This window comes from Asparagus officinalis, chromosome 4 (genome assembly GCF_001876935.1).
Source record: "Asparagus officinalis chromosome 4, Aspof.V1, whole genome shotgun sequence".
In the NCBI taxonomy this organism is placed as follows: Eukaryota; Viridiplantae; Streptophyta; class Magnoliopsida; order Asparagales; family Asparagaceae; genus Asparagus; species Asparagus officinalis.
Genome location: NC_033797.1, coordinates 68,846,849 through 68,918,937, shown reverse-complemented (window position 1 = coordinate 68,918,937; position 72,089 = coordinate 68,846,849). Strand labels below are relative to the sequence as shown.

The following is a 72,089-nucleotide window of genomic DNA, read 5'->3' as shown; positions in this document are numbered from 1 at the left end:
GTAATGGACAATGGTTGTCCAGCAGCTGTGTAGATAGGAGGAAGAGAGGATGAAGTAAAGACAGAGGATAAAAGTGAGGCATTACAAGTCATATGAAAGGAACAACCAGAGTCAAAAATCCAGAGATCATTCATACCAGAGACTGAAGGATTAGCTGAAGAACCAGCAAAATGCATACCAGAGAGTTGTGCGGCGGATGTAGAGGTGATATGTTGAAAAGCATCAAGTTGACGGCGAAGACTTTCAATAGCTTGAATAGTAGAGTCTGAAGTAGTAGAAGGTATAGCATTGGCCAACAATCCTGGTGTACGAGAGGGTTGAGACTGAGGGGGTCGCCGACCACGTCCAGTACCTGAGGAACGTAACTCAGGATGAAGCTTGAAGCATGTCTCAATGCGGTGTCCTTCCTTCTTACAATATTTGCAAGAGAGCTTAGATCGAGCCTGTGGAGAGGGAGCCTGTGGAGAAGTATAATTCATAACAGGAGCAGTGACAGGTACAGACAAAACAGTCTCGAGTGAAGAGGTAGGAGTGTCTGTTGACAAATTGAGTCGTGCTGTCTGCTGCCGGGTCTCATAAGCAGTGAGAGCTCCCATAACTGAGGCCAAAGTCGGAAATTGAGGCTGGTGAAGTAGTTGATCAGCCATAGTTGAATATTCAGGAAGGGACTGAAACAATTGATGCACCTCATGCCGTTCGTACCAGGCTAGCCAGTCTTCATATGTGGAATTACGTCCAGGAAGCATGGAGCGTAACTCTGTCCAAAAAGCTTGCATTTGTCCAAAATGGGACTGCAGAGATGAACTACCTTTGCGTTGTAGAGAAATGCGTTGCAGAAGATATGCCTCCCGTGCACCCGAGCACTCAGTGAAACGCTCAGTGAGACGAGTCCACATGGCCTGAGCAGAGGGAAGCGAGCCAATCTCGACAGTGAGACCAGAGCCAACACAGCGAGTGAGATAATCCATAACACGAAATTCCTGCAATTGCCACTCTGAACTCTCCTTGACATAGAGAGCACGAGCAGTCTGAAGATCGACATCACCACTGCCAGAGGCAATAGTACTGGATGAAGCAACAGTGCTGATGGACGGTGGAACTGGTCCCGTACTGGTGAGATGATCAAGCAAACCAGCGCCACGCAAGGCATTGGTGACAATGGTGGACCACCCTGCCCAGTCACTTTGATCATTGAGGGGCAAAGGTGGTTTGGGAATCTTCTCTGAAGGAGCCATAACAGCAATCTTGAGACGTTAAGATGTCGAGATGCTGTTACTAATGTCGTTCGTTTGAGGCCGAGAGACGGCTTGAAACGACGATGCCGTTAATTTGAGACCGAGAGACGGTCTTGAAACGACAATGCCGTTAAAATAGAACCCGAAGGTTAGAATGAAACCCGAAGGTTTAAAATAGAACCCGAAGGTTAGAATGAAACCCGAAGGTTTAAAATAGAACCCGAAGGTTAGAATGAAACCCGAAGGTTTAAAATAGAACCCGAAGGTTAAACGAGAACGCGAAACGCGTTAAGAAGCCGCAAAACGACAAGGCCAAAATATCTGGCAGATGAACGCCAAATAATTAAAAATAAAAATAAAAAAAATAAAACATTAAACGGCTGCAAAGCAATAAGGCCAAGATTTGGCAAAAGAACGCAAAAGCGTTAAAAATTTTATTGAAAGGGAAATAGCCCTAGCTCTGATACCATGTTAAAGTAAGAGAGAGAGAGAGAATCTTGGGTAAATTTCCCTTGAATTGAATATTGAGTGTGCACATATATTTATACAAGTAGATGAGTGTGAGGTTTGTTCTCCCAAGCAATGTGGGACTAAAACCCACTACAATACACTATTATCAACAGACACGAAAGGCGGTACTACTCGGCACGCCTCGTGTCGACTCGGCAAACAGAATAGGAAAGGAGTTTGTTTTGGTTATTTCCTTTTAGGATTAGCGTTTCTTTTTTATTAGGGTTAGGATAGGGTTAGTTGGCTATAAATATTAGTTCCTTTTGTAAATCTAAAATTAACTTTCAATTATTCAATTAAGAGAATTGTTCTCCTTGTTTTCGTTCTCAAACTTGAGAAACTTAGAGCTTGTGGATTCAAGCTCGTGAAATACCTGCTATTGTCAGGGCTCGTCGGCATCGAAACGATATCCGATCGGCCTCCCCGTTTTAACGTCTGCGTCAAGAAACGCTCTTCAATGAATGCACCATTCAAACGCCTACTACATTCATCAACTCACATTCATCCAACACCTCCTTTCTCTTTCAGAGACCAGCCAACTTTTCAACGTTAGGCGCGCAATATTTCATCAAAATCCCCACTGCAAGCTCGTGGTAAAGAAAATTTGAGGATTAAGACTCCGCAACGAATCCTAAACCTCCCTATGCCTTTGAGCGTCTGGGTGGTCATACGTACCCGTAAAACACCAATCACCTGCCACACTATCACCCTTAAACAGCATCCATCATATGTGATGGAAAGACGAGGATTTAACAGGCACTTGCATATCGTCGTTCCATTAAAAAAAAAAAAAAGTCTGAGACGCCTCTCCTACCATCACGAGGAACAGAAAAACTCATCCGAAAATTTATATATAGCTGATCCAACACGACACATCTCCACTACATTTGATTTTATAATGGATAGAAAGAAAAAAGAACGTGCTATATACTTGGTTAGATCTTTTAAGCCCCTAACAGCTCGTGGTGCACCCAAGCCCCGACAGTAGTCCCAACACAGAATACTCATTAATATATGAATGGTGAAAGTGGGTCTCCATGCCACTTTTCGTTCACACGTTTGTAGACGAAGAAGAAAAAAGAATCACCCGAAGGCTTCAGCAAATCCTCCGCCAAGTTACGCATCTTGTTACCTCCTACGTACTTCACCATTTTCTGCTGATATATGGTTTTAGGGGGACTCAATTTTTTTCTGGATTGTCTCGACAGAATGGGTCAGCAGCAAGAACTTGGGGTTGAGTTTTAAAGTTATGTTGGGATGGCTTTATAGATGGTGTTGTAATTTTGAACTGAGTAGTGAATAAAAACTTTGGCTAAGGCTAGTATGATAGAGAATTAGAGAGAGAGAGATGTAGAAGAAGATAGAGAATTTAGTGCTTTTGTTTTCTTTTTTTTTCATATATCAAATTCTCCCACACATGAGTTTATATAGACTTATACATGACCCTTCATATTCCGTACATTAACTCTACACATTTACTTTCATAGAATACAAAGAGTCATCTCTTAGAATTCCACCCCACTTATTATACTATGTCTCTTAGGATTCCATTCCACTTAGGATATCACACTATGGCTCTTGGGTTGTTTAGGTTGCTAAACACTGATTAGTTCAACACTTCTCCTCAGGGGTTAGCAGGTTTAACACCTATTAGTTCTCGAAGTGTGCAGAAACGATCCTTCGGCAAAGCTTTGGTGAGAATGTCTGCAGCTTGATCTTCAGTTTTGCAGTAGATGACCTCCATCTCCTTGTCCACGATTGCGTCCCTGATGAAGTGGTATTTTCTCTTAATATGTCTCGTCCTTTGGTGGAAGACGAGGTTCTTTGCCATTGCGATTGATGACTTGTTGTCACAGAGGAGAGGAGTAGGCTGCAGTTGTTTCTCTACCAGCTCTCAGGTGTCATTTTTCTCTATCATGGAGATCTCCTCCTGCATGGCTTTCTTCCAATCTTCTTCTTTGATGGCTTCTTCAAATGACTCAGGCTCCAATATGCAAAAATTACATGAAGCGTAAATCTCATTAAGATTTCTGTATCTTAATGAAGTTATACCTGAGGAGGAAGAAGAACTGGGACTAGAGTTGGATGGTGTGCTTGAGGTGCTAGCACTTGATCTTGATGTGGTTGAGTCGGAGCTTGTTGAACTCGAACCGTTTTGTGGATTTTGCACTTCTGGCTCTGGATCTGGATCTTGGGTGCTCTCTGAATCTAGGTAGATGTAGTTTGTGGGCACCTGCTCCTCCTTCTTGAGATTCCAGTTTCACTTGGCTGATTCGTCAAAGACCACATCCCGTGAGATGACGATCTTTTGAGTCTTCGGGTTGAAGAGTCTGTAGCCCTTCGTATGGCTTGCGTATCCCATAAAGATACACCTTCTTGTGTTCTCCTCCAGTTTGGATCTTAACTGGCCTGGGATGTGAGCAAAACAAACACAACCGAAAACCTTAAGGTGGTTTAAGGAAGGTTTTCTACTTGAGAATGCTTCAAAGGAGGTCTTGTCCTCCAATGCTCTTGTTGGACACCGGTTGAGAAGGTACACTACGGTGTTGACTGCTTCTCCCCAGAACTTGTAGGAAAGGTTCTTCTCATGTAGGAGACTCTTGGCCATCTCCACGATAGTTCGGTTCTTCCTTTCTGCCACTCCGTTCTGTTGAGGAGTGTATGGACATGTGGTTTGCTTCTCGATGCCAAGGTTGCTGCAGTAGTCCTCAAACTCTGCTGAAGTGTACTCTCCACCCCGATCACTTCGAATCTTCTTGATTTCCAGGTCTGTTTGTCTTTCCATCATTGCTTTGTACTTTTGGAAGACGGTGAAAGCTTCTGATTTGAGCCTCAAAAAGTAGACCCAGGACATCCTGCTAAAGTCATCAATAAAAGTGATAAAATATTTGTTACCGGCCAGGGACTCCATCTTCATTGGACCACATAGGTCCGTATGGATCAACTCCAAAGGCTTTGTTGCCCTCCATGCTTCTTCCTTTGGGAACTCGTCTCGGTGCTGCTTGCCTTTCATGCAACTAGAGCAGACACCTTCAACTCCTTCAATGGTTGGGAGGCCATACACCATTTCTCTACTTTGAAGAGTCTTGAGGCTTTGGAAGTTGAGATGTCCGAGCCTCTTGTGCCATAGCCAGGAGGAGTTCACCTCTTCGACCTTTATAGCTTGAGTGTTCCAGTAGTGCAGTGAGAGAGGAAAACTTCTGTTGGGTTACATCTTGACTTTGGCCACCAAGTTGTTAAAACTCCTATCATCATAGATCTTCACTGCTTGATCACCAAAAACTAGAAAATAACCGTTAAGGAGCATTTGACCTACACTTAACAGATTTTCCTCTAGACCCGATACAAGCATTACATCCTTGATGTATCTTTTTTTCTTTTTTTGTATTTACAGCCAAGATACCCTTTCCTTCAGATTTTACAATATTCCCATTTCCCATCTTAACACTACCAAGATAGGATGTGTCTAAGTCTATCAATAGTGACCGGTTCGCGCACATGTGGTTACTACAGCCACTGTCAATATACCAAAGACTACCATCACTATCTTTTCCTCCATGACAAGCAAAGAAAACATTACCTTCGCCGTCCTCTTCTTGGTTTGCAAATACTTGCCGGCAGTTTTGGTTTTGTTTTCCTTGAGTCCTGCACTGCTCTTTGGTATGCCCAAATCTGGAGCAATTGGTGCACTTGGGCTTCCCCTCGAACCAGCACTTCCCTTGATGAGACTTGCCGCAAGTTCTACATGTGGATTTGCTACCTTGTTGGGAGTTGCCACTTTGTTATTGTTGTTGAGGCTTTGGAGAAAAATTAGGCTTGCCTCCTTTCTTCTTCTTCTTTTGCTTCTGGCTCTGTTGTTGATTTGAGCTCATGTTGAAGCTTTGGAAGGCTCTCTCCATGGTAGAAGCTTCATTCCTCTTCTCAAGCTTTTGGTCAAATGCCTTGATGGATGCGATTGCCTCTTGTAATGAAAGCTTCTCCATATCTTTTGTTTCTTCTATCACACTTACAATGGGGTCATATCACTAGAGAGAGAAATAAGAATTTTTTGAACTACTCTTTGATTTGTTACATCTTCACCTTATGTTTTTAATTGATTTATAACATTGGTGAATCTAGTAAGAAAATCATCGAGTCTTTCTTCTACTCTCATAGAGATTTGCTCAAACTCTTTTCTAATAGTTTAATGCTTAACCTCCCGTACCTTTTCACTTCCACGATACTCTTCTTGGAGGATGTCCCACACCGCCTTTGCTGTCTCCTCGTTGGAGATCCTAGGGAAGGTGGAGTCGGAGACGACATTTTGGATCAACCCGAGGGCTTTGGCATCCCTCATGTAGTTAAGCTTTAATGTCTTCTGCTCCGCCGGGGTGAGAGAGTCTTCGTCTTCTGGCACCGCAAAACCTTTCTCCACCAGCTTCCAAAGGTCATGCGCTCTGAATATCGTCCTCATCTTGATCCGCCAAAAGTCGTAGTTCTCCCCGGAGAAGATCGGTGTTCGTATCTCGCCGGAGGTAGGTTTTGGGTCGGACTCAATGACTATTGGGTCAGCCACTTGAACCCGAGATGAAGTTGGAGAATCGACGGTTGTATCGGTCATTTTGAGGAGGCTATTTGGAAGAGTTTTGGTAGTGGGTGTTGGTGTTTTTGTAGAGGTAGGGTTTCTTAACACTCAGTTGTCGTAACGAAGCTCTGATACCATGTTATAATTTTGAACTGAGTAGTGAAGAAAAACTTTGGCTAAGACTAGTATGATAGAGAATTAGAGAGAGAGAGAGAGAGAGAGAGAGAGAGAGAGAGAGAGAGAGAGAGATGTAGAAGAAGATAGAGAATTTGGTGCTTTTGTTTTCTTTTTTTTCCATATATCAAATTCTCCCACACATGGGTTTATATAGACTTATACATGACCCTTCATATTCCGTACATTAACTCTACACATTTACTTTCATAGAATACAAAGAGTCATCTCTTAGAATTCCACCCCACTTATTATACTATGTCTCTTAGGATTCCATTCCACTTAGGATATCACACTAGGGCTCTTGGGTTGTTTAGGTTGCTAAACACTGATTAGTTCAACAGATGGATTATCTGTTTGTGATGTGAATTTGGGTTGATGTTTTGTGGGGATTGTTTAGGGTTTATATTATTGGTTTGTTGATTGGGCCGAGAGTTTGGTATTTGGGAGTCCACACTAAGGGGTTGTTTGGTTGTATGTTTTTACCATGTAAAAGGATGAAAAGTATAAAAAAGTGGGTCCCAATGTCAGCTTGCATCACTTTACATTGTTTGTTTAAATTTTCTTTTACATGAAAAGCTTACACCTTTTGATGAGGTGTCAACGAAAGCAAAATCACCAAAATTAGGAGTGATTTTGTTGGAAAGCTGACACAATGTCATAAATGTGTCCAAAAAATAATAAAAAAGTCAAAACATTGTAGAAAGTGGTGAGGTGGATAACCACTTTTTATTTTGTGTCATAAATACTCTAGTTTACATTATACTATCCAAACAATGTAATACTATTATTTTAGGATTCACAAAGATTCCTAACCAAATAATGTAAACACTCGAATGGAAAGTGGTGAGGTGGATAACCACTTTCTATTTTGTGTCATAAATACTTTAGTTTCCTAATGGCATCCAAGCAGCCCCTTAATGAATGCTGCTAGTTTGCGTACAAAAAATTGAAGGGGATAAAATGTTGATAAGTTGTAAACTAACGATATTGCATGTACTATAAATTGAAAAGAAATAACATGTTTTTTGTTGTAATTAAAGTGCTTTATGTTTAAAACTCCGGAACTCATTTCATGGTTGGCTATTAGGGATGCACATTGACATGTTGAACTATCTCATTTCTTTAACTGGACATACTTAAACAGTACAACATTTCATCTTTAATGAAAGTTTTGTATAACTGCAAAGTAATCAGGCACCAAAGATTTAGTTATAACTAATGTTAATTATTTATTAAGGTAGCATAAGAATTTAATCATTAACAATTAACATTATTTCTTGTAAAAACTCATCAGGCTTCCCAATTTTAAAAAATGTTTTTAACATAATCATATCTAGAAATCAACTGAAAACACAAAGGTTTATAAATTTACTCCTGTTATATGCAGTTTGCTCTTAGGCAGTACAAAGAAATTCATGTGTGCCTAATCCCTAAAAAAATTAGGCCAGTTAATGCAAAAATGAGTGTTCCGTTTAAGGCTAAGTATCCTCTCAATGCACTGTAATTTGTGGTATTAAAATTCATAAATATGGCAATATTTGAAGGGGCTTCTTCTGAAAATAAAATATCTAAAAAGGTATGTCCAACAACACTTTCATGTAACTTCAAAATTGGTAGACACTATCTTTCTGTGTAAATTTGCTTCTCATAAGTAATTGAAAGATCTTTTGTGTTTCATTATTTCTTTTGTAAAATGAAATGCAACATAGGTGTTATTATCTACTCTTAGAAGAATAAGTGGAGGAAAAAAAGAGATTGTTTGGCTTTATAACCTCAAATCATCCATATTTTAACTAAAATACCACCTAAATAATAATATTTTAAATGCCTCCAAAATCTTCAACATAACTAGAACCCAGCCCCCCCCCCCACCCCACCCACACCCCCCACCCCACCCCACCCAATAGAATACATAATCTTTGTTGGCTAATTGCCCACAAACCCAGGAGTCTATGAAATTATCGATCACATGCATTATATTATATTATATATAAAGTAAACATAATTGTCTTTCAGAATTTAAAAGATAGAATTACGCCTTTAGGTATCCAAAAGTTGCAAATGTTTATAGAAAACTCCTAATTATTACTAAACACCAAAATTTGCTTAATTTATAATTAAATGCTAAAATTTGCATAAACAACCCTAAATCTTTATAATTTCTTAGAATAAATCCCAAACTTTGTAATTTCATAAATTTACAAAGAATCCTAGAAGCTTATAAATTTATAGATTTAACCCCAATGAACTTCATAAAACTGAACCTCATAAAACTATATCCATGTGCAAAGAACGTGCACTATACCAATATTATATAAATAGATTCAAGCTTGGGTAAAGGCAAGTCTTGAAATATAAACAAACTAAAATATTTTTTATCAATTTAATAATTTCTAATAATAAGATTTATTTATCTCTATTTTTAATAGAAAACTAATATCGACATCAGATTATCGTAATAGCGAATCACGTGTCTTACATATATGTTTTTGATCTATATATACTCACACTTCTCTTATGAATGGAAACATGCAAATGATTAGTGCAAGTACATGCATAATTCTTGTTGTTAGCCATGTTGGTCAAGTTAGGGGCTGTTTGTTTCACCCAATTTATAGAAAAGGATTAGTATTTGGGGTCTGACAGTGGCAAAAATATAATTTTTGAATTCTTTGTGGATCCTATTCTAGAGTTTGGCTCAGAAAAAATTTAAAGATTACAAAATCCATAAAGTAGCAACAGTAAGAGTTTTTTATAGAAACCCAAATCGGAGCTTGTGCAGCGGATTTGGGCGAGATTTCTGACAGCGGGCTTCATCTTCGTTTCCGATTCCTAATCCTCACGACCACGGGCCCTAGATCTGGAATCGTTGTTCTGCTCCCGCCTCATCGCTCTCTTCTTCGCGCCTCTTCTCCCGCCCTTCGTCTTCTTCTACTTGCGTGGTCGGGGCTGTTACTCGAAACCCTAGATTCTCCCAAGGCATGATTTCTTGGTTGATTTTGTGTGTAATCGGCTTCTCCCTATCTGATCCCGCCTCATTTTGCGCCGTGATTTCTTTGATTTGTTTTCCACGAGCTTGTTGGTGGGTTTCTTGCCTTTGATTCTTGGTGATCCCTTCTCAAACTTGTTCCGGTTCGGGTGGGATTGTTGGCTACGGTGGGTTCTTTGGCTTCGGTGGGTTTGTTGCTTGAACGTCGGCATTTTTTCCCCTCTGCAGATAGGTATAAGATTTTGCACTCTTTTTTAGACTTATTTCTTCGTGCTTGATGTGATGAAAGGAATCTGTAGAATGATAATTTTCTTGATAATTCATTACATGTATAATTACCAAAAAATAGGGTTATGTTTACTAAATTTCAGTTAATTGTGTGAAATAGAATGCATGATATTTGTGTGAATGAGTTGTTTTTTATATATGTGTTTACCAAAGAATGTGAATGCATGAAAAAGAATAGGGTTAAGTTCATTACATGAAAATCCACCGGGTAGTAGAATATGTTGTTCTTGATAATTGTGTGAGATAGAATGCAACATTAGTTAAAATAATTTTCATTACAATTAGATTTCTTGCTTTTGAAGAAATAAATATTTGTATCAATTATCTAATTAATTTTGACAAGAAATAAGTAGACATCTTAAGCTATAACCGTATGATAATTTTAAAACGGATGTAGATGGATATGGAAGATGAGGAAGAATTAAAGAGGATGTGTGCTAATACAGCTGTCTGCGCCGTGGTCACTTTGGTAACATGTATTTTGAGAATGCGTGCTAAGCGCAAGAGAATATCAACTTGTACGAAACAAGAAAAGATCAGAAAAATATATTGTAGAGAGGCTCACTTCAGACGTGTACTGGAGGGCTATCAAGATAGTTGCCGATCTTATATTAGAATGAGACCGAGAGCCTTTTTTAAACTTGTTGAAGTAATGAAAGCAAACGGTTTATTAAAAGATACAAGACACGTTCAAGTTGAAGAACAGCTTGCTATGTTCCTAAGTATTGTTGGGCACAAAACTAAAAATAGAATAATAAGAACTGAGTTTATAAGATCAGGGGAAACAGTTAGCAGGTATTTCAATAAAATCCTGCAAGCAATGAATGGATTACGTGATCGGTACATGAAGCAAGCCCCAAAAGAAGTTCCCGAGGAGATTGCAAACAACTCAAATTATTTTCCTTACTTTAAGGTAAATTAAATACATATAGCTTAACAATTTTCCAAATAAATCACTTTTTATTCAACTATGTATAATTTATAATTTTTTATAGGACTGTATTGGTTTGATAGATGGCACACACGTCGACGCGGTATAATTTTTTATAGGACTGTATTGGTTTGATAGATGGCACACACGTCGACGCGGTGTTACCTAGTGACATAGTTTTACGGTTTAGAGGGCGAAAAGGGGTCACCCAAAACATCTTAGCAGCCTGCACCCCCAATAAACTATTTACTTATGTCTTGGCTGGCTGGGAGGGGGCAGCAAATGATTATAGGGTATTACAAGACGTCCTGTCCAGACCACAGCCTTACGGGCTTCGAGTTTATGATGGTATTCATTCTCACTTATGCACATTATGAATAATATATTAAATACTTAGCAATAATTGAGATTTTAAAATACTGTTCAATTAATGTAGGTAAATATTACCTATGTGACGCTGGATACACCACAATGCCAGGTTTCATATCCCCGTATCACGGTGTCCGATATCATTTAAAAGAGCACACCGGTAGGACACCAAAGAATAGGAAGGAGTTGTTCAATTTAAGGCATTCATCTTTAAGATCAAAAATTGAATGCACATTTGGGATACTGAAGAATCGGTTTAAAATTCTTGTGGCGAAGCCGAATTATCCATTTCCCACTCAAGTGGACATTGTACTAGCGTGTACTGTGTTGCACAACTTTATTGCCTTGGAGGATCCGGATGATGATATTTTAAATAAAAATGTTAAAATTAATAAAGATACTGGGGAAGAGACAAATGAAGACGATTCAAATGTGGTGGACTATACTCAAAGTGGGACACAAAGAGAGGATCGAGATGTTAGAAATGAATGGAAGGAGATGCGAGATCAAATTGCTTGGGCGATGTGGGTGGATTATTGTGCAAAGTACAATGGTGGTAACACAATGGAGAGCGGTTTAACTTAGTGTGGTATTTGTTCTATGGCTATGTAATAACTTGGTGAATTTTAAAATACTGTTCGCATCGATATTGTTTATTGTTTCTTTGCTTGTACCAAAACATTACTACTTTTATCGGTTGCTCTTTTGTTATGTTGTTTGAGAAATATCGTCGTTTCATATATTCCTTGATAAATGCATACATATCCCATATTGTTTTATATTTCTTTATTGTTAATATGGCTATGCTTACAAAATATATTAGGTTTGGCTAACAATCCGACAAATAAGCAAAGTGTGCCTTCTCATTCGAATGCAATGCCAAATCCTACATCAGGGATTAACATGAACTACATGCCTGTTCGACCACAGCCATTTACTTCACCTCCGCATACATTCTCACCATTCCCACCATACGATGGTAATTATGGTGGGATGACACAGCCGCCAATGTCATATATGAGCTTGTTAGGCAGTCCACAAGGTTTGCTATTTCCCATAGCCAGTTCTCAAAGTAGTGGACCTAATCAATTTTCACTGAACACTGGTGATTCAGGTGGAAAGGATATTCATGACGTTGATGGTGCTTCACCATTGAAAAGAGGGAAAAGATTAGCCCATAAAAAAAAGTTCCGTGTGCCAGGTTGAACTCAAGAGGCGTGGCTAATAAGTTTTGGCTTCCAGAGCACGATGATGTGCTTATTCCTTATCTTGCAGATTTAGCATTGGATGGCCTGAAGCCAGACAAGAACTTCAAGGCTGAAGCTTATAAAATGGTTTCCATGAAAATCAACATGCAATTCAGGACTGATTTCACTCAGCTTCATGTCATTAACCACTTGAAATGTTTGAGGAACAAATTCAATGACATGAAGGCTTGCCTTGATATAAGTGGTGCTGGGTGGGATGAAACAAGTAAAATAATTACATTGGATGATGAAACCTTAAAATCTTGGGCCCAGATATAACAAATTCAGCATCTATATTGTCGCCAAAATTTAATACATTTGATTCACTACTTATAAGTATTTGTTATTGCAGGACAAATCCAATTCTAAGTACAAAGCGTACATAAACAAACCCCTTCCTCACTTCAAAAATTTACAAGTTATCATGGGTGATGATCAAGCCAAGGGTGATTTTGTTAGGCCCGTGTACGCTAACATTGGGTCTAGTAGGTCCATACCTATTCCCGATGATGATTGCGAGATTCTAGAGGAGAGTAAAACTGAACCACAGTCTGATGCTTACAACTAACCACATTCTGGTGCTGTTAACCAACCACAACCCACTAGATATAAGACTAAGAGTAAAGACAACATGACTTCATCATCTAACAAAAAAACCAGAAAATCTAATCGTGAAGAGGAAATGATATGTGCCTTTGTTGAGTCCATGTCTCAGTCAATGAGAAATCAACACGTTATTCACTGGACTGAGCAGTTGGCTGCAGTGTTGAAGGAACATAGGTCTGAATATTCTGAGGAGTTCCTCGATATGGTTTTAGACCATTTATATGACAATGAACGTGAAGCTAGGAGGTTTTTCATAAAATCCAAGGAAGGTCAGCAGAGGTACATCACAAAATTAGTTAACGACCAAGGTTAGCCGGATAGCTAGTTTGTTGGGTTTCGATAATATTTTGATGGATATTGTTGTGTTAATTGCAAACTATTAATGTTGCAATATATATTTTTATTATGAAGAACATCTATGTCGTTGTGGGATTGATGAATTGGTATATTTGCAATCTTTGTTGCAGGTAAGTATGGTCGTGGAATGATCAATGAGTTCTTTGAATTTTGCCTTTGCTTTTGATATCAGGTAAATGGGTTTGTTGCTTGGGTTTACTGATGTAGGCTTTTACATTCTGTTGCTTGGGTTTATTGCTCCATAGTCACACGTGGTTGCTGTGGGTTATGGGTTGTTATTTGGAGCTTGTGCAGCTCCTTGCTGCTGCTGGGGTTTATTGCTGTTTTGTTTTGAGCTTGTGTAGCCCATTGCTCTGTGGGTTTGTGCCTGTTATTTGGAGCTTGTGCAGCTCCTGCTGCTGCTGGGGTTTGTTACTGTTTTGTTTTGAGCTTGTGTAGCTCCAATCTTTGTTGGGTTTGTGCCTGTTATTTGGAGCTTGTGCAGCTCCTGCTGCTGCTGGAGTTTGTTGCTGTTTTGCTTTGTTGAGTTTGTGCCTGTTATTTGGAGCTTGTGCAGCTCCTGCTGCTGCTGGGGTTTGCCAACTATTTTGTTTTGAGCTTGTATTCGATCCTTGCTTTGTTGGGTTTGTGCCTGTTATTTGGAGCTTGTGCAGCTCCTGCTGCTGCTGGGGTTTGTTGCTGTTTTGTTTTGAGCTTGTGTAGCTCCTTGCTCTTTGGGTTTGTGCATGTTATTCCTCAGTTGTGCAGCTCCTGCTGCAGCTGGGGTTTGTTGCTATTTTGTTTTGAGCTTGTGTAGCTCCAATCTTTGTTGGGTTTGTGCCTGTTATTTGGAGCTTGTGCAGCTCCTGCTGCAGCTGGGGTTTGGTGCTGTTTTGTTTGAGCTTGTGTATCTTTCATGCTCTTTGGGATTGTGCCTGTTATTTGGAGCTTGTGCAGCTCCTGCTGCTGCTGGGGTTTGTTGCTTGTTTACCCCCTATCTGCTGGGTTTGCTGCTATTTTGTTCAGAGCTTGTGTAGCTCCTTGCTGCTGGGTGTGTTGCTGTTTTGTTTTTCCTTGCCTGTGGGTTACTTGCTGTTTAGTTTTGAGCTTGTGCAGCTCCTTGCACTTGATATGTGGCAATGATGATGATCAGCGTTTACTGAGAATGCAATCTAACTTACATCGTTTATTATATCCAGATGAGGCAAAAAGCGATGAGATTGCAGCCTACATTGAATTGACAATGTCTAGGCGAGGCAATTTGTCCTTATAATGCAATCTGTAATAAACATGTAAGTTATAGGTGGGACAATCAATTATGACAAGTTGATCTATTACTGAGCCATACAATATCAATTAGAATTTGTACCCAATTCAAACAAGAGTTTTCATTACATCCTCAATAGTTTTTGCAAGTACAGGTACATGACATGAAGTTTGTAATAATTAAAATAATACAAAAAATTGCTAATAAAATTGCAGAAATTTTCCAAGCTAGTAGTTGATTTTCGACAAGTCTCAATTCTTTCTTCAGCTTCTTTGATTGTAAAATATATTTATCTCCGTACCTATTTTCTTTGACATATTGGCTTCCTTGGTTGCTTGATGACTCTCCTCTTTCTTCAACCCATTCAAAAAAATTACATTCTTTATTTGGGAATTTTGCACACCCCAATAACACCTTCCCTTATTTTTACCATTCTTGCACACTTTCATCGGTGTTCGGAGATTGCAGTCGCAATAAACTTCATAATTATGCCTGCACTCTTCTGATATAATTTTGATGTCGGGGCAGCAAATTGAAGACAATGGGAATTTTAATTGCTGAAAAATGAGAATGCTTGGTTTAATTTTGAGGCCTCAAGGTGAATTTATAGCCACCATGCCCCTGAACTAGTCGTTGCTACAGTGTTTTGCATAAGAATTTTGAGGTGATCTGGAAATAGCCGTTGCTACAGTGTTGCTACTTTGAAATCTGAAATTTGTGGCTTCAATCCGTTGCTACAGTGGTTTTTTAATGTAAAATGGGCTAGCCGTTGCTACAGTATCGATCCCAAAAAAAATGTCTTTTTGAACCAAACATGGTATTAGGAATTGGACCAATTCTATAAAAGTGAGATTCCTAATCCTTTGGGTGAAACAAACATTGAATGCAAAAAAAATGGGATTCCATAAAACTAAAACTTGTCTATAAATTTTTTATGGATTAGGTTGGAATCCATAAATTAAATAGGATTCCTAATCCTATTCCTAGACCTTGGTGAAACAAACAGCCCCTTATAGTTAGAGATGTTCGCTTTTAAGGTCAATAGTTGGCTTCAATTGACGTCACACCTCAATAGTTTTTTTTAGGGTTGGATTGACCATGGCCTGCCTGGCTTGTAGCATATTTGTTTCTTTCCTCAAATCTTCCATACTTAATATTAGTCCCATCAAATCTTTCACATTTGAAAGCAGTCCTCCAACTCTTCATATTTTGAAACTTATCCCCAAAATCTTTGAAGAATTTTGAAATTAGTCCATTTGTTATGGGGGTGTTTGGCAATCTGAAAGTGAATTTAAAATATGTAAGTTACTTTTTTTTACAAATGACTTTTACATCCATGTCAACACGCAAGTGAAATACAGTGTTTGTTTGAAAAATTAAATTATTATCGAAAGTGCAATGTGAAGATGACATACGCAAGTGAAATACAGTGTTTGTTTGAAAAATTAAATTATTATCGAAAGTGCAATGTGAAGATGACATGGCAAAATAAGATTAATTAGAGAGTATAATTAAAATTATTTAATTAAATTAGTTACTTTTTTGTCACTTTCATGTGACTTCACCATTTTTTTAGGGGAAGTCAAAATTGCATTAAACCATATGTGACAACTTTCTTGCATCTCACTTTCATAACCACTTACATAAAAACAAACACCTTAATTATTAAATGAAAGTAACTTTCTCACTTTCATCTTTCACTTGCATGCAAACAAACACCTCCTATATTTAACATTCAAATTATTAACAACGAATGTATGGTTAACCAGGGATGAGTGATTACCGAATTATCAATCAATCAAAATTAACAACAAAATCCACCAAAATCAAGTCAGAAATCAGTGGATTCAATTCTACTAGAGGGACTAATTTCAAATTATTTAAAAATTGTGGCGATTAATATTGGAAAACCCCTAAATATTTACATACATTTTATTATCATGTAGTTTCCTTTGTATTTCAGATAGAATAGGATAATAGTGTTTTGATTTTCATGTAATTTTGCACTTAATGTTAGAGCTGTGAAATGTGTTTATATTTTCATGTATTTTTACAGTTTGTGATGGAATTATGAACGATATTCTTTCAATTTCATGCAAGTTTTACATTAAGCAATAGAAATCACATTTTCTATCTTTATGTACTTCTACATAGGCCTGTCCAAAAAAGCTCCAGCGCCGCGCCCCCGGGGCCGGTGGGGCCGGTCGGGGAACAGCTCCGGCCCGCGCTCGGCCTTCGGCCGGAAACCCGGGCCTACCGGGTTCCGGGCCCGATTGACGCGGCTGCTCAGCGGGCCCCACCCTGCCCGGCCTCGGAACAGCGCCGGCGCCTGGCGAAAAATCGCGGCCCGCGGCAACCCCGGGCCCGGAGTCGGCCCGGCGTTGCCAAAATAGGCCGGTGCCGGCCGGGCAGGCCTGCCCGACCCGCGGTCGGCGGCCACAACTTGGTCACCGACGATTCGACGTTCTGGTGGCCAAAACACTCGGCCGGCCAGCCCCGCGCTGCGCCGACCACACATACGTCACGGACGATGTGACTTGTGGCCCAAAACATGGCTTGGCCAAACAACGGTCTTTGACTGTTTTGTACCCAAAAACGGTCAAAAACGGCTATTTTGTTAGGTTATTTTGGCCATTTGTTTAGGGGGCTGGCTCTATAAATAGAGGAGGGTTTTCATTTGTTTTCTTCACACCAAAACTCATCTACTTCTCTCTTATACTCTTATACTCTCTTATACTCTTATACTCTCTTATACTTTCTAATCCTTTCATCAAATGGCTTCCGGATCTGATTATGAAGAGCAAAACCTATCTCCCGATCTTGAAATGAGTCCTCCTACTGGGTCTACTCCTACCGATGTTAATCCTGAATCCGGTGGCGACAAATATGCACCAAGAGCTCCTAAAAGGCCAAGATCCGATGTGTGGAATTTTTACGAGAAGATCGACGTCACCAAGGATGAACACGGTAGGATCCTCACCCAGAAGGCTAAGTGTGCGTTGTGCGGCAAGATTTTTCAGCTCATCATAAGAGCGGTACCAACCACCTCAAACGCTATTTAGAAAAACACAACAAAGGCCAGACTCCTCAAGGTGATATCCGACAATCTATGATTTCTCAATCCCCTTCTTCTGGTAGTCTCGGTAGTTGGAACTATGATGCTGTCAGAGCCAGGAAATGCGTAATCAGGTTTATCATTCTTAAAAACCTTCCTTTTAAATTAGTAGAAGATGATGAATTTGAAGATATGTTTAGAGATGGTTTTTATCCTGCATTTAAAAAAATTTCTCGTCAAACCTGTCAACGTGATATTTTAAAATATTATCAGGAGGAACAAGGAAAAATAATTTCTTATTTTAAAAATTTAAACTGTAAATTTTCTTTAACTTCTGATATTTGGACATCTAGAGCACAAACTAGATATTTATGTATCACAACATATTGGATTGATAAAAATTAGCAAATGTTTAAAATAATTGTTTCTTTTATTGCAATAGAAGAGTCACATACTGGTATTAATATTAAAAATTTAATAATTGAAGAACTTATGAAATTAGAAATTTCAGAAAGAATATTTTCTCTTTCACTAAATAATGCAAGTAATAACAATGTAGCTGTTGATTTTATAAGATCAACTCTGTCATTGCCATGTCATGGTGATCTTTTTCATATTAGGTGTATCTGTCATATTTTAAATTTAATTGTTCAAAGTGCATTTACTGAAATTAAACCCATGATAGAAAAGGTTAGAACAGTTGCTTATATGCATAATGCTTCTGAACAAAGACTTAAAAGATGGAAATAATTTTGTAAAGAAAAAATGTAAAGCCCAGACTAATTCCAAAAGATGTTGACTATAGGTGGAATTCCATGTTAGACCCTAAAGGGGGGGGGGGTGATTAGGGTCTTGTGCTAATCTAATCCGATTTTATGCCAATTAAAACTAATAACAAGTTATTCTAGCAAGTATGAAATGCAACAAGATATATGAGAGATATATCCTAGCAAAGAGGTATATGATAAAATATATGCAAGGATATATAAACTAACACAAGGGTGATATAATCAAACTACAAATGTGATAGGGCAAAATATACAAGAGTAATAGTCAATTAGCGATATAAGATAAATGCATAAGCAAATGCGCCAAAGACAAACTCAAACACACTCAAATGATCACGGAGTTCGGACCTTCCGTCCTACGTCTTCGCTCCCCACTCCCGGGGAGAAATCCACTATCATAGCCGGGTTTTCTACGCTCACCCGAATAACGTTTACACCTCACATTGTCGGTTTTCAACGCTCACCGATCAACGTTCACAAACACTCACAATGTCAATTTTCAACGTTCACCGATCAACGTCTACACTCCTCACACTCGGTTTTCTAGCTCACCGAAAACTTTACAATCTCACAATGTAACAAACAATAAATTTGTTCTCTACAATAGATGAGAACACAATGAAAGCTCACACTCAATTGTTACAACTCTCACCAACCCAAATATACTATGTATCAAAATACGATAAGCTCATATGGGTGTGTGTAACAATGAGAATAAATAAAACTTAACTCAAGAAGAACTAGCAATAAGATTGATATGAAATACAATAGTAAAAATGCTAGGAAATAGAGTTAAGGAAACTTCTCTATAAACACAAAGAGAGGATGATGATATATTGAAGATGAACTCTTCAACAACTGATGTAAGCTCCTCTTTGTAAAACCTCAAACTTAAAACAAACTAACCAAGTTTAAACCCTTATTAAACTTTTGTTTGAAAAACTTCTTTTTTCCAATGAGAACTGAGATCAATGGGGTATTTATAGCCTCCCAAAACCTCAGCCAAAAGCCCAACAGAAATGACCAAAAAACCAACAGAATCGGAAATCAGATTCTGTACAAAATGACCGTTGGAGTAAACGGCGGTCGACCGCGAGCCACTTTCGAAGCTCAGAATTTTCTAGAGACTTTTGCGGTCGACCGTAGCGGTCGACCGTGGAAAATTTTGAGCTGATGGTCGACCATGACGGTCGACCGCCAAAGTTGCTGATGGCTCCGCAGGGAAAATCAAAGGCGCGGTCGACCGTGGCGGTCGACCGTAAACTGACAAATGAGAAAAACAGGTTTGAAAGTTAATTTTCTGATTTTAAAACCCTGTTTAAAAATATCAAATAAATTCCAAAAAATGTAAAACTTTGAGAAATGATTGTAGACATGATAATAAACATGCTACAAAGACTGGTTTTAAAAAAGGACTTTCCAAATGAAAAATATCATCATTTTACAAAATAGTCCAAAACATGAAAATGTAAACGTATGAGTTTTGACATTTTAGCTTAACCATGTTTTGAAACATTACAAACTGATTTCGTAGACTTAATAAAAGATGTATTTGATTGTTATTAAGTACATAAACCAAAACTTATGTATATATATAGTTATATATATATAAACCAAATATGTGTGTGTATATATGATTGAGCTTAAAGTACTAACACACATAATATAAAACCTAAACTAAATATACCCAAGCTTGATAGATCTTCGATGTAGCTCAACTTGGTACACTTACGGATGAAACTAGAACTTGGATCTTCAATTTGAATTGCATAGGCTTCACTCCACAATTCCGCCAACCTCCATTAGATTTGATCGTTGAAGCGCAATCCATCCATCCTCCAACATATTGTTTGTCTACAATAAATAAGAAAACATGAATACTAGACAAACAACATTAGTGGTAAATTGTTTGTTAAACATCATCAAAACAAAGAGGCTAACATTCCACCTATGCAATGTTAAGTGTAGCAATAGAATATAAAGACATTATTGTAGGCGTCTAAAAATGCTTATGGATGTCCGTACACAGCTCGAGACGGAAAGAAGACAACGAACGTCATTATCCGAGTCTAAGAGGATTATCTGTCGTCGACAAGCGCATGAAGCAAAACGACGAACCAAGTGGCCCGTGCGTATCAATCAGCTCGCGCGCGTCAGTCAACACGCACCCGTCAATCAACTCGCGCGCGTCGGTCAACACGCGTGCGTCAATCAGTTTGTGCGCGTCGGTCAACACGCGCTCATTAATCAGTTCGCGCACGTCGGTCAGCGCGCGCTCGTCAATCAGCTCGCGCGCGTCGGTCAACATGCGCGTGTCAATCAGTCCATGCGTGTCGGTCAACACTCGCGCATCAATCAACACGCGCGCGTTAATCAGTTCGTGCGTGTCGGTCAACTCGCACGGAGCGTACGAATCAATAAGATGATCAAATATGAAAAACGGTGGAAAATACAAGTCCCGGAAGAATCGAAAAACACAAGAAATCAGCGAAACCAGAAATCCCAGCGCGCCGCGCGGGACGGACCAAACCGACCCGCGCCCACGCGGGTCGGAATGATCCGACCCGCGCCTGCGCGGGTCGGACTCAATCGACCTGTGCCGGCGTGGGTCGGACACAACCGACCAGCGCCGGCGCGGGTCAGATCCGCCCCCACGCGCTGTTTCGACCCCTGTTCGGTTTTTGACGATTTTTCTCGAGATTTGTTTGTTCCTGAGCATCCAAACTGATCTGATATCATCCCCAAACATGGTTAATCAGTTATTAACTGAAGATAAGGAGGAATCATTCATTCTTATACAAAAACCCCCCAACCGAAGCCTATAAATACAGGCCTAGGGTCTCATTTCACCGGGGGTATTAATTATCCAGACAAGGAGGTGCTGCTGAGTTGGAGAGCAAGGGAGCACGAATTTCAGCAAGGGCTAGCGAGATCCCGACGAATCCCGACATAAAGAATGAGCAATTCGAAGGATCTGAAGCATGTTCCCGTCCGTTCCTCGAGATTAGGGCTTGGTCTTAATCTCGAGAAGAGCTACTGATTTCGCTTGGTCGATTTCAGCGCTTTAAGCAAATACCTCCTTGGTGAGGTAGGAGCTCTGCCGAATTTTCAACAACCAGATCTGATCAAATGTGGTCCACGGATAAACCCCGGCACAGGCGAAGACACCCACGCAAGCAGAAGATGATAAACGGATCTTGCGTTTATTTTCAATAGAATTATATCTTTTATTTTTATTGTGTAAAGGTCTTATAAAAAGACCGATCTTTTTGAACTTATTGTAAACGATCAAAGTTGTAATGAGTTATACAATAAAGAAAATAATTTTCGATGAAAACAAACTGGCGACCATAGTGGGAGCCAACGGTCTCGCTGCCGAGACCGTCGTGTCGTAACTGATGATTAAGATCCCGGTTGAAGAGGTGGTCGAATACGAGTTCGACCAACAGAAGTACGAAGAATACCTCTCGTCCTCCTCCTCCAGATCCTCCGCTTCTCGCAAGCGCAGGAAGATCAACACCCCCGTTGCTGCGGTAGCTGAACCTTGCAACGTCCTTTCGGCCTCCAACGAGTCCGGATCTGCAAATCTGAACTCCTCCTCAATCAAGGAGTTGAGTACAGAAGGCGCGCCCACTTTATCGAAGAGAGCTCGCCAAAGACAGCGCCAACGCCTTACGCGCCAACTCGTTAGAGCTTTGGAGTCAATTGACGGGATCCGTTACGAGGCGGATCTGAAAATTAGGCAACGTCAAGCGCCCCAACGGCGAGCAAATGCCCTCTCCTCCAAATCAACAACAATTGAATGCGTACAAGTCAAAAGCACTCGTTCAACTCTTGAAGAGCGGATAAAAAAGCGCCGCGCACTGCTTACGCACGCGCCAATTCTTGCGTAAGAGGCCAAAAGGTTGCGGAGGGAAGAAGTGGAAAAGAAGCCATAAAAACTGCACAAAGTTTGGAGGCCAAAGTCTAAGACGGTGGCCGAAAAAATTGAGAAAAGCGGGTCACTCAAATCCGACCCTCCAAATCGCGGGTCACTTGGATCCGACCCTCCACTTTGCGGGTCATTTGGATCCGACCCTCCAAATCGCGGGTCACTTGGATCCGACCCTCCACTTCACGGGTCACTTGGATCCGACCCTCTAAATCGTGGGTCACTTGGATCCGACCCTCCAAATCACAGGTCACTTGGATCCGACCCTCCACTTTGCGGGTCACTCAAATCCGACCCTCCACTTTGCGGGTCACCTGCATCTGACCCTCCAACCCGCGGGTCACTCAAGTCTGATCCACGCCAGGGTAAAGACAGAAGACATTATGCACATGTTTCGTCGATCCCTTCGAGTTCCGCACCTCCGACGGAGCACCGTGACAGCGTGGATTTGTCCCGATTCAAGGTGAGGATAGTCGATCGCCTGGGTCCTTTGCACGAGGATCGAGGTAAAGTTCCGATCGAAGAACGCTTGGGTTCGGTGACTGCACCCCGAGCGACACGTCGAGCTGGGGGTCGTACACACCCTCGCAACAATTTCAAGCTTTTTCATAAAGAGAAAACTCCGGTTTCCACCCACCTGGGGGTGTATATCCAAAACCAGGAGCCTGTTGAGATCTTGCGCTCCCAAAAGCATAGTTCTAAACACGTGACTCTTGAGAATGCTAATAAAATAGTAAATCCCCTAAAAGAAACGTATTCATCTGACGATGACAACGTTATACCAGGGGAGTCATGTCAACACACGATAGGTTGCTCCGGTCATCTGACCGATGAGTTGTACTATCGGGCTGGAGGTATGAACAAGTCTCGAAAGAGATATACCCGAGAAACAAAATCTCACTGCCCGTGCGCCGAACTTATCAGGGTAGTATTATCAGCGTGTAGCTACCCCAAGATCGCTCCGCAGAGGGTCTCGGTATTCGAGAGGATCTCTAACGGAATGGCCAAGTCCAGACCAAAGCATCTCCGTAAAAAGCGATCGGCTGTTCAAGGTGACGAACTCCCGGAAGTCATAATAAATATGGCTGACAAGGGAAAATCGACTCAATCTTCTAGTTCTGATCCGCTCATATCTCATCGTCTAACCCGGTTGCGATCGGGAACCATTAGACAAAGAGACTACCAGCGAATGCAGAGGGGATTATCCTCGGATGATGAAGCATCAGATGCTAACTCTGCAGTCGCTTCTGATAAAACGGTATCTAGCTCAGGGGAATCCCACGAAGTGTTCATGATCAACACCGAGCAAATCACCAAAATTCTCGAGGATGCTCTAACCAAGCAGAAAGAGGCATTCAAGATTGAAATGGAAATAGCTATGCTACGGATGAGAAAATAGCATGACCAACAAATTCGGGCTCTGTCCAATCAGTTCGGTGAATCCAGCCGTCGTAACCGTACTGACCAAGCAGGTAGCGATTCAGATGTGGATGAACGTCTCAATGCTGAGAACCCTCCCATTGACCAGAACACTGGGGATGGCCCCGCTGAAAATAATAACACCGGGGGTGGTCCCGCCAATGATGACAACACTGGGAGTGGCCCCGTTGTTCCTCTCACAAATCGTCCGAAGCATGATACAAACGAGGATAAAAAAATGAAAGATCCCGAGAGCAAAATCAACGCTCTAATGTCTGATCGAGAGGTAAAGAGGACTGACATTCCATATCCCTACCCAAGAGAGTGGGATTCAATAGCATACTCGGCGAAGTTCAACCTGATTAACTTCATGTCATTTGACGGGAAGGGTTCGCCCACACAACATCTGATCTACTTCAAGTCCCACTTGGGTATGATCTCCGGCAATGAAGCCTTGATGGTTCGGTCATTCGTTAGCACCATTCGCGGGCCCGTCTTAGATTGATACCGCCGTCTTAAGTCCGGAAGTATTAATAACTGGGAAGACCTGGAGAGCCTATTCCTCACTCATTTCTTTGATGATGACGCTGAGGTATCAATCAGGACACTCTTCGATGAGAAGCAAGAAGACGACGAGACGGTCGATGACTTCGTCAAACGCTTCCGGAATAAGGCAATGAACTGCCGAGATTCGATCACAGAGGACTTCATCCTTCAAACCTGTCACAACAACCTTTCCTTGGACGTGTTGGAAGTTATGGGAGTAGCACCGTCTAACAACTGAAAAAAATTGAAGGTGCGCGAAGAACAGGCCAAACGCTTCCTTAGAAGGAAGAAAGCCGAAAGAAGCCAACCGACGGCAAACCCTCCGAAATCAAATTTCGCCTCCCGTGGTAAAGGGAAAGCACCTGCAACAGCTGTTGACGCTAACCAGACGTCGTAACAGCAACCCCGAAGACAGCAGAAGACTTCGGGTGCGAGACTCCAAAAAGAGTACTCCTTCAAGGACGAAGACGTTCCAGCCATCTTCGAATCCCTCCTTGAAAACAACAAGATCAAGCTACCACCTATCACAAATCAGGAGGAAGCTGACAATACTGCGGATCCAAAATACTGTGCGTACCACAGGAGGGTCCTTCATCCCACCAAGGATTGCTTTGCTCTCAAGAATAGCATCCAAATCTTGGTTGAAGCCGGCGTCATAACGCTGGGATAAGCCAAATGGGAATGACAACACTCCGAAGAGTATACGAGTATAAACTGCTTCTCAATCCTCCAACCGGTATATGAGGTTAAACTACTCCCTGATACTCCAATAGGTATATGAGTCTAAACTGTTTCCTATCTTTGACGGGAAGTTCCTAGAGAATTTTTATACATAATATTCTTAAGGATAACCCGGTCACACAACTGAATATAATGTTAGACCCGGTTTCGCGAAGGAAGCTGGGGGTGGATGATTCATATAACGGGAAGTTCTCGGAAGAATGCTACATGTAATTTTCTTAGGGATAACCCGATCATTACGAACAAAGTGATAAACACTAAACTCCTTTTGTAATCTTCCAAGCACCCTTTTGCTGAGACGAGATTCGATTACTTCGTTGGATCAATCTTCCCTCATGAAACTCCCATTCAAACTCCCACTACGTCTGCGCACTCAACACTCCCATTGTTAGAGTCCGGACATAGTACTCAGAATTTTAATCTCCTGATCATTGACAATTCCGGACATAGTACTCAGAATTTTAATCTCCTGATCATTGACAATTGTCAAACCCCTCCGTGTTAAGTACTTGTCACTTAACACCTCCTGATCATTGACAATTGTCAAACCCCTCCGTGTTAAGTACTTGTCACTTAACACTAGGAATCCCCTTTGAGTGATTTGTATGAATCAACACTCCCACTATGATTTGTACTCTCACTCCCACTGTTTACCTGGTCAAACCTTATTACAGTTAGGACCACAACCAAAATCCCCCTCTCGATTCCTCCAACGAACGAGAGGTCCACAAATCGAACGATCAAACCTTCCTAAAGTTAGGATCGTCTCAAACCTCCCACTTGGTTAAACCTTTCTACAGTTAGGGCCAAAACCAAAACCTCCTTTCGATTCCTCCAATGAACGAGAGGTCAACTTTTAAATCGAATGATCAAACCTTCCTACAGTTAGGGTCACCTCAAACTCCCGCTTGGTTAAACCTTCCTACAGTTAGGGTCAAAACCACAAATCACTCTCGATAAATGAGAAATTCATCTTAGTTCGATAATCAAACCTTCCGACAGTTAGGATTATCCGAATCTTTTTGATTCTTGGAGTGGAGATCTCACTCTTAGTTTCACCTTCCTAGATTCTTGAAGTGGAGATCTCACTTTGAGTTTTCTTTTGTGACTAAAGATAGAATATAAAATTTTTCCTCTTCAGCTTTGGGAGATAGAATATAAAATTCTTCCTCTCCCGCATCGGGTTCGTCTTTTCCCCAAGAGAAGACACCACTTTTTCAACTCCTAAAATTCGTGCCTCACAGGCACGCGGAAATTTATCCTGAATCCTGAGTAGGGATAAGTCAACGCCTAACACGCGTTACCGGTTTAGTCTTTCACCGATTGAAAAAGACACCAGAATCCAGTCTGGGGCATTTTATCCCGAAGCCTAAGTAGGGATAAGTCAATGCTTAACCCGCGTTGCTGGGTGGTTCGTTCCTGTAAAAACGACCAAGTCTACGTATTCACTATCGTAGCAATAAAAATCCATGCCTTTTATGCATGGGGAATTTTATCCCGAATCCTGAGCAGGGATAAGTCAACGCCTAACACGCGTTGCCGGTTAGTTCTTAACCGTAAAAGGAACAAAAGTTTACATATTCAACATTGTGGCAGGTTGTTATTCATAACACAAAAATCCATGCCTTTTATGCGTGGGGAATTTTATTCTGAATCCTGAGTAGGGATAAGTCAACGCCTAACACGCATTGCCGGTTTAGTCTTTCACCGATTGAAAAAGACACTAGAATCCAATCTGGGCCATTTTATCCTGAAGCCTAAGTAGGGATAAGTCAACGCTTAACCCGCGTTGCTGGGTGGTGCGTTCCCGTAAAAATGACCGAGTCTACGTATTCACTATCGTAGCAATAAAAATCCATGCCTTTTATGCATGGAGAATTTTATCCCGAATCCTGAGCACGGATAAGTCAACGCCTAACACGCGTTGCCGGTTAGTTCTTAACCGTAAAAAGAACAAAAGTCCACATATTTGACATTGTGGCAGGTTGTTATTCATAATGCCAAAATCTGTGCTTCACACGCACGGGGAATTTTATCCCGAATCCTGAGCAAGGATAAGTCAATGCCTAACACGCGTTGCCGGTTAGTTCTTAACCGTAAAAAGAACAAAAGCCCACATATTCGATATTGTGGCAGGTTGTTATTCATAACGCCAAAATCCGTGCTTCACACGTACGGGGAATTTTATCCCGAATCCTGAGCAGGGATAAGTCAATGCCTAACACGCGTTGCCGGTTAGTTCTTAACCATAAAAAGAACAATAAAAAGAACAAAAGCCCACATATTCGACATTGTGACAGGTTGTTATTCATAACGCCAAAATCCGTGCTTCACACGTACGGGGAATTTTATCCCGAATCCTGAGCAGGGATAAGTCAATGCCTAACACGCGTTGCCGGTTAGTTCTTAACCATAAAAAGAACAAAAGCCCACATATTCGACATTGTGGCGGGTTGTTATTCATAACGTCAAAATCTGTGCTTCACACGCACAGGGAATTTTATCCCTAAGCCTAAGTAGGGATAAGTCAGCGCCTAACACACGTTGCCGGGTAGTCTATTCCCGTAAGAAAGACGAAGTCTACGTATTCAATATCGTAGCACTAAGAGAGTTAACTCTCTTAGCACAACGTCACATGTGGAACGGACTTAAACAATCCTCATGCAAGCCCGATTCAAACAGTAATCGGTAAAGGCATGTCAAATCCGTTGAAGGCTAAGGATTTGCCAAAAATTCTAAGTCTACGTCTGATACACGTTATTGTTTAGTCTTTTCACAGGAGAAAGATGAAGTCTACGTATTCAATATCGTAGCACTAAAGGAGTTAACTCTTTTAGCATAACGTTACATGCGGAACGGACTTAAACAATCTGCATGCTAATCTAACTCAAACGGTAGTCGGTAAAGGCTTATCAAACCCGTTGATGGCTGAGAATTTGCCAAAAATTCTATAAATGCGAGTCATTGACGCATTAGCTTCATTAGTTGGTCTCATGACTTGAGCATCCAACAAACTTCAGGATAAGATTCACACGTGCAGATGAATCATCTTTAATAGTTGGTCCTGCAGCCCAACATTTGGGACCATCACGCTCCAACGCCTTAAGAGCTTAAATTGTGTAGACTCCAGCAAACGTACGAGTATAAACTGTGTTAACGCCGGTCAACACGTTTCGATAAAAGTCAACGCCGATCAATACAAAAAGGCCAACGCTGATCAACGCGTAGCCCTAGGTCAACGCCGGTCAACGCGTTGCGACAAAGATAATCAGTTCAAAGTCAACTCAATGACACGAGCCAAAACTAACTCACCAATTTCGATTCAAGATTTCGACAACGGTCAGACGATAAACATAGCGCCGAAAGAACTTCATCTATTCGACAAAACAATGAATAGACTGAAGGCTGAAGAAGTCAAGAATTGAAGCAGTTCATAGGTCCCTCTACGAAATTGAGGAAAAATCCTATCTTATCCAAAGCCTTCTAGACTCTTCTATAAAAGAAATGAGTCTGAAATGCTTTGGAGGGGATATCTGTAGGCGTCTAAAAATGCTTATGGATGTCCGTACACAGCTCGAGACGGAAAGAAGACAACGAACGTCGTTATCCGAGTCTAAGAGGATTATCTGTCATCGATAAGCGCATGAAGCAAAACGACAAACCAAGTGGCCCGCGAATATCAATCAGCTCATGCGCGTCAGTCAACACGCGCGCGTTAATCAGCTCGCGTGCGTCGGTCAACACGCGCGCATTAATCAGTTCGTGCGCGTCGATCAACACGCGCTCGTTAATCAGTTCGCGCACGTCGGTCAGCGCGCGCTCGTCAATCAGCTCGCGCGCGTCGCTCAACACGCGTGCGTCAATCAGTTCGTGTGTGTCGGTCAACACGCGCGCATTAATAAATACACGCGCATTAATCAGTTCGTGCGCGTCGGTCAACTCGCGCGGAGCGTACGAGTTAACAAGACTATCAAATACGCAAAACGGTGGAAAATACAAGTCCCGGAAGAACCAGAAAACACAAAAAATCACAAAACCAGAAATCCCAGCGCGCCGCGCGGGACGGACCAAACCGACCCGCACCCGCACGGGTCGGAATGATCTGACCCGCGTAAGCGCGGGTCGGAAGAATCTGACCCGCGCCGGCGCTGGTCGGATCTGTCCGACCAGCGCAAGCGCAGGTCTGATCCGCCCCCGCGCGCTGTTTCGACCCCTGTTCGGTTTTTCTTGGGATTTGTTCATTCCTGAGCATCCAAACTGATCTAATATCATCCCCAAACGTGGTTAATCAGTTATTAACTGAGGATAAGGAGGAATCATTCATTCTTATCCAAAAACCCCCCAACCGAAGCCTATAAATACAGGCCTAGGGGCTCATTTCACTGGGGAGGATTAATTATCAAGACGAGGAGGTGCTGCCAAGTTGGAGAGCAAGGGAGCACGAATTTCAGAAAGGGCTAGCGAGATCCCTGCGAATCCCGGCATAAAGAAGGAGCAATTCGAAGGATCTGAAGCTCGTTCCCGTCCGTTCCTCGAGATTAGGCTTGGTCTTAATCTCGAGAAGAGCTACTAATTTCGCTTGGTCGATTTTAGGAGCTCTGCCAAAATTTCAGCAACCGGATCTGATCAAAGGTGGTCCACGGATAAACTCCGGTACAGGTGAAGACACCCACGCAAGCAGGAGACGATAAACAGATCTTGCGTTTATTTTTAAAAGAATTGTATCTTTTATTTTCATTGTGTAAAGGTCTTATAAAAAGACCGATCTTTTTGATCTTATTGTAAACGATCAAAGTTGTAATGAGTTATACAATGAAAAAAATAATTTTCAACGAAAACAATTATAACTGATTTTATAAATTATTATGCTTCTAGTTCTAGTTCTGGTAGCACTTATGGAATAACTGAAGATGAATGGACAATTATATGTAATTTAAATAAAATGTTACAAGTTTTTTATGATGCTACAATGTTATTATCTGGCTGTTATTATCCAACCATTACTTTAGCTGCTTTAAAAATTTTAAATATTCAAAAAAAATTTCGAAATATCGTATGGATGATACTTTTGGATCTATGATTTTTTAAATAGAGAGCAAATTTAATAAGTATTTTAGGCCTATTTCTCATATTTTTGGTTTGGGGGTTCTTATTGATCCATGCTTGAAGGATATTGGTCTTCGAAGTTTGTTACAATCCTTGTATGGTAATCAGATTATAGACTTAGATGATGGAACCACCCTTACTGCTACTACTCATCATTTAGCTATTAGAAATTATTTTCAAATCTTATATGATGAGTATGCAGCTAGACATGGTGTAGCTACACAACAGTCTACAGCTTCGGTTTCTTCGAGCTCATCCCGAGGTAAAAGTGTAAGTTTTGATAGGTATGCAATGGTAGCTGAGCTAACTGGTGGATCTGGACTTGGATCGTCATCATTGGAGGTTTCTGAAATAGATGAATATTTATCTGCTTCTTTAGTTAAATATCAAGGAAATACTTTAGATATTTTGCAATGGTGGAAAGTATATGGATCAGTTTCATATCCTATACTTTCCACCATGGTTCGTGACTTACTAACAGTGCAGGTTTCGACGGTAGGTTCGGAATCCGCCTTCAGCATAGCAGGACGTTTGATCGACGACCACAGGACATGCTTAGATCCGTATACTGTATAAGCGGTGATGTGCTTACAAGATTGGTGAAGGTACGAAAAGAGAACGCAAGGCATCGATCGGATGGCTGGAATTGAAGATAAATTTGAAGAATTGGGACTAGCAGATAGATATAAAGAATAAATATTATTCATCAAATTGTAATTTTTATATCTTAGCTTAAAATTTGTAAAGAATTATTTTGGAAATAGTTGCAAATGATAGTGATATAGGTGAGTAGGTGTCAACCTAGTTGGGATGTACTTATCTATTGTGATGCGATTAATTCCAAAATAAATTTGTACTTGTAATTTGTAAATGATTTATTAATTATTAATAAAGAATTTATTTTTATAATTTTTTATTTGTAATTTATGTCATTTTAAGTAATTAATAAAATTATTGTTTTTGTTATTTTTCTTGTCTTTTTTTTATAATTTATAAGTTAAATAACATTAAAAAATTTTGGAAAAAAATAAAAAACCCGGGCCGGCCCGGAACCCGGCCCGGGCCCGTGCCCGGACCCGGCCTGGGGTACCCGGGTCCGGGTCCGGGCTCCGGTTTTGCCCGGCCTGGGCCCGGATTTCCGGCCCGGGCCGGCCTGGATGGACATGTCTACTTCTACAATTATTTTATAAATGTGATGTATAAATTCACTTCTTCTCTTATTATTCTTGTTTAAAGTGTAATATGATTTATAGTGTGTTCTCAATTTGTCAGGTTTTAAAAAAAATTTTAAATTGTCATTTGTGCAGTTACGGGAAAAAAGGCTACAATATATTTTCACATTTTTCAAATGAAACTATAGAAAATTATAGCATATTGATTCAAACGGTAAGGCATATGCTTAAATGATTTTTTGTATTATTAGATTTTTTTTGAAACTTTTATTTTAGATTCTTCTTTCACCTTGTGACACATATGAAGCTTCCTTAGACTTGATGCAACAGGTAGGGAAATAGGAGTCTTTTGGCTACAGCAGGAGGGGAATGGGGGTGGGGAAATTGAAATACCGGAGCAGGTGGGGAAAATTCCCCCCCTGGTTTTCTGCCTACTACAGAGTTGATAGGGAAATGGAGTTTATTGAATTAAATAAAGTGATGTGGCAGGAGAGAGGGAGGTGAAATTTCACCTCCTGCTGGAGATGGTCTTATATATATGAAGCTTTATACACGTTGTCATATTTAATTAATTTTTTATTGTTGTATGATAGCTATATTCTAATCCCCTCTAGAAAAAGAATTGTTGGCTTCACTGGTGCCCCTCACTTCACACTTTAATTATAACTCAAAAAAAATTCCCCAATGATCCAAAATATGGGACTAACAAGAGAGATATGTAAAGTATCTCCCTCCTATTGCATAATGAGTAAGTCATAATTTACCCACTCATTATGCAATAAAAGGGAAACATTTCACATATCCCCGTGTTAGTCCCATATCGAAATGTCGCAACCGCTAAATGGTCACGAACTGTGCCCGCAATCAGTGCAATTCCAGCTAAGCCGGACGTGCACAATACAATCTTTCAGTTACTCACTAATAAATTCATCGTAGCTCTCATCTGGGCCCACAGTTACAAATCCTGTCGAATTTGATGGGCTGGGCCTCTCGCCTTTTAAATGCATCTCTAGCGGAACCCCCAAAGCTCTCTCTCTCCCCCCTCTCAAAATTATCATACTTACCCGTTCCCTCCTATTCTCACTCTCGATCTCAACCTCGATAATCACAATGTCAATCCTCTTCTCTCCAAAGCCTCCTCTCTCCGCCCTCGACGGCCGCCCTCGACGGCCGCCGATGCGCTTTCTCCGGCATCAGGCGGAGGGGCTTCAACGTCCGATGTCGCCTCCGCTGCTCCTGCGAGGTGAGTTCTTGAAGATTTTATCTTAATTTGTTGCTGGATCGAGCGGTCGATTCTTTGCCCTAATTTGACTTCAATTTGACTTCCTTGGTGCAGGGGGAGCTATCGAAGAGGAGGAGGAAGTGTTCTCCTGTTCTGGAGAGTGCTTTTCTGCCGAATTCTGACGCTTCGCCGGCGATCACCGAGTGGAGATCGGTTCCGGATATTTGGAAATCGACGGCGGAGAAGTTCGGGGATCGAGTGGCCGTGGTGGATCCTTATCATGATCCGCCGTCGGAGTTGACTTACAAGCAGGTGATGGATTTTTGCTGAATTTAAGAGCATTGGACTGGCACTAGAGTTGTTTTGTAATCTCTGCATGTTATTGAGAAATACATGGACAATACAAATGATGGCCCTCTCTAAAAAGATGATTTTCGTGCACTTGGTAAATGGATGGAAGGGTCTAGACTTTTATGAAACTTAGATTTATAAAGCAGTTTCTTTGCAAAAATCCAATTATTGGATTGCTCAAGCAGCTACATGGCAATAAAATGTGTTGACATGAGGGAAGGGCTGTATCAGTTTTGTTATGGTGAACTGACTCATAACCAGTGGCGGAGCTAGAAATTCATAATGGTGGTGTCACAATATATAGAAAAAGATGATATTACCAATTTTCTCCCACATTCAGTATATTTAGAAATTTTAATGAGGTACGAAAGATATTTAACTTGATACAATTACAAATAACCCTACGTGTCTTCATGTTTTGAAAGCATAATAGCATTCATTCAAAATACCACTCACTACATCCTTTTCAATGTAAAATTATCTCTCTTTTTTTTCTTTTTCAAAATTGATGGTAGCTCTTTGATATGTGGGGCCATTTAAGTTAATGTATACTAGGATCACTTTATTTTTAGGTCTGTCCCATTAAGAATTGATGTCACTTCTAACTATTGAAATAATTTTGAGGTGTCGTCACTTTACTTAATGAGTTCATAGATACTTACTACGGATACTTATTTCATTGTATAATTTGGGGTGGTGACTCCTGACACGGGCACCACCCTCCATACACTTGCTCCGCCCCTGTTCATAACATTAAACTTCTTTTGGGAGATATAGGTTGTTCTGGACTTGGATCACTTCTAATTTTCCAAATTCTAGTTAGATTTGGAGTCAACTAGAGCCTGTCCTAAATATGTATCAGGGTTAGAAATTGTCAAACAGGGGTGACTTAAAGTTCTAAATTGACAAAAAGATGGCTTAATAGAATCTTCTTTTGGTCAAAATAAGAAGATGATTAATAGGATTAATATATGATTTAGAGGTTATTTGAGAGCAAACCCCTAGCTGCAGGCCAATGACTTACCCTCCCGTGGATAGGACGGGGTTTCTCTGTGGCGAATATTTTACCATAATGGTGTAATCTGCTAGTTACTATGGTGCATGGGTTACATTGAATTTCCTTAACTAAATTTCCCTAAGTAAATTTTACCGTAAGGTTGTAATTTGCTTTTTTTCTTATTGCATAGTCCATCAAATCCAGTAAATTTGACATTGACTCTTACTGAGAACATAGTTTAATATTGATGCTGTGTTAACTTGAAGTCTGCCTGTACTTGACTAGATTTGTGGACATTATGTGAAATTTCTTTTTACTGATAAGTTGCTAATTGGAATTTGTAGATGAAAGTTTACTTATGTTATTCTCCCAAATTGGCAGCTCGAACAAGAAATTTTGGACTTTTCTGAAGGTTTAAGAGATATTGGAATCCTTCCAGATGAAAAGGTGGCACTCTTCTCTGATAATTCAAGCAGGTGGCTAGTTGCAGATCAAGGTATCCTTCCCTTTTGCCTTTCACTGGCTACTTTCCTGTTAGGCTGCTAGCAGCAGTAAGTCATTGTATTGGAGCATAGTCATCAGGATATGAGTGTGATATCAGCAATTATTTCAAACAGTTCTCACATTGATAGTTTGCAGGAAAATTTTGTATCAAACTTTCTTTACGGTACTCATGCTCTACTACAACCTGGTTATGTATGACAGGAAAAATGTTGATGATGTCGACTGCCAATAGTTATGAGAATTATCTAGTATCTTAAGTGACAATGATGGTTCTTCTCATCCTTATTTAGTTGATTGGACTTATGCTTTATGAAAATTTAGTCCTATCAAGTATCATTTGGTTTTCCCCCCCTCCATTAGGTGTTCAACACAAATAATACCTTTTATCTGTACATGTAAATATCTGCACTTTGTATTCAATTAGTGGCGAACCTAGAAAACCTTTCTTTTGTGGGGTGGGGTGCGGTGGGGGTGGCGGACAACAAGTATCTATTTACCCAAAATTGAAATATAATATTACTAAATTCTAGACAAATGGGCTAAATTTCCAACTTAAATGGGTTAAAATTCAAATGGGGTGCAAATAGTTTTTGAAATATGGGGGGAGGGGGGGGATTGTAAATTTACAAGGCTTTAGAATTTAATTTTCCATAAGCATAGGGGTGCAATTGCCCCCCTAAAGCTTGCATATGCATCCACTATTGTATACAATAATCTGAATGTTAATATTTACTAGGATATGTGGTATGATGTTTGTTTTCTGTCTTAGAATAATAATAAATTGGAGGATTGAATTACTAAGTCATAAAAGAAATCAATAGATATAGAAGTCAGATTAGCAAGAGGCAAGTTTGTGCTGGAATGACACATGCTTTTACATAAGGAGGATTGTCTAAGATGTACAGGATCTAGGTGATGAAGCTCGCACATACAAGAACAGAGATCATGGGCCCTTACTAGTTGGGTATGCTGGCTAAAGCCATGGAAAAATGACTCAATTTCTCAGACAAAGGGCAGTTATAATCGTGCATCCATTCTGTTTTCATATTTCTTCATATGTTTTCCCATCGTTAAATTTAATCTGCATTAGTAAACATGTTCAACATGTCCGGAGAGACCCATTGCCCAGATGGTGTACAACCAATGGTCGAATGGTCCACAACAAAATATCTTAACCTGTAGATTGATGTTCACATTCCTCACATCAATTTCTCTAACCTATAGGTTTAAGTGAACTAATGCCTAAATTGGAAACGTCTAGCTAACATCTCATCCGGTATAATAGGATCAGGATTTGGAAATTGTCAACAGTGGTGTGATAGATGGACGAGCTTGCCAATTGATGATGCAGAAAGATGGATCCTACATATAGTGAGATTGTTACCAAAGAACCATTTAATGTGAGATTGGCTTTTCCAATGGAGAAATCAATCCCTGGAGTATTGACACAAGGCCGAAGTGGTTAAAATTAATGAAAATCAACAATAGATTTGAGAGATGGTTTTACCGCGTAGTCCCTCTTGTTGACTGATGGTCTTTGGCTGAGCCAGTCCACCCATTCAAGTGGTCAGTTCAACCACTCGTGTCGGGCGTATGAATCTATGATGAAGTTGGATATTCCTGCATTCTTCTACATCTGCTATGAATGAGTTGTCCAAAGTTTGCAATTAGATGCTAGCCCAAAACTAATACAATTTATATAGCCAGACATATTCTTTTCTCACTAAAGGGAGGTCAACTATAGAGAACAGTTGCCCACTGCGGGGTTACCTGGACTGTTGGGAGGCTCTAATATGGCTCTCATGGTCTTTGGTTAGATTCCGGGGTTGGGTTATCAACAATATTATGTATGTACGTATGTCTTTCTTTGTCTGTCTGTCTGTCTCTCTGTGTGTATGTGCGTGTGTGTCTATCTGTGTGTGTAGAACAGTTTATAGTTTTGAGATATCGGCATAAAATATTTGATTGACTTTTCAGATTTCAGTACCAACTACTGGCGTGCATGAGAGACTGCATAGAGTGCATGTCATATTCTCTATTTTCCTTATATTATTCTGGAAACAATAGCTTATATAACATTACGCATATATCAAACTTTACGCTTGGACTTTCCCATAATACTACATAACAAACTTTCAGATAGTTAAGCTGCTTAATGTCAACATAAATTAAAGTTACATGTTTTTTATGGCTTTTGGGAAGACTTTTTCTGACTTTAGTTTATTGCATGCATGTAAAATTAACCACTATGTTTTGTATTCTCACATGTTGCTTGTGGCCATCCCTTATATCATTATTCAGGAATCATGACGACTGGTGCTATTAATGTGGTTCGTGGAACAAGATCTTCTGTCAAGGAGCTAATTCAGATATATGAGCATTCTGAAAGGTTTGTGAATTTCAAAATTAAATAATATAGAGTTGTAGTGAGTATTTAGGAGGATGTATGCTCTTGGCGCTCTGGTTTATTTTCATTCCCTGTATAAAGGGTTCCATTGAATTTCATCATGGAACAAATTTGATTCAGTTTCAATGTCACTCTGAAAGATTTGCGAATGCCTTTGTTCATTTCCAAATTGAATCATCTGGAGTTCTGTTGAGTATTTAAAAAGGTGAACGTCTTGGCTCTTTGGCTAATTTTCATGGCCTGTATGAAGGATTCCATTCAATTTAATTGCGAAACAAAATTGATTCAATCTCATTGTCAAATAAAATCTTACCATCTTTATTGTAGAGTCTTTTGCAGTATAGGAGAATATTGGGGTGGGCTGCTCCTTGATTTTATAAGCTCAAAGCACAGAAGCAATGTGGTGAAGTTCTCCTATTAGCGTCTCTTGTCAATAATTTTCTTCATAATAATGAACTTAAATCAACATAAGGGATATTTTGTTGACAGAGTTTTATAATCTCACTAAAATTTTCTTCTAGCCTTCTCACATTGAGTTGAGCTCCATAGATCACCTCACTTTTTATGGGTTTATGGGTAAAATGGACCCTTCTCAAAATTTCAAGATGAGTAATTCCTAATTGGAGAAAATATTACGCCTTTAGTCCTTTGCATTAGTCTGTCCTTTTAATCTGTTGCCTGATGCTTTAAAGCTTTTTGAATTTTTTAAAAAAGTTTATATTTGATATTGCCAGTTAACTCCTTCATTTGTCTGTATAATAAAGTATGATCTATATCGGTTGTTAGCATGATATTTGGATATGGAAAAATATATTTGGTTTATCCTAATGGAGACTTATTTTGAAATAATTATATCATTTTAGTCCTAAGTTATCTGCACTGTGTACTGTCCATCCCTCTTTATCCAGGTTAAAATATTATTTATATTTTTGCTCGATTTTTATAGGTAATCAATTCTCTCTGATGCTGGTATGTTGACACTAACTAATTTGAAAAAAAATATGTTACATCATCTCCACTTAAACTTGAAACTGACAAACGTTTTTATCACTCTAATGAATTTTTTCTTTCTAATATATTATCATACTTTTCATTGCAGCGTTGCTCTTGTTGTGGACAACCCGGAAGTTTTTAATAGGATTGCTAAATCTTTCCTTCAAAGGGCAGATATACGTGTAATTCTTTTGCTGTGGGGTGAAAAATCTCATTTAAAAGATTCTTACAGTCCCAAATATGATAAAAACATACCTCTATATGAATATAAGGAAATCATAGAACTGGGGAGAAAAAGCCGCCAAGCTTTGCATGACTCTTGCAGCAAAGGTAACAGTTAAATGTCTTCAGAAGTTTAATAGGCCTAAAACAATAGTTTTATCCCACCAGAGTCGTATATCTTGATTCTGTAGTTCCTTCTCAACTTCTTTAAATTTATATATTGACAGCAAATGATTGTAGTCCATGCAAACCATCTGGACTATGATAAATGTCTATTATGGAATTTACTTTTAATTTTGTAAACGTGGATCTTCTGGTCTTCTAGATATCTGAAGATAAAAACAATAATTTACAGACTTGTAATGCCAGGATGTAACAGGTTGCTTACAGTTAAGTAGTGATCTATTGGAATTTGGCTTACATTATCATGTTTAAGCTTCAATTTTTAACTGGGTATTGCTTAACGTGGACGGGAAGTAGAAGTTGTTGAACTGAATTGTGAGAAGCCATGCTACTTGTGAGATTGTAAAAGTTTAATAGGCCCATTGGTTTTCCTCTCACAATGATAGATTTTCCACATAAGATTTGTGAGATTGTGTTACTTTTCCTGTTCTTTTTTCCCATAATCTCTGCATAGATGGAAAACGATATTCAACATTTGTTTCTCCCTCAACCATTCTTCCTGCTTATGATTACATTTTCCAATGTTGAGGTAACTAAGCTATCAATTAAGTTGATTTGTCTTCATCTACCATTCTCATAACCACATATATGACAATATTAACTATCTAAGAAACTGAATTGAGAAGATCATGAAAGGTCATCTTTCAGCTTTGAGTAAGGCTTCATCCATTAAGGACTATGGAGTTTGAACAAAGGAATTTGAGCTCAATAAAGTTGGTTGAGCTTTGAGAAGCCATGCTACTTGTCTTCATCTTTGCATGGATCATATTATTTCTTTTAGGACAGTATGCCTGTTGAATAATTAGTCTGTGATCCCGGCTCACTCCCATCATCCCATGACATACATTTAAAATTATGATCCTTGATCTAGGAAGGGATCTGGATCAATCTCTGCAAGCTTTTAGTCTTCTGTACTTTCCACAATTTCACCTCATCTTCTGTTAGACAATAAATGTGGGAAACCTTTCTATGGAGAAAGAGCCATTGCATATTAGGCTGTCAGCTTAAATGATGTATTAATAAATATTCTGGTATATTCAACAATAAATGAAGCATTCTTGCATGATATTTGAGCTTGAAATGCAGTTGAACAGAAATAAGAGAAATTGTATCAGTTTGAGATTAAACGGGCATGAGACAATATTCTTGCAACCCTAATTTAATGCAGTTTTATTTTGTAAGAACTGTCTTTCCTATTATCATCTTAAATGTCCCATAGTTGTACTTTCATGAATTGTTGAATATCTTGTAGGTCAACATTATGCATGTGAAATCATTGATCCTGATGACATAGCAACGCTTATGTATACAAGTGGAACCAGTGGCTCGCCTAAAGGTGTAATGCTTACACACCGGAATATCTTGCATCAGGTGTGATGAATGCCTTAGCTCTGTAGTTTTTTGTAATCTCTAATTTTTTATTGCACGATTTCAATTGTATGGTATCCAGCTAATTTTTTTAGAAAGGGACTTTATTTAGTTAAAAAAAAAGAAGTCTGAATCTAAGTTACTATCTGTTCTGAGTTCTTTTTTCCCTTCAACTATTGTTTTAGCTTTTCTGTTAGGAACAAATTTATTTATATTTGTTATAGGTGAAGAACTTGTGGGACATTGTGCCTGCAGTAGCTGGAGACAGGTTCCTAAGCATGCTTCCACCTTGGCATGCATATGAGCGAGCTAGTGAGTATTTCATATTCACTTGTGGTATCGAGCAAGTTTACACAAATGTGAAGAATTTAAAGGTACCACACATATCTATTTGTTATGTCTTTGAATATTAGATATTTCATTGCTTTCTACTTTTGTTTATGAGCATCTTGTGTAAGCATCAATCTCATCGGATACTTTCATTTGCTTGATCAGTGATACCGCCAATATATACACTACACTGTTAAATATTAAGCGTCAATTCGACTATGAATTTTCAGGTGCATTATTATGTGATCCTTGCGTTTTTATTTTGCATCATTATTTTCTTTATGGTAGGAAGATCTGAAGCGGTATCAACCACAATACCTTATTTCTGTTCCTCTGGTTTATGAAACACTCTACAGGTTTGTTCTATCCAATGCAATATTTGTATATAATTTGAAAGGTTGATGTTTACTCGCCTGACACTTCAAATGGGATCCATGTCCCATTATAAAAAACAAGATGAGATTAATTTTCTTTACTGAGTTCCATCTGTAACAGGTCTATTTTAAATCTGAAAGTTTGTCTCCAACTGCTTCATCACCATGCCTGCTGAGTTTTCACACGAACAATGCAGAGACAAATAAATAGCTGATAACCATATTGTACTGTCCATCTACCAATGTTTTTTTTATAGGTTATGGAATTTATTTAAGACATATGTTATTAAGATGCACAAATATAGATAGTATTATAGTTCTCTCCAGACTGCAGCATCAATCACAGAATAGGCAAGAATCTAGAAAGTATATTTCATTTCTTTTTTCAAGGAAATGAATCTTTGGCTTATTTGTGTAGCGTACACTTTGTATTAATTCAGACTCATAACTAATAGCTAAGTTTTGGTAAAATTCTAATTCCATGCATTGTTTCTGTTTCTGCTCTCCTAACCTGCTTTGTTAGAGGTTAAAGCATTCCATTATTAATGTGATGGTCATTGATTTTGTTTTTATAAGTCATTCATCTCTCCTCTTCATCTGGAATGTTCCCTTGTCTTGGGGACTTCGTAGGCTTGCTTCTTGTTACATGAGCGTGACCTACATCAAGAATCAATGTAGGGCATGTACTAAATCCAATTTTGTGTACACACACGCGCACACATGCACATTTATAAAAAAAAACCTACAGTGTAGATATGTTCTGTGGCACTTGATAGTCTAAAAACAGAAAGACATTTGATTTTTGAGTCAGCATCACAAAATAAATGGTACAAGAGCATGTGTTGAACACAGTTATGTTTCTAAAACTATGATTTATCCATCTATCTTGATGTAAATTGTACTAAACTCCTGCAAACTCATTTGTATTTGGTTTGAAGTATTTTAAACCGTATATATAACAAACTCAGTATTCAAAACCATCCACTTAGGATTACTTGATGCACAAAACACAAGTAGGAGAGTGTAAAAATCTCTGAATTTTTTAAGCATTAATGACGTAGATTACGTCTAATCTTTCCTATATCCCATTTAAGTTGCAAATATGTCCTTTTTAGAGTGATCCAATGTCAAATTCTATAGATAGGATCTAGCCAAATCCTTCCATCAGAATTCTAGTTCATATGATACACTATGTTGACATTGATCTACATTAGTTAAAGTGCCTAAAAGATTCAAGCATTTTAGTTTCTTTTGCCCATGCATCAAGTAAACATAAGACAACTGAACATGATATTTTGCTTTAGGTCTGCAGTTGATATTTGACCTTGATCTAAACTCTTTAAGATTCTTATACATTGATTCTTTTTCCCCTTCTTAACATCAGTTTTAAAAAGCTCGATTTTGAAACTTTTTAAAACTGATGTTAAGGGGAGAGAAAGAATCAGTGTATATGAATCTTAAGTGCTTAGATCAAGATCAAATATCAAGTGCAGACCTAAAGCACAATATCATGTTCAGTTTCTTGTTAGTAAAACTTTCCGCATTGTTAATAAGTTTGTCATTTTGACCATCCATTTTTTCTTGATGTATGGACAATAAAACTTCAAGAAACTTGATTATTGCTTTTTATGCACTTTAAATGATTTAAGTTAACCTTAAAAGAGTGAATCTATATATGAATAGCCAAACACCTATTTGAATGGGTAAGTATTTGGTTTCATCCTTCAGGAAGTATCCAAGTCTATCTCACAAGGAGATAAATATGTATAGGGTCTATCTTATGACTAGTTAAGTATTTGTAAATGGAATGAATTTGGCTCCAATTATATGAAGTAGCCAAATCTATACGTGCACACACAAACTCGCGCAGATAAAGAGTTATTAATGAGGGAGATGTTTCACTCTCTCAAATTCCTAATCCTAACAGAAACTATTTATTGATGTCTACTTGAGTTTAAAGATGACTGGTTGAAGTCTAATACAAGTTGACAAGAGGTTTCAAGATTATGGTGGCAAGTTGAAGAATAGTCACTAATAAGAAATATGTTAAGTACACCAAAAGTAAATGTATCAACATGACACTTCTGGTGAAATTAATCTTGAGCAAACTACAATATTCATTTATGATACAGTGTGTTTGCACGTGCACACTTGTTCTGGCAATGTATGCATTTATTTCAAGAAATTATATTAACAATGCATAAGATCTAATCCTTTATTTTTCACTAGTAGTAATCTGTAATCTCATAGAAGAATATTTAAGTGACGATGTTTAACTAGTGCATATCAAACATAACTGCTGGTTTTTCTTCCACCAATTATGACAATAATAAAACATTTATATGCTTCATCTATGAGCAGTGGATATTAATGTTTCTTTAAGGGTTGGGTAAAAGTTTCATAATTTCATCTATAAACTGTTGTTTTTTTCTCAGAAATTGAAGCCAGCATTCAGAATCCGTACTCGGTAATAAACACCTTGATCAGCATTTGTAATTCAGTTTATTCTCCTCTGCAGTTCAATTCAAAAGCAGATCTCTTCGGCCTCTGCTGTTCAGCAGTTTGTCGCACTTGCATTCATCAAGATCAGTCTGTTATTCATGGAGGCAAAGAGAGTGTATGAGGTCTGGATGAAGATAAGATTTCTAGCTAATTTTCTTAACTAAAAGCATATTCAAACAGATTCATTTGGGTTTGCCACTAAAATTCCTAGAGTGAATTACTATATTTTCTCTGTGTGTCCCCAAAACTGAATTTGTCATAGATAAAATACTGAATTAACATTTTTTTGCTTCTTGATGAAATACTTTGGTGTGGTAGGGAAGAGTTTTAACGGGAAAAGAGAATCAACAATCGGCTATTCTCCTTCTGTTTGACTGGTTGTGGGGAAGAATATTAGCTGCAATTCTATGGCCATTGCACAACTTGGGTATGAAGCTAGTTTATAAGAAAATTCACTCTACCATAGGAATATCAAAGGTACAAGATAATTGTCTTCAACCCCAAAGTAGAAATTTAATCTTTTCATTTCTATACTAAAGTTTCTTACTAGCTAAAATGAATAGTTTAAGCAATGTTGCTATTTGAATAAATTGCAGAACTTTGTTGCAGGCTGGTATTAGTGGTGGTGGAAGTCTGCCAATGTTTATTGACAAGTTTTTTGAGGTTAGTGTTTCTTCAATATATCCATTGATTTCTAAGGATCCATCCACATCTTACTGTTGGCTATTTACAACTGCTGCAGGCAATTGGCGTGAAGGTGCAGAATGGTTACGGTCTAACAGAAACATCTCCTGTTGTAGCTGCTCGACGACCTTACTGCAATGTAAAAAAACACTTTTTCCCCGTAATTATTATTTATATACTTAGATTTAACATTGCAAACGACAGGGCTAAGCACAGAAGCATATGTCATTCTTCCTAAAGAAGATCAATGGGATAAAAGCTTCCCTTGTCACATTACAATATCGACTAATATGACAGTTAGTCCAGAAAATGTTGGTGGATATAAATAGGAAATACATACTAACCAGTTGAAAATTTTGTATTGGTTAAAGAGCCTGTAAGATTTAGCAATATCTAGTGTTCCAGATAATACAACTGTTTTAAACTGACTCCGGTAGAAATATGCCTATTGTATTCACTTTGTGGTTAATTACATAATAAGGTCAAATAATTTGAATTTTAAGACATTGGTTTTTCAATAACTGACTTCCTCCTCAGTTGAGAACCTGCTCCCTTTCTACTGGCTCTTTTGCTAGGCTGTCGGTGCTCAAAAGAGAACTAAAACCTTCACTTTCTGTCATCTTTCGTTTATACCACAGTCGAGCACAATGAACTTCAGATGGCATGACTTCTTATAACAGAATTTTCACTTTTGAAAGGTACTTGGTACGGTTGGGCACCCACTTAATGACACAGAAATTAAGATTGTTGATATAGAATCTGGTAAGATTCTTCCAGATGGTTCAAAAGGCATAGTCAAGATCAGGGGACCACAGGTGATGAAAGGCTATTATAAGGTAAAAATCATGCCTGAGATGCTTGCAATGTACGTTCGTTTATATCTATTCATAATCCTTATGTGAATCCTTTAGGGACCAGAGTTCATGGTCAAAGAATAATGCTGCTGCCTCTTGTACAAATTTTTTGGACTCGTTTACTTTATCCATGCACTGATTGTATCAAGAATTGTATGTTCTGCCTTTCGGCCGGTAGAAAAAAAATGAATGGTTAAATCCATGTAATTTCAGTTTGTATACCATTAAGAATCAAGTCTTAAGACCATCACCGTTTGAACCATTGACTCAACACTACCTTGTAAATCAGAATTCCATTGCCCTTCTCTGTAATTCCTAGATGAAGGATATTTCTTCTGGCTCTGCACACATTTATTTACTACTATACTGGAAGAATATCAATTTATGACATGTCAAGTTCTCTTCCATCTGGCAACCTCAAGATCTCAACTCATAATACATTTGGAAACTATACAAATTTTCCTATGTCTACTCACGCAACATTGTCCTACATTCCATATTGTAAACTTATTCCAAAAATAAACATGCTTTGCTACCCACGGGGGAAATCAGCTAGAAGAAAATTATTTTCTTTCATATGTTATGGCTGTATATATATTTATCATTCTTAGGTTTTTAGCAAGATTTTGAGGAGTTCAGGATTAATAAAATAATGTAAAAAAATCCTCGAGTGTGTAATAGCAAAGTGTAAGAAAATGTTAGGAATTGGTACTATGATTTGTCGATGAGCTTCAATAGATTTGTATTGGTTTTAGAATTTGAAGGTGGTAGCAGTATCTTTGTCACTCGGTTCTTGCTAATAATGAAACAAAAGTTCAGACTTTAGTTTATTTGATGACCTCATCATTGTCGGGCAACATGCGAGAAGTTGCAGATACGACTGCCTATTCTGTTAGTTGGATGTAAAATAACGAATATTGTTCTTTTTTATTTAAGCAGTTATGTCCGAATAAAGTTTCTTTTAGAAATTGTCGGAAAGATCCCTGAATGCTCAATTTTAGATTCTAACATCATTGACCTGATCTTAAAGTTGGAATCTCCTATTATCTGACACCGCCACCTCGCGCTTTACCGCTGTGCCAGTGATTTGTATTTTGGCTGCTCATAAGTTGACATGAACTGTTTTATTCATAAAAAGTAAATAATTATCTAAAAACTCAAGTGACTGGTCTGTTAAATCAGGCGACATGGATGTGAATGTGTGAATGCCTGAATATAGACAAGAAAGTTTGAACTCTTAAAAGTGGTCCACACAGTTGATGGAGTAGTCAGTAGCCTTCACTAATATCTTGCGTGTGAACATTTAGTGACTGCATCATTCTTTGAAGAATTTAATAGATTTTTGAAACCCAAAGTTACGATGTTTGAGGGATATCTGTTTCTACTTTAAAACTGAAACCTATAGTGAAACCTAATATTGGTAAAAATTTTATGAAGTTTGATGTTACTATGTTTCTTCCCCTTAAATGTTTTATTTTAAATAGAACCCATCAGCTACAAGAGAAGCTGTTGATAGAGAGGGCTGGTTCAATACTGGTGATATTGGTTGGATTGCTCCCAAACATTCTACAGGACGGGATCGTGAATGTGGTGGAATGCTTGTTCTGGAAGGACGTGCCAAAGACACAATAGTTCTTATCACCGGTATACCTAAGTTACTAATTTTGTTTAAAAATTACAGATTTTATCTACATTTACTTAGCAGTTATTGTGTAATATTCTACTATTTCTATTTATTCATCACAATGGGAAATCTTGAAGAATAATTATTTTACTTAAGCATCATGCTCACATGTGAAGATCTATAGGAATGGCTGAATTATTCCCTTGAAATCAAAATAATAAGAACAGTTGGACGAACCAATATTATTATCTTAACATAGGACATGGTTCATTACTCCCGTAAAATGAGCATAGTAAGACTTACATGTGCTAGGAAGGAAATCTAGAAAGATTTAGGGATAAGAATTATGAGAGCATGAGTGGAATGTTGTATAGGAAAAACCCAAGTGAATTTTTTTTTGTATATTCAAACCTGTTACAACAAAATTTATGGATATGGATAGAATAAATAACACATATAAAGTACATTGATTTCTTTGAAAAACACATCTCAACTACGCTTGTTCCTTCGACAGAACTGGGCAGTAAGAGCAGGATTCATGTAGCCAACACTAAAAGTATGGGTTAAAGGCTTTGTTATTATTGTTATTGTTAGTGTGGAAATAATGTAATGGTATATAGTTAATAGTTGATGTGCTGCACTTGTGCTTAGGGAAGGTATACTGTGTATGTGTACTTGCAGCTGCAAATTTCACATCTCACTGATAGGTATCCAAATTTTGTTGAAAACTACATTGCTTTCTTTGAAAAACACTTCGTAACTACTTTTGTTCCTTCGACAGAACTGGGCAATAAGAGTAGGACTCATGTAGCCAACGCTAAAAGTATGGGTTAAAGGCTTTGCTATTATTGTTATTGTTAGTGTGGAAATGTTGTAATGGTAAACAGTTAATAGTTATGTGCTACAGTTGTGCTTAGGGAAGGTATGCTGTGTGTGTATACTTGCAGTTGCAGAATTCACATCTCACTGATAGGTATCCAATTTGTTGATAACTTGAAACAAATATTGCTGGCTTTTATTGTTGCTTTTCATGTCAAGAAAAATAATATTTTGTGAGGTGGTAAATTGCTTTTGATCATGAATATGCTGTGTTAATTTATCTTTCCTTTTTTCTCGGTTTTATCAGCATATTTAAGTTTACTCGTTTTTATTTGAATCTTTTAGGTGAGAATGTGGAACCATCAGAACTTGAGGAAGCTGCCATGAGGAGCAATTTGATCCAACAAATTATGGTCATTGGTCAGGTAAGGGGAAGTAAAACACAAACAAATATTATATGACAATCAGACCAAATGCTTGATCTAAAGTTTGAATGCTTCTTATTTCTAATTCTAAAATAATCCATGAATATCCTTTGAGCTTTGTTATTTGTTTTGTATTTTCAAGATAAATGTGATTTAGAAAGCACTATCCTCTTCCCTCTTCATCTGTTCTTCCCTATTAAAGGGAATTTGTTAAGGGTCTTGGCACATGAGATGAGCTGCGAGTATAGTAATTTGGGTCATGAAATGATCTCTCTTTCCATATCATTCTTTCTTTCATTGATTGTACTGTTGTTGCATATATTGATCAGAGAATGTTAGAATGTAAAAGTCTGTTTCCATAGACTACTATTTTCTTGTACCAATCCACATATGTCTCCCTTATCCATTAGTACTAGCGAAAGAAATGGAAATTCCCGTATTTTTGTTTCCATAGACTACTATTTTCTTATCTTGATTCCCTTAATACTGTTCAAAGCTTGATGGACGGTAACCTAGTTGTTATTTCTTTATTACTACATTACATTTTGTACCATTTTTAATAAGTTTCTTCATCGCTGTCTCCATTTTAAGTTTTCTTTGAGATCCTCACATGATTTTTTATGAGCATTTTTTCAGAGTCAATTGTTTGATACATAATTTTCCCCTATAAACTTCCTAGTAAGTTAAAAAGATCCTTAAATACATAAATACATACGGGCATCAAGGAACCTCCTTCACAGGAAAATTTATGTAGCCAAATCTTCTGCTCTTCTCTTCTACATGTTTGGCTTTAGTTATTCAATTTGTGCTTGTCTTTTGTATTCCCTCTTCTAGCTGTCTTTAATCGGTCGATAGTTTTCTCTAGGATCCGCTTCCTAAAGTATACGAGGAAAAACACTAAGAAGCGAACGGAAATGTGGACTTCAAAGAAAATTACCTAGTATAAGACATGTACCTGCGTGTCTCCCCCTCTATAATGTTATATCTTATCAAATATTATGTTTTTATTTTTACATGATATTTTTCCTGTCTTCTGTACATCATTTTTGCTTTTTTGTTAGTTGGTATGTGTTCAATTTTTTTCACTTTTTGCTTGAAATATTTTCTATTCATCGATCAGTTCACCTACTGCTTGGGATATTGAACTTATAAAGAATCACTTTTCTGATTCTTAGAACATGACGTCTAACTGTGCATAATTTTATAGGATCAACGTCGTCTTGGTGCTCTAATTTTGCCAAACCAGGATGAAGTTGTAGCCTTGGCAAAAAAGTTGTCAAATCTGAATGGTGATGCTGCTGAGCTCAGTAAAGAGAAGATATTGGGTCTGTTGTATGATGAATTAAGAAGATGGTAAAGATGCTTCTTATGTATTTTGTTTAATTGCTCATAATTTCAACTAATATTCTTGACTTGAACTGCACTATGACGATGTTATATATATGTTCCTTATAAATTTCTCATAATTTCAGATTTCTACTTTTGCGATTGAGTATCAACATATCTTCCTGGATAATTTTGAGGATCATTAGCTTGTAAGTCTTCAACTAAAACCACCCCTAGCATCTTACCCAATGCTCTCTTCTTACTGCAGGACGTCAGATTGCTCGTTTCAAATTGGACCAGTATTGATAGTAGATGAACCATTCACAGTGAAGTTCTTAATGTCCCTGCATTTAAATTTTCCCCCCTCGCTACTTACACATTATCCAACTTAGCATTCATTTCAATCTTATTCTTTGATGGCAGATTGATAATGGTCTGATGACTCCAACCATGAAAATAAGAAGAGACAAGGTTGCTGAGCGTTACAAAGAACAGATTGCGAATCTTTACAAGTAAAAGGTTATATGGATGTTCTACAATGGGAGATCTTTTACATAGATAGTGTAAAAATAAGCTGAATTATTTGATATGATTTGTGTCTAGTGAAATAAGTCCTTGTGCATCATTTAATTTATAATGTTTCAGTTATAGCTAGTGTAATATCTTTCCTCTATGAATCGATAGAGACCTGGATTGTAAGTGCATATTTGTAACAGTAAAAGTAATGCAGACTTCATGAGATGCAGTTTGTATACTAAATACTGCTGATTATTTATGAAACCCTCGTCTTCTTACTTGACTGATATATGGATCATTTGCTACTGTAGTATGATACTTTCATTTATGCCATTTGTAAAGGATATTTGGTTGTGTTTTAATACAAAATGGATTTAACTAATTCAAGGGAGAAGTGCCCCTGATTATGATTTATTTATGTTTATGCTTCATTTGTAAATTACCAGTTTGAGCAAAAAATTGGTTTTAAGCTCGAGATTACTTTGAACTGAACGTAGCGTGATTCATATAGGTTGGATACTCATATAGCTTAGATATCAGTTTGTAGGTGTGTGAATCTCAATGTTGCCTCTTGATAAAGATTCATATTAATCTTTTCTATTATAAACTACTCAGCACTTTATTTCTTAACTTCACCTGGATAAAACAAAACAAATTTATTTTCAAAATGTATTCCGGTGATGATTACATAAAAGCTGATGCGGCAGCCCAATAGAAAATCCCTCAAAATTCAAGGAATTTTAATTAAAAGTTACTCTTATGGGAATGTGTCATTTTCCATCAAACTAGTATAATGCACGTGATTTATACGTGGCCATCAGTGTTTTAAAAAACGCCATGGGCGGTCGCCTAGGCGGAGGTGGTGCCCCCAGCGTGGAGTTTGGGTAGCCACCTTCGGGCGCTGGGAGCGCCTAGGCGGCCGCCCAAAGCTAAGCAGGCCGCTTAAGCGGCCCGCCCCACATTTAAAAGAAAAAAAAGCCCCATATCCAATACCCAAACCCAAAAACCAAAACCCAAAACTCAAAAACCCTAATTCCCATTTCTCACTCACCCGACGCCGCAAGAAATTTCCAAAAATCGAACTCGTCTTCAACCTCGTCGAACTGTCTTCGTCGAAGCTCGAACTCGTCTTCAACCTCGTCTTCGATCTTCAACATCCGAGCTTCAACCTCGTCGCTGACAGGAGTTCGAAGCTTCGTCTTCAACCTCCGAGCTTCAACCTCATCTTCGAACTCGTCGGAGCTTCGTCTTCAACCTCCGAGCTTCAACCTCGTCTTCGAACTCGTCGGAGCTTCGTCTTCAACCTCCGAGCTTCGTCTTCAACCTCCGAGCTCGTCTTCAACCTACGATCTGTTCCTCGTCGAAGCCTCTCGATTCTCGAAGCCGTTGTGAGTCTGCTTCATCCCTGTAACAAGGTAAAGGATTTAATGTTATTTGCTTATTTTATTTATTATTTTACTATTTCAGACTTCAGTGATGAGTGATGACCTTTGATTTCAAGTTTTTTGGTTTAAAGGTTAACAACTTAACATTAATATGGTTTTGGTGTTTTTAGAAATTAGAACAGACATTAAACAACGGTGTATTTTACTGTAGAATTAAATGATACTTGTTTTATTTAGGAAATTATTTATTTGTGTCCTAGTGTATTTCACTGTACTAACTGTAGAATTAAATGATACTGAAATCAGTCTCTTTTTTTTATTATACAATGTAATAATACTTTAGTTTATCCCTTTATCATGATTTGATCTTATGTATATGAATGATTTGTTTGTTCATTTATTGCAGAATGTCGGGTGTTCCAGCGAAGGAGTCTACGGGTTCCACCACTATCCCCGTAGCCCCCGTGAAAGATAGAAGGAACTCAGGAGATATTGGTTGGGAGTTTGGATTTTGTCCGGACCCAAAAAATTTGAATATTGTGCAATGCCGACTATGTGGGCACAAGGTGAATGCGGGGATCCATCGATTTAAGACGCATCTCGCAGGTTTGAGGGGGGCACCAAACTGTGTTTGAAGATTAGTGAAAAAGATAAGCATATGGTGAAAGAAGTCATCGATGCTAATTCGAAGAAGAAGCAAGCTAAGGAGAGGCACACTATAGACTTAGAAGAAGAACTTCATACGACGAGGCCGTGTGATGAAGAAAAAGATGAAGATGAAATCATCTCTCCTTCCACATGCGATGAATCTTCAAAGAGGTCTAGAGAGCCTACTGTTGGGCCGATGGACGCTTACACCGCTAGTGATCCAGAGCTAGCGAAAAGGTTGAAAGGGAAAATGAAGCAGACAGGAGAGAAGGATTCTTTCCTGAAGGAGAAGAGAGATTGGGTGCATGATCAGTTGGCTACTTGGACATATGAAAATGTCATCCCCTTTCATGTCATCTCCACGGATTCTTTTATGAAGGCATGCATGGCTATTGGAGACTATGGACCGTGCTACAGGCCTCCCAGCATGTACATGTTGAGGGAGCCCTTATTGCGAAGAGCTGTTGAGAGAACAAAAGTCTCCTTAAAGACGCATGAGGAGGAGTGGGGCAAGACTTGATGTTCCATTATGACTGATGCTTGGTCGGATAGAAAGATGCGGTCGGTAATGAATCTTTGCATCCACTGCAGATTGGGGATAACTTTTCATAAGTCGATTGAAACCAAAGAGGAAGCACATACAGGACAATATATATTTGAGTGGGTTAATACGGCTATTGAGCAGATTGGAGCTGATAAAGTCATTCAGGTTGTCACGGATAATGCAGCTGCAAATATGGCCGCGAAGGAGCTTTTATATAGGGCGAGGCCGAGGATTTTTTTGGACTAGTTGTGCAGCACACACTGTTGACCTGATGCTTGAAAGCATCAGGAAGTTGAGTTTATTCAAAGGACCAATTGAGAAGGCTGTTCGCGGGGAAAATCGTGTTCTTTATTGATTTCATTGTTCTCTCAAGTAACTGTTTATCGATTACAAAAGATCCGGTCTTTTTATAAGATATGGTTACAACAAAATCAAAGAAATAAAAATTACAACTTTCCTTGTTTGTCGAACGAATCACGAGATCCTGTTTTGCGGTCTCTCGCTTTTGTGGGTTCTTTGCCTACGCTGGGGTAAATCCGTGGACCACCGCGCGATCTAGATCTAGTCGGATCTACGCAGTATGACGGTATTATTTCGCCAAGGAAATAATAGCCGAGGGTACTATTTCGCCAAGGAAATAGTAGCCTTTAGATCTCGGGATCAAAGGCCAAGCTTTGATCCGGAGGATGACTATGTAGATCTGAGATCCAGTTCCTCTCGAACTCTTGTCTTATTTGGCGTTGACGGTCGCCGAGCACCGGATCTGGAAGAGCAAGTCCTTAAAGTCCCAAAGCTTCAATCTTTCTAAGTTCTGAGTCTTGAATCCGGCAGAGCTTCGCCTCCAAAAGTTCCAACCTCTCAAAATGAACACTCAAGGGCCTATTTATAGGCTCTCAGATCTGTGCCCGGGCACAGATCTGGCCGGCCACCTATAGGTGGCTAGGCCACCGCCGAGCCACCTAGAGGTGGCTCGGTTTTGGCCGAGTCCCCTAGGTGTTGTGGTTTTTGCCATTTTTTCGGTCTCGTGGTTGATTTGGACTCTGATTTGTTGATCTGAATCCTGATTTGGTAGTAAATTCGCCTCGGTGTTTGAGTTCAAATCCGTCCTATGGTTGGATGACTCGTTGACTCACCGAACTGTTAGCTTCATTCCGCATGTGAATGGATGTATTCCATTGTTTGCGTGCGGTTCGTTAGCCTCGTTGCCTCGTTAATCCGCTTCATTGCGTGTCACTTGGCTTTGGCGTTGTGGACTGATGCTCGTGTTTGGATATGTCGCCCGATGGTTCGTCGGTTTGTGAGTATTTCAGTCTCGTTCTTTTATAGAAGAGTCTGGAATACTTTGGATATGATTGTCCCCACCTTCAGTCGGTGTAATGGGACCTTGGAATGACTTCCGTTCTTGATTCCTTCAATTCTTCAGGCTATTCGGTGCTTTGTCGAATGTCTGTAAGGTTTCCGGTGCTGCATTTATTGTCTGACCGTTGTCGGAATTTCGAATTTGAAGTCGGTTCCTAATTTTTTTGATCTTTAGCTCGTGTTTGTTGGTTCAACATAGAACTAACCATCGATTGTTGGCGTTGAGTTCTCATTTGCGACGCGTTGTCCGGCGTGGTGTTGTTGAGTTATCCTTAAGAATATTTTTAGGAAAAATATACTCCAGGAACTTCTCAACCAAAAATATAGGGAATAGTTTATACTCTTATACCTTATTGGAGTATTAAGAAGCAGTTTATACTCGTATACTTTTCGGAGTATTAAGAAGCAGTTTATACTCGTATACTTTTCGGAGTATTAAGAAGCAGTTTATACTCGTATACTTTTCGGAGTATTAATTCTTTCGTTGCAACGCATTGATCGGCGTTGACCTAGGGTTACGCGTTGACCGGCGTTGACCCTAGGGTTTCGAATGTCGTTGGATGCTCAAGTCACGAGACCAACTAATGAAGCTGATGCGTCAGTGACTCCTGTATTTATAGGATTTTTGGCAAACCCTCAGCCATCAACGGGTTTGATGAGCCTTTACCAACTACCGTTTCAGTCGGGCTAGCATGCGGATTATCTAAATCTGTTCCGCATGTGATGTTGTGCTAAGAGAGTTAACGCTCTTAGTGCTACGATATTGAATACGTAGACTTCGTCTTTCTCACGGGAATAGACTACCCGGCGACGCGTGTTAGGCGTTGACTTTAGGGTTTTTGGCTAACCCCCAGCTTTCAATGGATTTGACGTGCTCTTACCGATTATCGTTTGACTCGGGCTTACATGCGGATTGCTTTAAGTCCGTTCCGCATGTAACGTTGCGCTAAGAGATTGAATCCTCTGAGACTTGTTGCTATGACTTCGAATACATAGACTTCGCCATTGTTATGGGAATAGGCTACCCAGCAACGTGTATTAGATGCTGACTTATCCCTACTTAGGCTTCGAGATAAAATACCCCAGAATCGAACTCTGGTGTCTTTTTCTACGGAGAAAGACTAAACCGGCGAACATGTGTTAGATGTCGACATATCCTTTCTTAGGATTCAGGATAAAATCGGAAAAAGACTAAACCGGCAGCGCGTGTTAGGCGCAGACTTATCCCTGCTTAGGATTCGGGATAAACTTCCTAGGATGAATCCTTATATTGACAAATTTTAGAAAAGATCAGTGCGGGAAAGGAAGAATTTTATATTCTATTTCCCGGTCTTCTTTTAGGGTGAAGGTGAACCCGAATACAAGGAAGGAAGAATTTTATATTCTATTCCTTGATTCTGGAAAGGAAGAATTTTATATTCTATTTCCAGCACAAAAGAAACTAGAAGTGGGATCTCCACTCCGAGAATCTGGAAAATCTAGATAAACCTACCTTTTATAGGATTGGTTATCTAAAGATGAGTTTTTTATTTATCGAAATGGAATTTCAACTTTGGTTACAACCATGAGAAGACTTAATCAAAGAAAAAAAGAATAGAGTTCTTTCGTTTATCGAAAGGGGACTCCGAATTGAAGGTGGACCTCTTGTTCATGGAAAGAGTCAAGAGGGCCAGAAAGACATTTTTGATGGACTCACTGTCAATTGAAATTGATCAGTGAGGGATTTTGGTGGTAAAAGAAAGATTTTGGGTTATCCTCTAAAATATTAACTGTAATATTCTTCAAGGAACTTCCTGGCAAATGAGTTATCCTGAATGTACTATGGATAGTACTTTTTTAGGAACTTCCCATTTATTGGCATTAATTACCTGGTGCCTTCTTGAGTAATCAGGCGATATGCGCTGTTTGAGTAGACTGTGTCTATCACAAACGGCCCTTCCTATTTGGGTTCAAATTTACCTTTCTTCTTGGAGGTTAGGATTATCGGTCGGCGAGCAGCGAGGACCAGATCTCCTTCTTTGAAGCTTCTCTGTCGGACTCTTTTGTTGAAGGCCCTAGATATTCGAGCTTGATAAAACTCAATTTGTTGTTGGGCTTCCAAGCGCTTTTCATCCAACCTCTCGAGTTCTTCGAGACGTTTTTGATGTTGTTCTTCCGTAGTCATCTCGGTTGCGAGAGAGATCCGAAGGGATGTGATTTGAATCTCCAATGGTAGCACAGCTTCACATCCATAAACCAATGAATATGGGGTAGCTCCCGTAGGTGTGCGTATGGTGGTGCGATAAGCCCAGAGTGCTTCACCGAGTTTATCGTCCCAGTCTCGTTTATTGGTCTTCACGAGCTTTGACAGGATCTTAATGATAGTCTTGTTGAACGCCTCAGCTAATCCATTCACAGCGGGATACCTGATGAAGGCGTTGCTTATGAACTGTGGCCCGTTGTCATGAATGATCCGTCTTGGCACGCCGTGTCGGTATATGACATGATGTTTGATAAAATTGATGACGTTGTTCGTCTTCACTTCTCTAAGTGGAATCGCTTCAGCCCACTTTGAAAAGTAATCCGTGATTGCGAGGATGAATCGATCACCTTTGACTGAAGGGGGAAAAAATAGGACCGACGATGTCCATACCCCATGTCTCGAACGGCCAAGACGTGGTTGACGTGTGTAACTGCTCTGGTGGTTGATGCATATAATTCGCATGTATCTGACAAGCATGACATTCTCGGGCATATTCAATTGCGTCACGAACCATCGTCGGCCAAAAATATCCTATTCTCCTAATGCGATCATACAGTTTGGGACCGGGCTGATGCGCACCACATTCTCCTTCGTGTGCTTTCTTAAGAACTTCTTCTGCTTCTTTGTTCGAAAGGCATCGGAGTAACAAACCATCATACCCTCGACGATATAATGTGTGGGTCTCGGCATTATAGAAGAACCTTGGTGCTCTTCGGCGGATTGATTCCCTTTCTTTTACATCCTCCGGTAAAATACCATATTGGACGTAGTCAATGATAGGAAAACGCCAATCTCGGGACTCAGACCCAATTTGAGTTGAATTCACCTCCTTGGCGCTTATGTTTCTGCCATCTTCCTCTTCAATATCCATATCGTATATGGGTATGCAGAGCTGATGCGTCCTTACTGTGACTAACAGCTCAGTTTCGGGAGGCTGCGCAAGTGATACCGCTAGCGCTGCCAGTGCATCTGCATAAGTGTTCCGGAGACGAGAGATGTATTCAATAAAGAATTCTTCAAAAGAATCTGCCATTTTGATGGCTTCCTGGTGGTACGGGATCAGGTCTTGGTTCCCGACTTCATACTCTCCACGGACTTGGTTGACTATCAATTGAAAATCCCCAAAAGCTTCGAGATATTGGACCCCCAGCTCTCTTGAGGCACCATCGAAGTATAATTGCCATACTTGTTGGTGCGATGTAGTGTTAACCTCGTGGGTTTCATCCGGCAAGTCATCATATACTTCTGCCGTATCTGTGGTCGGGTTTGCCGCCAAAAGATCGTAAATCGCTTGTCCTTTGATCGACTTCTGTTGCTTGAAGTGCAAATCATATTGGGACAAGAGAAGGGCCCATTTCGCTAACCGCCAATTCATAGAGGTCGGTTGTGTCATAAATACCCGTACTGGATTAACATTAGAAATGACGTAAATCGTCTGTCCAACCAAGTAATGCCATATCTTTTGCATTGCGAATACCAATGCGAGGCATTCCTTCTCAATCATCGAATATCGAGACTCGGCGCCTATCAAGGTACGACTTAGGTAATAGACTGCCTGTTCGTGACCATTATCATCATCTTGTGCCAGTAAGGCACTTATCGAGTGGTTCATCGCCTTGAGATAAATCAAGAACGGTCTACCTGATTTTGGTGCAACTAGAACAGGAGGATTCGCCAGATATGTTTTAATATCTTCGAATGCTCTTTGGCAAGCGTCATCCCAAATAAATGACACGCCTTTCTTGTTTAGCTTGGAGAACGGTTGTCACTTCCCAGAAAGATTCGAAATGAGCCGCCAGATGTAAGCTAAACGCCCTTGCAATCCTCTGAGCTCTCTTAGATTTCTAGGGGGTTGCAGTTCATGTATCGCCTTCACCTTATCAGGATCGATATGTATACCTTTAGTGGGATTCATTTTCAATTGATGGCTCCGCATGAGATCAAACATCGTCTTCAAGTCCTTGATGTGATCTTCTTTATTACGGCTTTTTACAATCAAATCATCAACATAGCACTCGACTGTTTTCCTGAGATGTTCTTGGAAAATCTTAGTCATTGCTCGCTGGTATGTGGCGCCTGCATTCCTTAGACCGAAAGGCATCACCATGTAGCAAAAGACACCGAGGGGCGTTCTGAACGATGTATGCTTCTTGTCATCTGGGTGCATCTTGATTTGGTTATATCCTGAAAAACCATCCATAAAGGACATTCTCTCGAATCCGCATGTATTGTTGATAATAACATCCGTGATTGGGAGAGGAAAGTCGTCTTTTGGACATGCCGTATTCAGGTCCCTGAAGTCGATGCAAATCCTGATTTTACCGTTCTTCTTCATGACTGGAACGATATTGGCTAGCCAATCTGGATGTTGCTCCTCTCGGATAAATCCTGATTCGATCAATTTCTTAACCTCTGCCTCAATGGCTTCCATAATCTGCGGACGAAACCGTCTTTGCTGTTGTTTGACAGGTTTGGCATCCAGCTTGATATCGAGGCGGTGCATTGCCACATTGGGGTCGAGCCCTGGCATATCTTCATAGTTCCAAGCAAAGACGTCAATATACTCCCTGATGAGAGCAATTAACTCCTCCTTCTCATTTGGGGGAAGGCTGTCACTGATGAATATGAGCTTTGGGTTGGCCTCGTCATCATCCGGTTTCCCTTTTGGTACATATGCCGCTTTGGCTGGAACACGAGGACCTCGATCGAAGTATAGACCTTCTCCGAGTGTGAAATCATATCCCTGCTTTTCCATGAGCTTGCGTGCTTCTGGACTATACTTAGATAAATGCCGATCAGGTTTGTCATCATCTTCATCTTTGCTTAAGAAATGATCTGGCAATGGGGAGCTTTTTCCTTTACCGTGAATCACTTCTTTTGCGCCTCTTATTTTGTTCGGGACGACCATGGTTGTTCCGAAAGAATGCTGGAGGCGTTCCTTTGTTATATAGGACGATCGAAGCGGCATATACAAATCAGGATTATCGTACAATTCTTTTATCACATCAACAAGAGACAGAGAGTACTCTAAATCATCTTTTATTTTAATATCGGCAAGTTGCCAGTTACAACCTCCATCTGACGATTGTTCATCGTCAAGATTGATTACAAAGGGTACAATGTCATTTAAAACAAAACCACCATTGTAATCGAATCCGGCTTCGGTATCATCTTCTTCTCCGCTGTCCGTGCCTTGGGCCGATGATTCAGTATCGGATTCGTTACCATAAAGGAGAGAATCGGTGAAATAATTCTCATACCCCTTGAATGGTTGCTTATCCGCGACCACCGTCCTAACCTCATTGTCAGTGTCGACATACTTCAAACACTGATGGAGAGTAGAGGGAATTATCACATTACTATGGATCCAAGGCCGACCCAATAGTAAGTTATATGAAGTCTCGGCATCGATCACATAACATGTGACTTCTGTCTTCAAATCTCCCATTTGACACTTTACCCGGATCTTACCCAAGGGTCTTGACCCACTAGTGTTGAATCCATAAATAACAGTGCCTGTGGACGCCAACTTGCTTACCGGGATGCCGAGAAAATGCATCAAGCGAAGCGGCAATACTCACAGCAGAACCCGGATCGACTTGGATTCGGTTGACTTTGCTGGAGCCGATGTACCCGATGAAGTATAGCGGTCGATCGTGGTTCGAATTCTTCGTCTGCATATCCTCTTTGGTGAAAGTAATGCAGGGAAGGTTCTTAGTCTCTATATTGCAATGTTGATTCAGCATTTCTGGCTCTTCAGGAACCGGTTTGATTTGAGTCAGAAACACCTCTGAATTGGCCAAAGCTTCTTGCAAGGCCTCCCTGGTTTCCTTGGACAACCGCAGCAACTCGTACAGCGTTATCCGTACTGGAATGTTGGCTAGTTGAGCCATTATATCGAAGACTTGTGGAGTCTTCGAGCTTTTCGGTTTGTCTCTTCTAATCGGGCGACTGAAACGAGACTGCTTCGGATTCTGAACCTCCTGGGGATTCTTCTCTTTTGGTGTATTCACCGGCTGTCGTCGAGCCTCTTCCCCCGGTGTAGGACTCGTAATCACCCCCATCTCCGTGAGAGTTTTGGCTGGTCCCCGTTTATTCACCCCCTGCTCGATAGGTGGCGGATAATTGTAATGATACTCGTTTCCGCTCCGTGTCGCAAAAGCTTCTTGTTCTTCTTCAGAGAGCAGGAAAGTGGAGATTCTTTCGTCATCTTCCCCTGGGATAGCAGAGACTCCATAACAAGACTTCCCTTTTCCTTTAGACTTCCTTCCGGATGACGAACCGGCCCATTGTTCATCTTCAATCAGATCTGGATGAACCCAAAGGATTTCGCCATTTGGGGTTGTGTGCGGCACAAGTCCCTTTTGGCGCTGTCCGTGCGGATCGTCATTCACCGTCTTCATCCCGACTTTGGTGACGCGTTTTGGCTCGAACCAAGTTGTAGGCACCGACCCAAAACTGATTGACACTGCGTTGGCCCCCACATTCTTGGCTGGTTTCGGGGTTATGACTCCTACGTCGATTAACGCCTGGATCTTGTCCTTGAGGTGGTAGCATGATCTCGTAGGGTGGTGGACCGCTCTGTGGTAGCTTGTTGCTGCGGCTGGTGCTGAGGTTGCAATTGAAAAGTTTGATTAGCATCAACTGCATTAGCATGTGCCTTACCTTTCCCCCGTGGGACGAAATTCTGTTGCGGAGCATTATTCGCCTGTTGTCCTCTTTCCGCCTTCTTCCTTCTTAGGAATCGCTCTGCTTGCTCTCCTCGGACCTTCAGATCCTTCCATGTCTTGGACAGTGCTGTCCCCATTGCTTCCAACACGTCCAACGCGAGGTTGTTGTGGCAAGTCTGGAGAATGAATTCCTCGGTGATCGGGTCCCGACAGTTCATCGCCTTGTTCCGGAACCTTTTGACAAAGGTGTCAACCAATTCCCCGTCTTTCTGCTTCTCGTCCAGCAACGACCCAATGGATATCTCTGTGTCATCGTCGAAGAAGTTGGTGAGAAACTTAGTCTCCATATCATCCCAGCTGTTCATGCTTCCTAGCTTGAGATGGCGATACCAATCGAAGGCGACTCCACGAAGAGTGCCAACGAAGGACCGTACCATCAGAGGTTCATTACCAGAGATAACCCCCAAGTATGATTTGAAGTAAATCAAATGTTGAGTGGGGGAACCCATCCCATTAAACGGCGTGAAGTTAATTAGGTTGAACTTCGCAGGATATGGGATTGATTCCCACTCTCTTGGGTATGGACAAGGAATGCCTGTTTTCTTCACCTCTTGAGCGGAAATCAATGTGTTGATTTTGCTCTCGAGGTTTTTAATCTTCAAGCTTTCACCCGAGTCTTTGTTGGCATTCTCGTTACCACCCCCTGCATTGACGGGGGGATTATTGGCATTATGCATCTCATTCGCATTTGTGTCCTCATCCTCCAGATTAACCTGGTTGCGACGACTTGGCTCGCCTTGCTGGTTCGTCAATGCTTGGATTTGTTGGTCATGCATTTCTCTCATGTTCTGCATGGCCATCTGCATTTCGAACCTGAAGGTTTCCTGTTGCTTAGCTAAGGCGTCTTCAAGCATCTTGTCCACTTGTTCTGCACTTATCATAAGTGCCTCGCGGGGTTATCCCTCGCTGGATACCGTATTATCTGATGCAACCGCGGAGCCGGCATCAGATTCTTCATCTTCTGAAGGGAGTCTTGTTCGAACCCTACCATAGGTTGCTCGCTTGATGGTTCCGGACTGCACGACTCGAGATTATCCCGTGTCGATGTCCCCTTGCTGGTCATATTGGTGGTGACCCTCAGAAATTCTCCATCTTCAACCACCGTTCTTCTTCGTCGGAAACGCCTAGGCCTTGGTTTTGGCGTTTTGGTACTAAGTCTTTCGAAAACCGAAACTCTTTCGGGGACCGCCTTGATGTAGTTGCACTCAGACAGTACTGCCCGAATGAGTTTGGAACAGGGGCATTGAGTTTCCTGTTCTCGGTGACTCCTCTTCCTGGTTTTACTCGTACCCCCAACACGATAGTACAATTCGTCTGCTTGACCTATCGTGTGTTAGCACGCCTTCTCAGGTATAACATTATCGTCATCAGATGATAATGTTTCCTTCTGAGGGTGAACTGCCTTCTTTGGGCTTTCAAAAGTTACGTGCCTCGAAACATGCCTTTTTGGGCGTGAGTTCTCAGCGGGCTCTTAGACTTCAATGCGCAAATTGGTGCGCGTAGCTGCCCTGATTTCTTTGTCATGTTGGAGGTGATGGCGACCCCCAGCGTGTTGAGTCGTTCTGGGCTTCTTCATCGGGTCCAAACGATTTTGAACAGGAGCTTTGCATCGTCCTTCAGGAAGTGGGCCGAAGCGCTCCAAAACTGGCTTCTTCCTTCGGGATGATTCTGCATGATCTCCCGGAGAAGCTATTGGGATTATCGACGACTTTGGTTGATTCGCTGGTGGTTGAACTTTTGTTGCAAGCTGCTTCGGCCTCCGTACTTGGCGGGTTGGTAATGGCTTTTTGGCCACTCTTTCTTCCTCCAACTTCTTGGCCTCCTGCACAAGAATTTTTGCTTGTGCGAGTAACACGCGGCGTTTGTGAATCCGCTCTTCAAGTGTCGAACGGTTCCGTTTGACCCGGATCCATTCGCTCGTCGGCGACTTGGAGGAGCTGCCATTCTTCAGTTGTTGAGGCTGGTTGCCTCCCCTGTTCTTCAGATCCGCGTTGTAGCGGACTCCGTCTGTAGACTCCATCGCCTTAGCGAATTGCCGCGCAAGGCGTTGACGTCGCCTCTGGCGGGCTCTCTTTGAGAGAGTCACAACGCCCTCAACAGTAGAAGCGTTGACAAGAACAGGTTTGACCTTGTTGGAGGTCGGTGGAACTTCACCCGATGCGACTTTGGCATCAGTTGATGCTTGAAAGCATCAGGAAGTTGAGTTTATTCAAAGGACCAATTGAGAAGGCTGTTCGCGGGGAAAATCGTGTTCTTTATTGATTTCATTGTTCTCTCAAGTAACTGTTTATCGATTACAAAAGATCCGGTCTTTTTATAAGATCCGGTTACAACAAAATCAAAGAAATAAAAATTACAACTTTCCTTGTTTGTCGAACGAATCATGAGATCCTGTTTTGCGGTCTCTCGCTTTTGTGGGTTATTTGCCTACGCCGAGGTAAATCTGTGGACCACCGCGCGATCTAGATCTAGTTGGATCTACGTAGTATGACGGGTATTATTTCGCCAAGGAAATAATAGCCGAGGGTACTATTTCGCCAAGGAAATAGTAGCCTTTAGATCTCGGGATCAAAGGCCAAGCTTTGATCCGGAGGATGACTACGTAGATCTGAGATCCAGTTCCTCCCGAACTCTTGCCTTATTTGGCGTTGACGATCGCCGGCACCGGATCTGGAAGAGCAAGTCCTTAAAGTCCCAAAGCTTCAATCTTTCTAAGTTCTGAGTCTTGAATCGGCAGAGCTTCGCCTCCAAAAGTTCCAACCTCTCAAAATGACACTCAAGGCCTATTTATAGGCTCTCAGATCTGTGCCGGGCACAGATCTGGCCGGCCCACCTATAGGTGGCTTAGGCCACCTAGCACCGTATTTAAGTGGCCTCGGCTTTGGCCGAGCCACCTAGAGGTGGCTCGGTTTTGGCTGAGTCCCCTAGGTGTTGTGGTTTTTGCTATTTTTTCCGGTCTCGTGGTTGATTTGGACTCTGATTTGTTGATCTGAATCCTGATTTGGCAGTAAATCCGCCTCGGTGTTTGAGTTCAAAACCGTCCTATGGTTGGATGACTCGTTGACTCACCAAACTGTTAGCTTGATTCCGCATGCGAATAGATGTATTCCATTGTTTGCATGCGGTTCGTTAGCCTCGTTGCCTCGTTAATCCGCTTCGTTGCGTGTCACTTGGCTTTGGCGTTGTGGACTGACGCTCGTGTTTGGATACGTCGCCCGATGGTTCGTCGGTTTGTGCTGAGCTGTGCTAAGGGACCTATAAGCAATTTTATACACCTACAAAGGCGAGGACCCTCACCATCTTTATCTATAGTCATCACAAGAATTTGTCTATGATGCGTCACATTTGTGACAAAAGGGACATTGTGAGACCTGGAGTTACTCGTTTCGCCACTACATTTTTGACTATGCGGAGTCTTCTTGAGAAGAAATGGAAGTTGAGATTTATGTTTTCCGATGAAGCATGGGTGAGATGCAAGCTTGCAAAGACCGCTAAAGGCGCTAAGGTGGAGGCGATTGCTATGAGTGATAGTTGGTGGACAGCGGTGGCCAAGATCTTGAAGGTGTATGCTCCTATTTTTCGATTGTTGAGGGTAGTCGATAGTGACTACAAACCCTCAATGAGATTTGTGGTAGGGATGCTTGAAGATATGAAGAAGGAGATCATTCAAGTTTTTAAGAATAAGGAGAATGATTTCAAGCCCGTGATTGATATTATAGATTGGAAGTCCAAGGATCGGCTCCTTTCTCCCTTGCATATGGCTTCTTACTACCTCAACCCTTACTATTTCTATAGGGATGATGTAGTGAAGAATTGCAAAAGGGCGAAAGATGGATTTCTAGATGTAGTGGAGTTATTCTATCCTGATGTAGAGCAACAAGTTGAAATTCATAATCAAGAGTTGGAGAGATACAGAGAAGGAAAGGGTTCATTTGCTAGGATTAGAGCGGTGAAGGCTAGAGAGAAATCAGACTTGAACCTGGGTAAAATAATTTTAGAAATTGAATCATTTATGACTTATAAGTTATCTATTGTGCCATTGTGATAGTAAATCAACTAATAATATATTATTTTTTGTAGCTACTTGGTGGTATTTGCATGGTGGTGATTGTCCCTTAATACAAAATATGGCTATGAAACTTCTCAACTTGACAATCAGCTCTTCTGGTTGTGAAAGGAATTAGAGCACATTTGAGGGGTAAACTAATTTCTAAACTTATGAAAAATATGAAATCCATCTTAGTTATGTTTTCTAATTTGTGTCCTTTACTTTCGAAGATTCATACGAAGAAGAGGAATAGATTGGAATCGAAGAGGTTAGAGGAACTGGTCTATGTGAAGTTTAACTCAAAGCTCAACCAGAAGAAGAGGAGAGGAGAAAACAAGAACCTACTACTATCTACTGATCGTAGTAAGGCACGAGCATGGATCCTAGAAGGAGCAGGCTCCGATGATGAGGAAGAAGTTCATCCTGGCTCAGGTCTTACTTGGAGGATGGTAGAGGGTATATCGGGAGCGGCTGAGGCTGCGGAGAATAGGAGGAGTTCTAGGCTAGAAGGACCTTCAAGTGCTTCTACTTCAGTGATGGATGATGAAGAAGAGTGTCTTGTCTCGGATGATGATGTTTCAGACGAGGAGGAGGATTGTGTGGAGATGGATTCTGGAGAGGATAGCGATGATGGAGTAGAGGAGGAACTTCATGATGATGATGTTTGATGATGACATTAGATTAGATGCATATTGCATTATTGCTAATTCATTATATTAGATCTAGACTATTCCCGTTTGACTATCTTTTTGCTGATATTTTGGGACCTAAACTTCTAGTTATTGGATATTATATGCCTTGCCATTTAGTATGTATGCATCTTTGATTGACTATTACAGTTTGGATAGCATATGTGTTGGTATTTTTGTATTTATGCATTGTTGATTTGAGTATATATATTTATCTTCAAGTATCACAATTAAAAAAAACTGCCCAGAAACCGCTTAGGCACCCGCCTAGGCGTCTAAGCGCCTAGGAGCGTCCAACGTTTAATGTAACATTGGTGGCCATATTAACATTCATGTGGTAGTTATTAATCTAAGTGCTAATCCTCTCCTTAGAGTCGACACGTGTCCCAAATCAGCACTAATCATCAGATCAGCTCACCCCAGTCAGGGACGACTCGGGTAGCATGGGCACTCGTCTCCTTCCGAGTAAGGACGAGTCGAGACAAGCTCCCACTCGACCTCATCATTGGACTCGACCTCGCTTACATGACTCAGCGCCGAACAAACAACTTGCGAGGCTGACGAAATAGACAGTACTTATTAACATGTTCGCAGAGCCGATTCGAGAGGTGATTTGTCCTCAAAATCCTCACCAATAGTTGTCCAGCCCGGCCATCATCATCACATCCTATGCCACGAGTCTCCATGAATCATCACCTTTTGTCAGCGCCACGCCCACTCAATCACCATCACCTCAAACTCAGTGATGACTCATCCCGCCTACAGCTGACACCTATCGGCTATATGCTAATTCAGTTGTCTATCTAGACTCGATCATAATTACGCATGTACCCCTCTCAGTTGGGTATATATAAGCTCATCCCGCCTGCAGCTGACACCTATCGGCTATATGCTAATTCTTTTTGTACTGGTTGGGGGAGAGGCCAGAGCCCCCTCAGGGCCACATGTATGCCTTTTTTGGCTTACTTAATCTTTGCACGCTTAATTTATTCAGTTCATTGATTGCCCCACTCAAGATCGATACTGACTTGATCGTCAGAGGGTTCACCGGAGCACCCATCTCCGGTCCTCTAACATAATTAATTTGTATCTTTGTTATCCTATAGGGGATTGGTCGTCTAAAGAAGATGAGGGGACCTCTACATTGTCCATATCTATCCTAAGCCCAGTCGCTGATTCGGGATTATCCTCTAACCTCGCTACCGAGTTCTCGGTCATCAACACTGACGCCCACCATGGGGCTCATCATATCTTTTTCAAAAGAGCACATGATCTCCTATATTCAAGCTTACAAGATGGGAAGTTATCATCGCCATTCAAAATTCACGACAGTCAAGAAATTCGACAATAAAGCTAAGACGCCAGGTTTGCCATTAAACACAGACGTGTTGGCGGATATCTCTCCAAGATATAGTCAACTTAAAATACTGCTATAAATGAGAGATATTTTTTGTGTTATTTACTAACATATACGCAGCCTTCGCACTTGATCTTCAACGACTCGGTCAACTTCGACAAAAGACCTTGGCGTAATTTTCATGAATAAGCCCAAAGCGTGTATGCAAGACATTGGTATTCTTTCAGAGTAAAACCAAGACATGCCATCGACACAAAGACCTTGGTATCATTTTCATGAGTAAAACTCAAGGCACATACCTCAGAACTTGGTATCATTTTTATGAGTAAAACCCAAAGGACGCACAAAAGACATTGGCATCATTTTCATAAGTCTAAGGCACATACTTTAAGACCTTAGCATCATCGCGAGTAAACCTAAGGCACAGAGTCGACTTCGACAAAAAAGACCTTGCAATCATTTTCATAAGTCCAAGGCACATACGTTAGGACCTTGTTGTCATCGCGAGTAAACCCAAGGCACAGAGCCGACTCCGATAAACAAGACCTTGGCATCATTTTCATAAGTCCAAGGCACCTACCTCTAGACCTTGGTGTTATCGCGAGTAAACCTAAGGCACGAAGCCGACTCCAACAAAAAAGACCTTAGCATCATTTTCATAAGTCCAATGTACGTACCTCAAGACCTTGGTGTCATCGTGAATAAACCCAAGGCACGAGCTTGAGTTGTCCCGCTCGCCATACACAAAGCAGAGTCACCTCGACTCGAGTATATGTGAAAGCAAAGTCCTACTCGGACCAAGCAAATTGCAAACTCTTAACACAAGAATGCAATCTCAAAGGTACACAATTCAAATTGATAAAATAAATCTTTTTTATTCATATACTTAGAAATATTTACAGTACAAAAGGAAGTGAGAAATATTTACAGTACAAAAAGAAGTGCTAACAACAAAAAGGAGATACATTAGGGCCCCTAAGGGGTCAGACTTGGAAGAGATGCAGATGGAACAATACTAGGGCCAGGAGCAAGAGTCGGACACGTAGGAGCAGTGACAATAGAAGTTGGCAGAGGAGTCGATTGGACCTCAGTCTCGACCTCCTCGCTTTCTTTCTCTTTAGGCTGACTCACCCAGCTGTCACGAGCTGAGCTGTAGCCTGCCTTCTCGGCTGATTCTTTGTCATCCTCTTCACTGCTCCTGCAATCAAGAATGAGCCCCCTCCTTACTTCTCTATCTCCTAGAGCGCTCCAAGGTAATTAGCTACCCTTGGAGGATAGTGGAAGCGGTCAGGATCGCTTCGGAGGTCAGCTGAAAGCTGCGCCTCGAGATAGCTGTAGCCGGCCTTGCAAGCTAGCACCACATCCACCTTTCCGAGAGTGCTGTGGCGATAGCCCTCATCAATCTCGAACTGACGAGCTTCAGATTCCAAATGAGCAAGGTGGCCCTACGGTGCCTAGATTTCAATGAGGGACGACTCACGTTGAGTGCTCTCTTGCCTGAGCTCTTCATGAACAATCTGCTCCTCCTTCAGCTGGACTCGTAGGCTCTTAGCATCCAAGTGATCAGCTCAAGCCCGCTCGAAGGCATCGTGCCTCTCTCACCTCTCTATCTCGACCTCCTCAGATAAATATCTTATTTTATCATCCCGTTCACGGAGATCATGCTTAGTATGGCCAAGGTCTTCCTGAAGCTTGTTGATCTCGGCTGACTTCTTGTTGTTTGAAGTCTTCAGTCCATTGATCACCCTCTCCTGCATCTCCATCTACTGGCGCAACTTGTCCTCGCCCTTCTCTAAATTGCTAGCTCATCCTCCATCACCGACAGCGTCAAGAGAATTCTTTCATGAGCTGCTCTCTAGGCATTCAACTCATCTTGGAGCCTGAGGTAGGAGGTTCAGACATGCTCGAACCAGCCAAACATCTCATGTTCCACCAGAGCTCCTCAAATCATGTAGCCTTTCAGGCACTGGTGGAGGCCAACATCCAGCATCTCGCCAAGGATCTCGTCATTGTGAGGCAGATAGAACTGCTTAACCACTATGGTCTAAGTGAGTCGAAACTCTAGAACTAACCCTTTCTTGTCACCAGGGTTCAAATTTGAACTCCTGGAATGGCTCCTTCTCATAGCGGGGACCAATTCTGGAAGACACTATCATTAGTATCTTCATCTTGCCCTACTTCTCTGCATCAAGCTCATCAATACGATAGGGGTACGACCATCCGAACCCCTGAATAGGAGGCAACCCTTCAGTAGCTAGCTCTTTCCCCTGCCGATGGGTGGACTCGACAGGCATATCAAGGGCCACCTCACCCACTATAGGGGCCTCGGCCTCTTCGACCTCAGTCATAGTGATTTCAACCCCCTCTCCTCTAGCACGGGACCTATTGTCAAGGATGACGACATCAGCTTCATGGGCGGGAACGGCAGCAGCATCCTCCCCCACTGCTTGAGGCGATGAGATCTTCGCCACTGATTGACTTGCGGCAACCTTTTGATCAATAGGGAAAGCACCCATCTCCCTGACAACTTCAACTCTATCTTTAAGAGCCGTAGGACTCCTAGAAGGGACTCAGCTGCCCCTTTCTTCAACTGTATTTTCTTCTTTTCAGACCTTTCAACCTGAACTGTAGCAGCACTTGACCCGACCAGTCGAGCTACTATTTCAGCCACATTAACCGCGCCCTCTCAGCCTCCTCAGTGGCCAAATTAGGACAAAGACTCTTCTTTGGCCTCACTAAGGGCCCTCCTCGAGCTTGAGAAGGCAGAACCATCGATGCCATCTCGATCTCCTCCGAACCTATCGTCAGCCTCACTGACTGTGCCCCATCATCTGTGATTGGAGGAACTGAGAATACGCCGACAACCTGCAGGATCGAGTTGTCAAAGAAGTTCTCGATTCGACAAAAACTTGTATAGGCCCTACACCTGTCAAGCGCACGTTTCTTGTCACTCGACAATAGACCCAGCCTCAAGGCATGCTTATTAATCTCAGACCACCAGCCCAAAACAGCATCAGTGCTGAACACCCATATGAACCGCCTCCATCCAGTCCTTATTGACTCGGGAACGTTGGAGACGATCTTGTTTTCCCCTAGGTGCTGGAGGTACTAATGGCCTCCTACTAATTCACTTCACAAAGATGAGGTGGCCAAGGATTGTCGGAGATAGGTCGACTCTCAACTAGTTGCAGATGACAACAAACCTCACTAGAGTAGCGATGGAGTTCGGCTTCATTTGCTAAGGAGAGACCAGCAGAATCTCAAAGATGCGGCGGAGGAAGAGGTGCACCAGCAGGCGCAATCCATACTCCACGTGTTTGAGATACACTGGAGTGATGTTGTCACCATGATCGTAGATCGCCTGCGTACACACCCGGCACCATAAGGGTAAATGCCCTGGGAATGTTATACTTACCGTACAGGGCCTCCAGCTGCGATGACGGCACTTTGGAGTGAAATCTCCATAGCTAATTGATCCAAATCTCATTTCGAGCAGTAGAAGATGTAGATGCCATCAAGTTGAAAGTTCGCCAAAGAAGAAAATGTGAAAAAGATCAGAGTTCTTCAATGATAGAATGAGAGTTTGGAGTTTTAACAGTAAAATCTCCCTCATCACAGCAGTCGTACTCATAGACAGAATGGTCAACAGGTGGCAAGATCACAACGGTCGACTTGGTTCTTAACCAGTGGCCAGGATCGTTCCCAGAATATGAGGCGACTGCTCGAGAACAGAAGCTCCTCTTGTCTTAATTAGCTCACAGTCCTTGCTTAAGATTCAAGGTTGCGGCTGCGGAAGATCCTCTTTGACGTCAGCAACATCACATCAGAAGAGACTCTTCAACAACCCCTCATAAATACACCTTGGGGCCCGGCCAGTGACAGTTTTATTTCAATCGGATTCAGCCACACCGAGTTCGAGCGAAGGGGCCAGTGTTATGTCAACAATTAACCTAAGTGCTAATCCTTCTTTTGGAGTCAACATGTGTTCCATATTAGCACTAATCATCAGATCAGCTCACCCCCAGCCGGAGATGACTTGGGTAGCATGGGCACTCATCCCTGTTTGCGTCAAAAGTTGCTTCCATTGATAATTCTATTAAACTTCGATCGTTTACAACGAATTACAATGAAAAAATTAGAAAATTACAACTCTTGAGAAACTAACACAGAAGTCGTTTATCGAATCCTGTTTTTGTGGGACTTTGCCTGTGCCGAGAACGCTTTGGTTCGTGGACCGCCGAATCACAGATCGTGAAGGGGGTTTACTGATTCTGACTTCGTTTATCGAAGTGAGAACTTGAAACGATATCTTATCAAAGTAAGATAGTCGTTCTTCTTAAAATCAAGTCAAAGCTCAATTTCAAGGAGTCACACGAAAACTCAAATCTGCTCTCTCTGCTCTGGATTGCTCGAAAATATGCTCGATCCTCGTCAGAAGTGACCCTAGGGGGGTATTTATAGCCTCAGGGGTCTGTAACTGAAAAAACTCAACAAACGACAAAATTAGTACGGCGAGACAGTGTTTACTGTCTCGGCGGGCGAGACAGTGTTTGCTATCTCGGCCCGCGAGACAGTAAATACTGTCTCGGAAACAGTAACCGTCAGGCAGTTTTCATTTTAACTGCCTTCCCACGTTTCAAACTCTGTTATTTTGGCAGTTATCCACGTGATTTTCACCCACGATGCTTCCCACGTCTCTTGGCAATTGATAGACACGTGTAGGGTAGTTATCGAGGTGATTTTGACCATTTCAATACTGTCTCGCTGGCGAGACAGTAAACACTGTCTCGCTGGGCAGTTATCCACGTGATTTTCACCCACGATGCTTCCCACATCTCTTGGCAGTTGATGGACACGTGTAGGGCAGTTATCGAGGTGATTTTGACCATTTCGACACTGTCTCGCTGGCGAGATAGCAAACACTGTCTCGCCGTGAGACAGCAAACACTATCTTGCGGTAAGACATCTCGCTGCGAGACAGTAAAGTCTGTCTCGCTGGCGAGACAGCAAACACTGTCTCGCTGGCGAGACAGTTCATATCTGTCGATTTCTTTTGAATGATTTTCTCTATGTTTGGATATCTCTTAGCATTTTTTGATGCCTACAGATACCCCCTCCAAAGTATTCCAGACTCATTCTTTTATAGAGGAGCCTGGGATACTTTGGATAAGATAGGTTTTACTTACGATCCCTTCAATGCTCGGCTGAGTAGATCGTGTGGAAGGACTTGTAAATGGCTTCAATGCTTGATCTCTTCTGCAGTTCTTTGTAGAATAGCTAATACTTCTCCGGCACTGCGTTTATCGCTCGACCGTTGTTGAGATCTTGAATTGAAGTTGGTATTTCCAGATTGATGCTCGTTTGTCTCTCAAAAGTTCGTCAGGTTATCCTTAAGAATATTCAGATTAATATTCTCCAGAAACTTCCTGTTGAGGGTAGGAATACAGTTTAGACTCGTGTACCCATTGGAGTATCCCTCTGTATCGCATTTGGGCTTTTGACTAAGCAAATATCCACTGTCTCATGCTATGAGGTAGTGTTTGTTGTCTCATAGTGCGAGACAGAAGGGTTTGCTGTCTCGCTCAGCGAGACAGAGTTTTCTGTCTCGCTCGACGAGACAGCGTTTTCTGTCTCGCTCAGCGAGACAGCGTTTTCTGTCTTGCTCAGCGAGACAGCGTTTTCTGTCTCGCGCTGCGAGACAGTCAGTATATAAGTCGGACTTAGGGTTTTTTGATCTTTTCACGTCGGGTTTGGGGCGATTTCTGGCGACTCTCCGACGATTTTCCGACTTTTTTCTGCAAGTTCTCGGCTTCCCTTTGCTCTCTTCGTTTCTGATTTGAGTGGGGTTGTTGTTTGGGGATAATCAACTCGGATTTCAAAGGTTCGTTGACCCTCTTCTCTTTCAAATCTTGATTTTCTTCTCCTTCACGTTTGCATGCACTGTTTCAACTTTTCACGTGGGGTTTGGGGCGATTTCTGGCGATTCTCCGACGATTTTCCGACTTTTTTCTGCAAGTTCTCGGCTTCCCTTTGCTCTCTTCGTTTCTGATTTGAGTGGGGTTGTTGTTTGGGGGAGACTTTACTCGGATTTTGAAGGTTTGTTCACTCT

The 72,089-nt window shown here is 40.7% G+C and overlaps 2 protein-coding genes across 2 annotated transcripts; both read left to right on the top strand.

Moving 5' to 3' along the window:
• LOC109838878 (probable acyl-activating enzyme 16, chloroplastic) lies at nucleotides 12,942-49,267 on the top strand. Its single transcript, XM_020407308.1, has 23 exons — nucleotides 12,942-13,224; nucleotides 13,328-13,383; nucleotides 14,116-14,257; nucleotides 14,353-14,508; nucleotides 14,613-14,673; nucleotides 32,412-32,520; nucleotides 32,614-32,811; nucleotides 34,229-34,343; nucleotides 36,653-36,740; nucleotides 37,858-38,081; nucleotides 39,409-39,527; nucleotides 39,749-39,898; nucleotides 40,143-40,210; nucleotides 42,747-42,852; nucleotides 43,049-43,207; nucleotides 43,340-43,393; nucleotides 43,473-43,553; nucleotides 44,113-44,250; nucleotides 45,753-45,912; nucleotides 47,057-47,136; nucleotides 48,344-48,489; nucleotides 48,731-48,788; nucleotides 48,886-49,267. Exons 1-23 carry the CDS (start codon nucleotides 12,942-12,944, stop codon nucleotides 48,976-48,978), a joined length of 2,844 nt encoding a protein of 947 aa, XP_020262897.1. The 3' UTR covers nucleotides 48,979-49,267.
• On the top strand, nucleotides 63,221-64,602 carry LOC109838877. Its single transcript, XM_020407307.1, has 2 exons — nucleotides 63,221-63,869; nucleotides 64,046-64,602. Exons 1-2 carry the CDS (start codon nucleotides 63,221-63,223, stop codon nucleotides 64,600-64,602), a joined length of 1,206 nt encoding a protein of 401 aa, XP_020262896.1.

Excerpts from the sequence above, each read along its gene's own strand:
- LOC109838878 (XM_020407308.1), top strand. The coding sequence starts at position 12,942 with ATGACTTCATCATCTAACAAAAAAACCAGAAAATCTAATCGTGAAGAG. Across the intron at positions 14,258-14,352 it reads GTTTACCCCCTATCTGCTGG|TTTTGAGCTTGTGCAGCTCC; the intron begins GTTTGCTGCTAT and ends CTTGCTGTTTAG. Across the intron at positions 38,082-39,408 it reads GCATGACTCTTGCAGCAAAG|GTCAACATTATGCATGTGAA; the intron begins GTAACAGTTAAA and ends AATATCTTGTAG.
- LOC109838877 (XM_020407307.1), top strand. The coding sequence starts at position 63,221 with ATGCGTCACATTTGTGACAAAAGGGACATTGTGAGACCTGGAGTTACT. Across the intron at positions 63,870-64,045 it reads GAAATCAGACTTGAACCTGG|CTCTTCTGGTTGTGAAAGGA; the intron begins GTAAAATAATTT and ends CTTGACAATCAG.